Genomic DNA, 72089 nt, shown 5'->3' on the forward strand with positions numbered 1-72089 from the left:
GTAGGATCCTCTAGCGCATTTTTTGGTTACCAACAAAAATTGGTCAATTTAAAACAAAAAATTATGAAAGAAAAGGACCAATAAAAGTTGACCACACTATTGTTATCGGTAGTACCTAGCAACAACTTTATTGTGGTAGCTATCTTACTGACCAATTTCGCTAAATAACGAAATTATAAGCATTTTTATTTACCGATTTTTGTATCGAAAAAATTGGTTAAAACAATCCCATTAAAGGTTGTCCGTTAACTTTTAGTCAGTCAGGAATGGCTCAGGGGGGTTATTAGCATAAATAAGCTGATCAAGCAAGTCCTCAAACTTCTGGACAAGGATATGCAAAGTGACCACATACAGGACGTTTCCTCTGAAAATCTATAACTCAACCTTAGTCTGATTTACAATGGAATAAAAAGGCCCATAAAACCCAGAATACGTCCAGTATTCCATCTATTCGTCCATCTAGAATGTATTTGTACGTTTACTTTGACGAAATCGAGTGGGTTTCTACTGTTTATTCCTTTACGCATACTTAAAATTGAAACTGACCTGAAATCAATGGGATTTAATTTGACAAAGAAGCAATGGAATTGACAGTTGAAATTGAGTGGATTTCGTAAATGTAAACGTACTATACATTAGTAACTGCATTGAACCACAAAACGATCATGCTGAAAAATTCCGAAGTCAAAAACTGAAGGGTCTGTCGTATCCACATATAAAACTGTCCCCCAACGAGTACTCTTTGGATTTGTTATATATGGTACCGCCTGAGTTAAGGCACAAAGGAAAGTAAATAATAGTAGTAACTAAGTGTTTTACTCATATTTTCTTGGTTGACAGTGCGTGTGACTATTCCTTTTTATCAGTCGTCGGGCATTTACAAAAAAGTTAATGGTTGTTGGGCAATTAAAAATCTCAAAAAAATTGTCATTCCAAATCTTAGTACATATGTAGTTTCCGTTTCTTATATTTCCTGCCCATCTGAATTGTTATTGTAGTTGCTTCTATACGACAAAGATCTTTCAATTCTTGAGACTTTAAATTTACGACAATATAATAAATCTTGTATTTCTGCCATTGTTTTATAAGCAACTTCCTCAGGCATTCTGCGCAATGTAATTGCCATGCTATTCGCAAACGCACTAAAAGCATCTATTCTAGTTGTATTTGTATATTGATTTACATCATTTATTTCATCGACTTGTTCTATAGGGACTTGGTTTTTGCGTTTTCTCTTAGATGGAGGCGGCGGTGGCGTAGACTGTGGAAAACTGTCTTCAGAGTCATACAAAGATTTGTGTTCTAAATCTTCAAAATAAATTGTTTCCTGCATGTCAGCCTGAAATAAAAAAGTATTATTTTGAAAATTTAATTGGATTCAGATTAGTATGATTATCATATTTTAAAAGGGACAAGATGAAAGAAATGTACTTACGCTAGAGTAGTTATCTTTTGGTTTCCTTGTCAATATGTGGTCATCTATGAAACTCATCTCAGAATACCAATGCAACATAGGTTCATACATATCTCCAGCATCACACCCAGCTTTTATACTCTCCTCCACTTTCTTCTTCTCAAGAAGGTACGTTGCTCTCAGGGACTTTAGCTTTTTCTTGACATCAGTTACAGTCATATTAAATTCTCTTCCAATTTCCTTAAAAGCCTTTTTGAAGAAACAAAATTTAACAGTTCAGCGGACGGATTTTAAAATTTACAAATAATATAAATTACCTACCCTCTCCTTTAAGTCCTTTCGACGATATAATTCACTTTTCGTATTCCACAAACATTCACGGTCTCGATACATTGAAATCATTTGTAGAATACGTTCTCCTTTTATTTCCTTGACCATAGTGGCAAAACTATAAATAATTGCCTTTGAAAGAGATGAAGACAATTCACCAATTCACCGGTTTTGAAGAAAAATATACATACGAAAAGTAAGAGACAGTGACGAAGACAATTGTCAGAAGAAGACAATTTTATAATTTTCTGTCTTTGCCTATTTTTTTCACAACTGTCTTCAGTAGCACGTAGACAGGCGCAGATTTGGTGATTGTTTAGAGTTAAACTTCTTTATACTGTAAATAATTAATATATTTGACCAAATCTTTCTTTTCTTCGTCTTTCTGTTTCGACAAATTGACACAAATTGACGGCGTACTTCAAAAGTAACAAAAATGGAAGACAGTTGCAAAATGTGTGAGAGTATTAGTTCATGACACAATAAACAAGTACACCCCAAATTGATGCCAAATTATACTATTACAAGAATCTACTATTTTCTACAATATTCTTGCCGTTTCCAGAACATAGCAATAGTAAACCATCTCACTTATATTTACAAAAATTTGTTAAACCGACTGTCTGTGAAAAAATGATGGACAGTTGGGAGACAGCCGACAAATGTTGTATATCATGGTGGGATAAGAAGGTGTCACATCAAATCCATGGCACAATTACCCAGGTAGTGGTTTTTTGTTTTGATTTTTCATAGCGAAATCCTAGTTTTTTGACGTTTTAGATTCGATCAGCTGGGCTGAGGCATCTACCTAAGTAATTGTACCATGGGTAGTGGCATCGTAAAATTTTGAATATGTTATGTCAAAAAAAGAGACAACAAGAGATCATTTGGCGAAAATTTTGACATTTTACATTACAACAAAAGTTGCTTTGTAATGTAAACAAGCAATTCACACCAATGCATTATTGTGAGCAAATTTGACGTTTGACATGATATGATGTAACACCTTCTTATTCCACCATGGTATGATCTGATGTAACACCTTGTTATTCCACCATGGCCTCAGCTAACCCTGCGTTTACACAGGACAGGACGGTTGAGTTCATGTATTGATTGTCAAAAATCCAAAACTTGCCTGTGTGACGTAGGCGTCCTGACAACTGCAAGGATATTTGTAAAATTATGAATGAAAATCATCGAATTCACATATTTTGTTTTTGTTCATGTTCTTTTGTTGTCAACACATTTTAATTATTATCGCACTCATTTTTAAAAAAGTCAAATTTTTGTTAATCCCACTGTCTGTGAAAAGATGATGGACAGCTGGAAGACAGCCGCCAAATGTATGTATGTGTTAGTAAATCAGAGTTGTATTTGAAGACAAACTGTCTGGTGTAAACGCCTAGAAACAGTTGATTGCAATTTTTTTCTTACTAGCTGTGTCTTTTTACTTTATAATTAGTAATATTACTAATGTTGCAGATTTTGACAGTTGTATAAAGGAAAAGTTGCTGCAAAAATGTTTCAGCCACATTTAGTAACTCTTATGTTACACGCTGAAACTTTCATACGAAACTTTCCCATTATTTTGGCGTTCTTAGGTCGAGTTCCCCATTTCAGTAATTTCATAAAATTACTTTTGAATGGAACTCGATCTATGAACGGCAAAATAATGGGAAAGTTTCGTATGAAAGTTTCAGCGTGTAACATAAGAGTAAGTAAAAAGCCTAATATGACCTATTCTGTCAAAATCAAGATTGACTTTTTTATTAGCTTTGTTCCTTTACTTTTTTAATAGCAAAAGAGAGAAGTTCTCTCTTCTCTCAGACAACTGTGAAAATTGCTCTCACGTAACAAGTTTTGCACAAAAGTAAAAGCTTTGTTCCTTTAGTCCCGGTCCACACTAGAGTGATTTCATTGAAAAAATAGAATGAAATTATGCTTCTCTAGATCGACTTCCATAGTAGAGTAAAATCATAAAATTGCTGTAGTGGGGAATTCGATTTAAGAACGCCTAATTTCATGAAATTATTTAATGAAATTCACTCTAGTGTGGACCGGGACATAAGTTAAAGTTTCTTCTAGTTTCACCATTTTTAACTCGGAAAGCGTTCCTTAACCCCAAAAAGTAGTAAAACTGGAAGCAATTTTTAAGAGAGTGAGATAGGAGAGATATCCAAAATGGCTTTCTCTTTTACTACTTTTACTGATAGAGTGTGGAATAGATGTACCAAAAGGTTTTTGATTATTCGAAATATAAGTGTAAGAAAAGTACTAAATTTCGTACCAATTCGTGTTTTGTGAACAGATAAAGCTTAAAGGTTGAAATTTGGAGTGAGAATCAAGTTTAAGAAGTACGGTTGACATAATGAGGTGGTTTTGGAAAAGTGTACACCTGTGTACGAAAAGTACTAAATGGTACTAAATTTGGTACAATTAGGAATTGGGCCAACGGATAGAGATAGAATACTGAAATTTGGAATTAAGCTTACTTTTGGAGTGTAGGATGGAAGTTGTCTTGAAAATTCGTACTTATGGGTACAAAAAGTACTAAATGGTACAATTTGGATTTGGGTGAACGGATATAGCTGGAATCCAGAAATTTAGAATTACGATTCCTGTTGAAGTATAGGATTGAGGTAGTTTTTGGTAATTCGTACTTATGGGTACAAAAAGGACTAAATAGAACTAATACTTGGTTTACATTTACGAAATCCACTCGATTTCAACTGTCAAATCCATAGCTCAAACGTCAAATGAAATCCAGATGAGATTTCATTTGACGTTTGAGCTATGGAATTGACAGTTGAAATCGAGTGGATTTCGTAAATGTAAACTTAGCATAAATTTGGTATAATTTGGATTTGGGTGAACGGATAGAGCTGGAATACTGAAATTTTGAATGAAGGTTACTGTTGGAGTGTAGAATGGAAGTAATTTTGAAAATTCGTACTTATGGGTACAAAAAGTACTAAATGGTACTAAATTTGGTACAATTCGCATTTGGGTGAACGGATAGAGCTGGAATACTGAAATTTTGAATGAAGGTTATGCTTGGTTTACATTTACGAAATCCACTCGATTTCAACTGTCAATTCCATTGCTTAAACGTTGAATTGACAGTTGAAATTGAGTGGATTTTGTAAATGTAAACCAAGCATTACTGATGAAGTGTAGAATGAAAATTCATACTTATGGGTACAAAACGTACTAAGTGGTACTAGCAATCCTGAAATTTGGAATAATGAATGCTGTTGGAGTATAGGGTTGAAGTAGTTTTTGAGATTCGTACTTATGGGTACGAAAAGTGCTAAATGGTACTAAATTTGGTACAATTTGGATTTGGGTGGAAGGATAGAGCTGGAATCCTGAAATTTGGAATAAAGATTGCTGCTGGAGTATAGGATTGAGGAAGTTTTAGAAATTCGCACGAAAAGTACTAAATGATACTAAATTTGTTTTTTATTTGTGCGAACGGATAGAGCTGGAATCCTGAAATTTGGAATTGCGATTAGATTGTAGGATTGAGATATGGAGTTAGTTTTGAAAATTCATACTTATGTGTTCGAGAAGTGTTAAGTGTTAATAAATATTGAACCTTTGAGATTTCATTTGACGTTTGAGCTATGGAATTGACAGTTGAAATCGAGTGGATTTCGTAAATGTAAACTTAGCATAAATTTGGTATAATTTGGATTTGGGTGAACGGATAGAGCTGGAATACTGAAATTTTGAATGAAGGTTACTGTTGGAGTGTAGAATGGAAGTAATTTTGAAAATTCGTACTTATGGGTACAAAAAGTACTAAATGGTACTAAATTTGGTACAATTCGCATTTGGGTGAACGGATAGAGCTGGAATACTGAAATTTTGAATGAAGGTTATGCTTGGTTTACATTTACGAAATCCACTCGATTTCAACTGTCAATTCCATTGCTTAAACGTTGAATTGACAGTTGAAATTGAGTGGATTTTGTAAATGTAAACCAAGCATTACTGATGAAGTGTAGAATGAAAATTCATACTTATGGGTTCAAAACGTACTAAGTGGTACTAGCAATCCTGAAATTTGGAATAATGAATGCTGTTGGAGTATAGGGTTGAAGTAGTTTTTGAGATTCGTACTTATGGGTACGAAAAGTGCTAAATGGTACTAAATTTGGTACAATTTGGATTTGGGTGGAAGGATAGAGCTGGAATCCTGAAATTTGGAATAAAGATTGCTGCTGGAGTATAGGATTGAGGAAGTTTTAGAAATTCGCACGAAAAGTACTAAATGATACTAAATTTGTTTTTTATTTGTGCGAACGGATAGAGCTAGAATCCTGAAATTTGGAATTGCGATTAGATTGTAGGATTGAGATATGGAGTTAGTTTTGAAAATTCATACTTATGTGTTCGAGAAGTGTTAAGTGTTAATAAATATTGAACCTTTGAGAAAGAAATCTCGGAAATTAGTGCTTATGTTGTAATAAGTAAATATCGGGTGTAGGAATAGAGGGGGAATTCGGAAATTTGGTACCAATGTCGGTGTTTGTATGTAGGCTTAACATATGGATGTGGTTGTGGAAATACGTACCATAAGTATATGAAAGGTACTAAATAGTACTCAATTTTTATTTGGTGTCCGTGTGACTGTTATTTTATTTAAGTATTTAAGTAATACGTTCTATAAATACACGAAAAGTACTAAATCGTTCTAAATTAGGTTAAGATATGGTAGGGGAAGGATAGAACTGGAAATGTAATGAATAAGTCCCAATTTACATTAGGCGATTTTACTTGCGGCAAGTCTCTGTTTGTAGGAGAGACACGTAAGGGGAATGGAAATGGAAAAAAATTGCCCGTACCGGCAATTTTCAGGCAATTCCTTTTATATTTTTCGTGTTTGACATTATTTTCATTGTTTTGAAAACAAAACTTGTCGGAACTGAATTGATTTGTATAAATGCAAGAGGCAAGTTTAAAAGGGAACGAGAAAAATTGCCTCGCCTAATGTAAATTGGGACTAAATTGAAATACATCTCTGCTGATTTATAGGGGTGATAAACGTCAGATTTTGGGAAAGACTAAAGTGTTACAAATAGTCCTTAAATGAAATAAAATATCAATGAAAATCGGCAGTAGTACAACAAAATTTTCAGAGATCACCATTTCGCTATTAAATATTGTTTATTATTTATTTCCTTTACGCAAACGAGGTGGCGGGCACTTCGCTAGTGTATTTTTTATATATTTTTTTAAATTATATAAATAGTAGATGATCAAATTCATTGATGATCTGTGTAATTACTATACAAAAATTATAGGAAGGGGCATGCATTCTTCACCACATTTTCATAAAACTGTTTCCAAAAGGCATTTCACAGTTTCAAAGAGCAAATAGGACTTCTTTCCAACGGTCGTAATCTTTTGTCAAAATTTTGATTAAATAATGCAAAATTGTGCATTGCGGATTCACGGGCATATTAATTTTTGCTCAAACAAAGGACATAGTTTCAGAATCCCTAAAGCAAAACAGCTTCAAAAGTCCTCAATTTCGTCCTTAACAATTTCTAAAACAGTTTCTGTTCCATATGTATCTGAGCTGGTAGTGCCGTTATAGCTTTTTCCATTCGCTCCTTCTATGACCTCATATTTTCCAAATTTACGACGATACAATAAATCTTGTATTTCGGCCATTGTTTTATATGCAACATCCTCAGGCATTGTGCGCAATGTTATAGCCATACTTTCTGCAAAAGCACCGAAAGCATCAATTCTGGGCATGTCAATAAAGTTAACAATTTCTTCATTTTGTTCATCGTATTGTTCTGTAATGTCTTGGTGTTTGCGTTTTCTCTTACGGGGCTTCGGCGTCGGTGGCAAACTGTTTTCAGAATCATACGATTTTTGTTCTGAGTCTTCCAAAAAATTAGTTTCTTCATTTATGCTGTCCTGCAATAAGAATGAAGTAAAATTAGTTATTTTAAATACATATATGTAAGGAGAGCGAAAATAGTTATGTATAAAGAATAGGCCGAACCGTTAATATTCTTTAATTAGACTCGAACTTTTCTAGAAAAAATAAAAAATATAGATTCAAAATATTCGTTCAAGTCTAGGTTTAGAATTCCTGCGAAGTAGAATAAAATCTACCACCGTGAGTCTGGTCAAGGCGCAAGACATAAAGCAAGTAGACTCAGAAAATGTAATGCGGATGCCCTGCGCACGTTCTTAGAGAATGTTATGGGAACGTATGATGAACTCCCATAAAATTTGAAGACATCATAACGATAAAAAAAAACATTGTTCCACAACATCCCATACGGGACAAGGGAGACTTCTCTCATATCAATGAGTGCACCCCGATTCATATTTAGCTCAATGATATGGGACCTACTGTTTATCGCCGAGTCCGAACGGCATGTCTTAAGACACCACTTGTGGAGAAGTTTTTCAAGGCTGAAATACTCAGGAAATGTCGCCAACATTACTGAGGGGTATTTTGCCACCGTTGAAAAATGAACGATGGTTCATGTAAAAAGAAAAGGTCAGACCTGCGTTAAAGACTCAAACTACAAGTTGATATCTAAAAGTATGGTATAACAGATTGAACCGCTAGGAAGTCAGTTCTGATTTTTAGCTTATGAAACATTTCATTCTGTCCCGCTTCACATAAATAAGAAATAAAATTAAATATCTCGCTAGATGTGGTCATTTCCATCCATATTCAATTAAAGTAATACTACCGTTACAAATACATACATACATATGTTCCCACAACATCCCCGAAGGGACAAGGGAGACTTCTCTCATATCAATGAGTGCACTCCGATTCATATTGGCTCAATGATATGAGACCTACTACTTTTTATCGCGTGTCTTCCGACCCCACTATTAGAGAAGTTTTTCATGGCTGAAATACTCAGGAAATGTCGCCAGCATCACTGAGGGGAGTACTGCCACCGTTGTAAATTTTAATGTTGCTTGGCCTGGGATTCGAACCGCAGACATTCTGAGTGCAAGGCGGACGTGCTAACCATTGCACCACGGTGGCCCCCAATACAAATAACCGGATTTAATAAACCCACAGGTTTTCAAAGTTAATTACATTGCGTATACGTCTAAAAATCCTCACAAAGAAGGTAAAAAGCTATAATATAAACAGGCTATAATAGATTTTAATATCCGAATTCTACTAGAAACTTACTCGAGTACAATTACTCTTAGGCTTTCTGCTTGCTATGTAGTCATCCAAAAAACTCATCTCGCCATACCAATGCAATAAAGGTTCATACATATCTTCAGCATCACAGCCCTCCATTATGCTTTGATCCACCTTTTTCTTCTCACCAATATATGTACTTCTCAAAGACCGTATCTTCTTTTTTACATCTTCTACGTTCATGTCGACTTCATTTGCAATTTCCATTAAAGCCTAATGGGAAGAAAAAATGAACAATATTCTCTTTATTACACATTAATTATTACAAGGGCACAAGATAAGTTGATGCACTAAGCTCGGATCGGGTAGATCTCATTAGATCTCGTCATCCTGAACAAATATAGGGAACAAATTTCATTTACAGACAGTTTGCATTTTTTTTAAATCGTAAGTTTTTTAATATTTGGGAGATTTGGGACTTTCTCCTACGGACAGGAGCCAAACTCGGGAACGGGAACAACATTGAAATTAAAAATTTTCTCTAAGTAGCCGGCCTGTAAACAAGGAGTTTTCGGAACTTCAGAGGCCCATATCTCGGGAAGTATACATTTCCCCAACAAAAATTATACAGCGTTGGAATCAGCATAAAAAGCACTATCTTTGGTAACTATTTCAACCTGCAAGAAGCTACTACTTTTTACTACGATAAAATTTTTTCCTTTATGTTATCGAAAGAAATAGTAAAAATTAGTAGATTTTTGCAGTACTGGAACAGACCAATAGTCTAGATCCAAAACCTACGGGGTAACAATCTTCAACCGTTTCTCCCAAAATTTAAACGTACATACAATCTGGGAAATATGCACTTCATTTGAATATCCTTCTTAATCCCTTAAAAAAACACTTCTACTTACTTGGGTCTTTAAATCACTTCGACGATATTTTATACTGTCTGTATTCCACAAACATTCACGTTCCCGAAACATTGAAATCAATTTTAGAGTTAGTTCTCGTTTTATCTCCTTATTCATAACGTTGGATTATTATATATTATTTATATAGTCAGGATTAGAGTTGTGTAGTTCCGGAACGAACTAGTTCCAAGGAACTATTCCGGACAAGGAACTATTGGAACTATATCCGGCTCTTTCATTTATATAGTTCCTTTAGTTCATATAGTTCCAGCCGTGCATATAATTCCTTTCATTTATATAATTCATTTTCTTTATTCGATCTTTCACGTTCGGTTCCTTCATCATTCAGATTCGGCTACATTGTTAAATAAACGTAAATCACATCCTCATTACATTGCTGCAATTTATTTATTTGTATGTCAATTAATCCACCAAAAGATGAAATAAAAAGAAAGAGAAAGATTCGTTAAACTACTTCATTCCCGGAACTATTTGGAATGAAGGAAATAAAAAGAACGAGGAACGACAAAGATGCATTGAACTATATCGGTCTCGGAACTATTTGGAACGAAGGAAATAGAAAGAACGATGAAAGAGAAAGATTCATTGAACTATATCGCTCTCGGAACTATGGAACTATATAAAGGAACTAGTTCCTTTTGGCAAAAGGAACTAGAAAGATCGATCCGCTCCAGGAACTATATTGCCCAACTCTAGTCAGGATAGTAGGACAAAAACATAAACAAATATATATGTATATCATGAAACAAAAATCAAGGTAGATGCATCAGGTCATGATGAAGTAAATAAACGGTCAGCTGACTGATTTTAATCAAAATGTTGTTATTGTAAATTGTACGAAAACAACCATTTTGGCAGCTTCATGGGTGCAAGCATGGTGGAATAAGAAGATGTTACATGAAATCCAAGATCTATTTAACAGGTCACGTAAGTAGCACAACAACAACTCTATTTTGGCCGAAAATTCTTCAATATGTCAAAATGTTTGTTTACGTTTTCATACAATTTATTCACAATAACAAAATATTTGACAGATTGAAACCAATCAGCTGGCCATTTTACGCCACCTTATAATTTCATCATGATCAAATCGTACCAAACGTCAAAATTGTTCACAATAACGCATTGTTGTGAATTGCTTCTTTACGTTTTGTATGTGATTTTGTTCACAATAATAGCTGTGTTCCTTTACTTACCTGAGGTTACCATTTGTTACCATTCTTAACCTGCAAAGCGTTCCTTAACCCCGAAAAGTGGCAAAACTGGAAGCAATTTTTTAGAGAGTGAGAGCGGAGAGAGATCGAAAATGGCTTTATCTTCTACCACAGGCTACCAGCAAAATTTCTGCAGGTAAAAAATGGCAGAACTGATTTTTCGACTTTTGTTTGACGAAAAGCAGAAGAAAAAGTCGAACGCTGACAAAACTAAATTAAAAACTGTGAAATAAAAGACGAAAATTGATTTTTTATGTTTCTTTTTGACATTGCTGCCAGATCTACACTTTTTTCCGTTCCTTTACTTTTCTGGTAAAAATGTTCATGAGAGAGCAATTTTGAGCAATTTTGTCACTTTTCTCTTTTACCACTCTTACCATTAAAAAAGTAAAGGAACAAAGCTAATGCAATTGACAACAAGTGTGATAATCAGATGTTTTTCCCGTTGTACCTGTATTATTGTGGCATGGGTCATGGTGGAATAATAAGGTGTAACGCCAAAATAATGGGAAAGTTTCGTATGAAAGTTTTAACGTGTAACATAAGAGATACAAAAGTAATTTTATGAAATTACTGTTATGGGGAACTGGACCTAAGAACGCCAAAATAATGGGAAAGTTTCGTATGAAAGTTTTAGCGTGTAACATAAGAGATAGCAGTTGTCAAAATGCGTTATTGTGAATAAAATCACATACAAAATGCAATTCACACCAATGCATTATTATGAGCAAATTTGACGTTTGACATGATTTGAGCTCTGTTCCAGAACTTAAAAGTTTTTACAATTTTTACCACTTTTACACATTTTGCGTTCCCGTACACAAAATTTATATGAAAATCGTTTACGACTTTTACAACCTTTACGACTTTTACCACTTTATAAAGTACGGGAACAGGCCATTGATGTAACACCTTCTTATTCCACCATGCCATGGGTGCAAGAAAGAAGAAGTCTGTCTGGTTACTTTCCCAGCAAGAATTGTCCAGCAAGAACTTTCTCAGAGAGTAAGGGGTTTTTATTCTCTTTTGCTAGAAAATTGTAAAAAGTAAACAGACACTTCCCAGCAAAAACCAGCAAGCAATCAGCTGGCTTGCCAAAACAGAACGATTTGTCCGCCAATAAAGAAGCAAACACGTCGTATTTTATTAAAATTAGAAAAGAAATTGAAACAAGTATTTTTCCACAAATTTGTCCTCCATAAAACAATACAATTAGACTATGTTATTTCCACAAATTAGAAACAGATGATTGATTGTTTTCAGGAAGAAGAAGAAGAATTGCTTTGCCAGTTGCTGCTAGAAGAAATTTGTCCAGCAAGAATTTGCAAGCTCTCAGTGAAAGAACTGTCAAAATGTCTCTCTCGAATCGCTCTCTTTTGCTGGTTTTTTGTGTTAACAGACGACTTCCAGCAACAATTGGTACAAATTGTTGCAATTTTTAGGGTAACCAGACAGAGCTATTGTGATGCAATAATAGGTGTGTTCGTTTACTCAACAATTTGTACAAGTTCAGTAACTTCTGCTAAGGTCTTTTGCATTGTACTGTAGAGTAAACGAACAACATCCAGTAACAATTCGTACAAATTTTGAGTAAACGAACCCACATAATACCATGGCGGAATAATAATAAGGTGTAACGCCAAAAGCAGCTGATCTTCATACCAGTTGTCAAAATGCATTATTGTGAATAAAATCACATACAAAGTCCCGGTTCACACTAGAGTAAATTTCATTAAAAAAATTCATGAAATTAGGTGTTCATAGGCCGAATTCCCCATTACAGCAATTTCATGATTTTACTCTACTATGGAACTCGATCTAGAGACGCAAAATTTCATGTTAAAATTTCAGAGAAATTTCTTTAGTGTGGCCCGGGACAAAATTTGTTTGTCAAATTAAATGTTATTGTGAACTAATTGTATGAAAACGTAAACAAACATTTTAAAAGGATTTTCTTGATATTAGGCCTGTATGATAACTCAAAAGTTTGTACAAACTTTTACAAAATGCTGTTCTATAACAAACTTGTTCAGTAAAAGAGAAATGAGAAGTACTTGCAAGTAGTTGCACATATGCCCGCTTTCTTTCAAAATTGCCAACGGTGACAAACTTCAAGTTTTGTTTATGTTTTGTTTTTTGTTTATTATTTTCGAAACTAACAAAAGCTGTGTTCCTTTACTTACCTGAGGTTACCATTTTAACCATTTGTTACCATTTTTAACCTGTAAAGCGTTCCTTAACCCCGAAAAGTGGCAAAACTGGATGCAATTTTTAAGAGAGTGAGAGGGAAAAGAGAGCGAAAATGGCTCTCTAATCAGGTTCCTCTGTATCCAGACTCAAGAATTCTGCAACCTGGACTGGAATGCAGAGTATCGTGTGGTCCCAATCCACATGCTGGGCATATGTTGGGTATCGTGGCGTCAATTCTGGCCCAATACGAATTGAGGCGGCTGCATCGTCCGGATCTTAACTGAGCTAAAACCACTCGTGTTTGCCTTGGCAGCTGGCGTTCTTCTGCTGCGATGGATGGGGGATGTTTCCAAGTACGGCATTCACACTGTATCTTCGTACTGTTTGCGCAATCATGTTGGTGTGAATGCTATTCAAGCCTGCCTGATAGGCTCGTTGATCTAGATCATGGTGGGGGGAGTGTGTCCATTAAATCGTGACAGGGATGCTCACTGCGGTAACACCCAAGCAGGTACTGTATCGACAACATCTTATTGTGCTGACGCACTGGTAAAACCTTCGCCTCCTCATGAAGATGATCCACTGGTGTCATGAGGAGGCACCCTGTTGCTGTCCTCAGTGCGGCATTCTGGCAGGTTTGAATCTTCTTCCACTGCGATGCGCTAACCTTTGCCGACCACGCTGGCGCCGCATAGCTTACCACAGACCGGCCTATTGCATTGTAGGTGTTCAACAAGGTTTCTTTATCAGCACCCCAAGTGCTGCGGCCAGCGACTTGAGAAGCTTGTTCCTACTTCTGATCTTATTGCAAATAGCTGTGGCATGCGCGGATGACTTGAACATGCTATCGAACGTTACACCCAGTATTTTAGGGTAGTTAGTGGTCGGAATCAGTGCACCATCGACCAATATGTTCAGTGGGAGCCTCATCTCAGCCGTCCATGTGGTGACGAGGGTGGCTGTGGATTTAGCGGCGGATATTTTCATATTCCTCAGATGGAAGAACTGCACTAGGTCAGCTATGTAGACATTTAACCTATCGCATATGTCATCGACGATAGGACCCGACGCCAAGATCGTACAATCATCCGCATACATCACGATCTCTATGCCGTCTGGAGGGTGTGGAATTTCAGAAAGGTAGAGGCAAAACAGTTCCGGAGATATCACCCCTCCTTGATGAACTCCCTGTTTCACTCTACGGGTTTTGGACTTATTGCTTCTGAATTCTACAAACGACTGGCGTCCACACATATAGTTGATTACCCAACGTTTCAAACATGGCTGGAGATTAGTTTTCTCTATATCCTCGAACAGCTTGGCATGGTTGAATGTATCGAAGGTCTTCGATATTTCAAGAGCCACCATGACTGTTCGGTCGCATGGCCTTTTCTGGTTCAGTCCTCTACTGATATGTGTGGATATGGCGTCTAATGCTGTTGTAGTACTATGCATTTTCCGAAATCCATGTTGATGTTGGGCAACTGAAAAACACCTTCTCATCGTGGGGAGGAGTAGCGCCTCTAGGATCTTTGCTACTGGCGACAGGAGTGAAATCGGCCTGTACGATTCACCTCTGCTGGATAGGTTGAGAACACTTGTTAAATACTCAACTCCAGGTTCATCCAGCTGCATAAGCATTACCATCGATATTCGGTGCGGGCCCAACCCTTTGGATGATTTAGCGTTTCGGATGGCATTTGCAACATCGCTTATCGTTCACTGTGGTGGTACCCCCTCGGCTGGAAGAGCTCTTCTTATATGGCGTAGCACACTTCTCTTCGCCCTATCACTCTCGGGGTGCTCTATGAACTGCCTGTTAAAATAACACGCGCACCTCTTTGGGTCAGTTACTGTCACGCCGTTAAAAGTAACAGCCGTTCTGTAATCCTTCTTTTCTGGACTCGAGAGTGATTTAACCGTTGCCCACAATTTACTTATTCCTGCACCAATGTTGCATTGCTTCAGATGATCTAGCCACTTTAACCGCTTATGTTCGCCTACTATCTGGTTGACTTCAAGAGTAAGTTCTCTAACTCTTGGGTCTTCGCGGTTCGTACGACGAAACTCATCACGTTCATTTGCTAGTCCCGTCGCCTCTGCTGGCAAATTTGGTCTTATTTCTACCTTGTTGACTTCAAGAGTAAGTTCTCTAACTCTTGGGTCTTCGCGGTTCGTACGACGAAACTCATCACGTTCATTTGCTAGTCCCGTCGCCTCTGCTGGGAAATTTGTCTTATTTCTTATTTCGGGTATTCGACCAGCATGTATGTAGCGAGCGGCTGCTTTAGTGATGATGTCTCGGAAAGTTCTCTCAGCTACCCGAGGATCTGAGGGGGTGGGCAATTGTCTGAAGCGGTGATTGGCAAATTCTCTGAAACCTTGCCATTCAGCTTTCCCATGGTTCAGGAAAGTACGGCGTTCAGAGGTTATGAAGTCGGGTGGTCTGTTTACGGAGAAGATGATAGGGAGGTGGTCCGAACTAAGGGAAATGACGGATTGTCAGGATACGCCATTTATCAGACCTGGTGCCACAATGGTGAGATTTGGCAGTTTCCTCTGATCCTCGTAGGAGCGTCTTCATTCACCGCGCAAAACGTGGAGCTATCGATTTGCTCTGCCAGCGCTGTACCCCTCTGGTCATTACCTAGGACGAAGTGCCAAAGCTCATGATGAGCATTGAAGTCCCCTAGCACCAGACGGTTACGCCCTCTAAAAGCAAACTAATGTTGGACATATAACGCCGGGCACAGCTATTCATCGGCGGTATGTACACATTAAGCAGCTCTACCTCGGCAGTACCACACTTTACTGCTACCCCCATACATGGAGTTACTAGAGCCAAGCTCAAGCGAGATAGGTCTGTACTGGACAGACTGGTGTATTAGGAAGGCAAGTCCTCCTCCTCCGCTTCTTGTGCGATCCTTCCGCTACAGGTGGCGGTGAGCTTTGTTTCCTGGATCGCGGCGACCATGATGTTTTTCCGACTCATAAAGTCTACAATTTCACTGACCTTATTGCGGAGACCGTTGCAATTGAATTGCAGGAACGATGCATTTCCGGACCGTTGAACAACAACATGGTGTTAGATGCAGCATTTGTTGTTGTTGGGGAGACTGCGGGGGCGTCTCGTATTCCGACGACGACTAAGAGTCAGACGACAACGTAGAAGACACACTGGGTGATGTGCTGACGCAGCAAGCAGCAACATACCTGTCGCTGTAATCCCGGGTGCTACTAAGGCCAGAGCACCCACGAAAATGCACCCATTCCATACATCTCACCATTGTTGACATGTGGTGGATGCGGATCTGGCAAACGAAACAGATCCATACAGATCTATCCCGGCACGGACCGGAAGGGCTCGGAGCATGCATTTCGGGATAAATTGCCGCTCTCATGGTGAAAAAATACACGAACACAAACACATAATTGTTGAGGTGACGGCCACTGGTCGAAGATTCCTCCGAGTCAATCCGGTGCATAGAACCGGCCGTCGCGGGATTGGGAGCTAGTGGTCGGAGTCATTGCCCAATATGTTCCGGGGAGACTCATTTCAGCCGTCTATGTGCTGACCAGAGTAGCGGTGGTTTTAGTGGCGGATATTTTCAGATGAAAATACTGTACAATGGATTTCGCGCGAACATCTATGTAAATATTTAACCTATCACATACCAGCAAAAAATGTTGGAAGTTGTGCAATTGGAGTTATGATTTCACAACATCTTTCGATGTAGTCCAAAAGAGTTATGAAAAATGCACTCCGTTCGATACATTTTATAAGCAGTTGCTGTAAAGAAAAAAACAGTTGGTTGATCCCTACACATTTCTTCAAAAGATAAACAAGAGTGTATACATTTCGAAGAATTTTGTATAAAATTAAGAAATAACTTAAGTTGCGAAATTTTTTGCGGTAATTTACGAGACGGAAATTTTTAATGGAGTGGAGTTGGAGTCCATGTCGAAAGCTGAACTAGTGATGAGAAGGCAAACATAAAACAAACTTTAGGATGATGAAAGAAAATCAGATGCATTTAGATTAAATCGAAAACGGAGGAAGTAAGCTCAAATGTGATTGAATATAATGGAAACTTTTTTTAATTTGAGTTTATATGTATGTATAATAAAGTTCTTTGTGTTCTTGTTTTACACAAAAAATAAATGAATTTTATTTATTTTGGAATATTTCGCAATGGCTTGCATTTTAATTACATCTTTAGACTGACTAAAAATGCAATCCGAACGATGCATATAAATTCAATCCAATGCACTGCATTTGGATCGAAAATGGAGTGCATCCTAGCTGTGTGCTGTGGAAGCGAAATGGAGTGCATAAGTGAATTCATAGGAATAGATACACTCCAACGGCAAATGTACCGCACACTTGTAGTGATTCAACTGCATCCGCGGATGCAAACTTTTTGCTGGGATATGTCACCGACGATAGGACCCGACGCTAAATCGTACAATACATTACAGCCTCAATGCCGTCTGGAGTGTCACACGCGACAACTTCTCAATTTGTATTTATTTACAACGGCTTTTGTTTTCATTTTATTTTTATTACGATAAAAATTCTGTATTTATGAAATTAAAAGTTGTCATATTTGAAACATAAAAAGCAAAACATATCAAAATGTGTTTGACACAAGTCGGTCACCAACAAAAAAATTGTAATCAGCTGTGAGCTCTGCCATACCTTTCTTATTATACCATCAATATAATAAAAATTTGACACACGACAATATAAATGAAATAGTCTTTATTTGGGTCATGAATGACTAATAGCAGGACAGGGTCTGTGGAACAGTCGTCAACGAAATATGGGGGGTTTTAGTCATCGAAGTTATCTTCAGTGACAGCTTCGCTTACCCTGTCGCTCAAGTTGTCTTACACGAGTACCGCGACATTTGTGTGAAAATTTCGTCAATGATTTCACATTGCTGTCTGCAAGGTGTCTTCAGGGATATAGCATTTTCTTAAACGATTCTTCAATGTTGTCTCCAAGACACTTTCTACTGGGAAAGAATACTTCCAAACTCGTGTGTGTGTTTTCAAATTTGTTTTTTTGTTTTGAAGCAAAAGCAAAGGTAAACATATTTCGAAAATTAAAGTTTGGACGTGTTTCACTCGCACACTTTTTCGTTTTGACATACAGAAACAGGCTGTTAATTTTTTTAATGTTTCTGATGTTTGCGCTAACGAAAAAATTAAGCAGAAAACACATCCAACGTTTGAGCAAAGTTTTGTGTCATTTCAGATAGATGAATAAAAGACCAAGTGCTGCCAATTTTCAATTCTTCTTTATTCTTCTACCAGAAATAACACAAAACTATACTCAAACGTTGAATGTGTTTTCAGCTTTACAGTATTCAAGTTATCCTAAAAATACCATTAATGCGGAGTTTACTGTAAATAAAAACATTTGCATTGGCAACACTAAATATACATATATGCTTCTGTTAACGCTACTTTTTTATCCGTTATGATAATTTAAAAGGAGATGGGAAAATTCTTATTTCATCTCTTATAAATATTCTGTGATTTTTTTAATATTTATTTATATAATAAATAAAATAAAAATTGAAAAAAAAAAATAGAATTCGCATTTTCCCACTTTGCCAGATTGTTCAGTCATATTCTAATAAGATAACAATGGTGTTGCCACATAAACGGTTAATGTAATTATCAAAAGATGTATCGTAAAAAACTTGACGGAAGCCGAATGTACTAGAAATTAATGTATTTATTTACAATTGCGTACACAACAAATATTGATTACATTGGATGGATGCATTTCGTCAGAAGATACATAATTTGAATTTTATTTGGATTAAACATTTAATATTTCTCAGATTCTAATTTAATTGGTATCTATCTTTATTTATCAAATTCTAATTTAATTGGAATTTAATTCCTTATTGGAAAAAACGTTCTTCTTTGGTAAAAAAACACCAAATTCTCTATTTCTCTTTCAGTAATGTATTTCGATCGTCGTCAGAAGCATTCATACCGTTAAATGCACATACAACAAATGAGCATAAAATGTGCTTTCTACAACCAGCCGAAACACGAACGAACGAGGTAACCGAAAAATAAAAGTTAACTTGAGGGAGTTAAATCGTGTTGAATTTGAATTGGTAAATAATTGTGTTAATTTGTTATTACGTCTGTGTTAATTTGTGCTAATTTGTTTATTTATGTGTGTGAAGAAGAAGAGAGATTTCATAAAATGTTGCCGTATCAGCATTTAAGCATTGTTAAGTGGGGAAGGATGAATATGGGGTATATGGCATTTGGTAACGGCTGATTGAACATTTTAAACTGTCAATTGGTGTTATAGGTGTCAATGTAAATTTACTTTAAAGCAGCCATCGGCAGCGCCTTTACTCGCGAGCAAGCAAAGAGAGTTTCTCTCTCCACACTAATTGAAAAACCATGCACTCACACAATGTCATCTGTGTCTGCTCAAAATTTTGTTTTTGATTGCCGATCGCTTCTTTAAAGATTAGATTTCTAAACGCACCGAACATCGAAAGTGCGATCTAACAAAGGAAGGAAACTGGAGGTCGAAATACGGCTGATTACCGAAGTTGAATAAGCTAGAAGAATACCATGCTTGTCCCGATCCATGACTGGATGACCTAGATATATGATTATATAGTCATCTAGGCAACTCGGTTACATTTCTGATTAAACCGAATACTTTGGCATTAGTATTTAAAACCTTTGCATGTGCAATTTGTTAAGCTCCAATGCATTCCTAATTGTTTGGAACTGAATAAAGAAGTTTAGAGATGATAGGTCTTAGATTAAAGCAGTGTCGCCCATAATATTTCCATCAATGCTAAAGCATGTGTGTATGCATGGGTTAAAAAACAACAACCACATGATATTCATCGTTTGTTTATGTACACGTACACTGTACGTGAGAGAGAAGCAAATGCAAAAACAACTCAGTGGGCGCCATCACTATACAAAGAAGCGCGTCCCTGGATTAAAGCAACCTAATGAGTGCTGTTGATTGAAGCAGAGATCAAGATTGGCGCAACTCTTTGCACATTCGATAGTTTAAGATTACCCATCTAATAGCCTGCGATTTTATGTCATAGCCTTTTGTCGGGTTATGAGGATTTATTTGACGTATACGCAATGTAATTGACATTTCAAAACTAGTGAATTTATTAAATCCGGTCATATATAAACACACTATTATACACAGAATGCCTGCACTCATGTCCCAGCTACAAAAATATAACATTTTCTATGGTGACTATAAATCTCTCAACGAAATGTGGCTAACATATTTGATTGATCTAAAAGTAGATCAGAGACCTCTTAATATGAGAGAAGTATTCCCTTTGGGTTGTTCGTGTGAAGTAGACTTCTTAAGTTCTTACTGAAGTAGAGTCCGCTCTTCGGCATTCCCAATACCATTTATTGCTGGAAATACAGTCTGTCGCAAAAGTTAGTATACACCGTTGAAACCAAAATGTATTAGGGATAAATATCACTATAAGTTATTGAAAACAACAAGCAATTAGTTTTATTTGATAGACAAGAAGGTTGTCTTCCGTAATAACAATTAAAAGTGCGCAATATTTGCATACATTAGCAAATGTACGGTTCGAATCCCAAAAAGACCAAAATTTATGTCGCAAAAGTTAGTATACAACGGAGAATCCTCGTGGATCTGTGTAAAAAATTCTTGATATTTTTGAACAAAATGAAACTAAATCTGTACTTAAGATCATAAAAAGTATATTAATTGGTTTTAATGGCAGCTATAGTACTTATAGTGACAAGTCCAACATACACTGGATCGTAAAACCCACAAAAATTGGTCATCTACAAATACAACAACTGTTGCGACAAAATTCCGAGTGTTATGTCCTGTTTATGATTTCTAAAGCCATGAAATGCCCAAAAAAGCTCTAAAGTTTCAATATGGGGTGATCTGGATCGAGTTTCGAAGTGTCCTCTTTGAAAAAGCGGGAATTTCTTGAAGGAAACCCATACTTTTGAGGCCATTGTCCTTTTAAAACATGTAATAATTCTTAATCCTTACACATAAGGACTTTCCTTTTCAGTTAATTTTCTCACAAATGTTGCCCCTTTTCATATTCTCACCAAAAGTAAATAGTAGGAGAACCTCAAGTTCCGTTGTAAGCCCTACAGTTACACTGTCCTACCGGCCTTTTAGCAGTATAGGACATTCTTCTCGTGTCCCTAGTGTCGAATGTACTACTAATGTCTAATTAACAACTTCTAACTGATCCATTTAGTTGTATTTTGGTCCTAAGTAAAGCGAACACAGCTTTTCAGAACGTTTTTGCACAATCCATGCGTTATAACAGTAGAGAAAATTCTGTATTAAAATTTGAAATTAGCTACCATATAATTCTGTGGTGGTGGAGTATCACTGTAGGGCTTACACCAGAACTTGAGGTTCTCCTACTATTTATTTTTGGTCGGGATGTGAAAAGGGACATAATTTTTGAGAAAATTAACTGAAAAGGAAAGTCCTTATGTGTAAGGATTAAGGATTATTACATGTTTCAAAAGGACAACGGCCTCAAAAGTATGGGTTTCCTTCAAGAAATTCCCGTTTTTTTCAAAAAGGACAAGTCGAAACTCGATCAAGATCAACCCATATTGAAACTTTAGAGCTTTTCTGAGCATTTCATGGCTTTATAATTCTTAAACAGGACATAACACCCGGAATTTTGTCGCTACAGTTGTTGTATTTGTAGATGACCAATTTTTGTGGATTTTACGATCCAGAGTACGTTGGACTTGTCACTATAAGTACTATAACTGCCACTAAAACCAATTGATATACCCTTTATGATCTTAAGTAGAGATTTAGTTTCATTTTGTTCAAAAATATCAAGAATTTTTTACACAGTTCCACGAGGATTCTCCGTTGTATACTAACTTTTGCGACATAAATGTTGGTCTTTTTGGGATTCGAACCGTACATTTGCTAATGTATGCAAATATTCCGCACTTTTAATTGTTATTACGGAAGACAACCTTCTTGTCTATCAATTAAAACTAATTGTTTGTTGTTTTCAATAAGTTATAGTGATATTTATCCCTAATACATTTTGGTTTCAACTGTGTATACTAACTTTTGCGACAGACTGTACATTTATACTGGGGCTTATTGTCGTGTTAATACCTGCTTTTTTATTTGTTTGACAAAAGATATCGTCATTATCATGATATAATAAGTACCATTAATGGTCTGTTCCTTTATTTTTGAAAATGGTAAAAGTTGCAAAAGTAGTAAAAGTTGTGAACTGCTCTAATACAAGGTAGAACAAATAAGTTAAAGTAAGTACTACAACAAATACAATTCAACAACAACCACATAGAAATTTGTTTTTGTTTGTAATGTTAGTGTCAACGGTATATGTAAACTTAATAAGGAAAGAAGCAAATGTTTATTAGGGGGAAATAGTTTTTTTTTTGGAATGATATTTTTTCCTCAAAAAATATATCCCTAATGTACATCGGAAAAAGAAATAAATAGTCCCAATTTACATTAGGCGAGTTTACTTGCGGCAATTGTCAGTTTGTAGGTGAGAGAGGGGGCTGAGAGACAAAGGGTTACCATATGCCTCACCTCTCTCTCCATCAAACTGACAATTGCCGCAAGTAAACTCGCCTAATGTAAATTGGGACATATGTATTTAAATGTCGTATGGAATTTGACACTAAGCTCTAATACAAGTTGTATGTTTACATCAAGTAAAGGAACACCTTTCATGTAAAAAGCGGTAAAACTTTAAATGCTTTCGTCTACATTTTTGTTGAATCGCCCACATGACAACAGATTTTAATTTTTTTTAATATTTTTAGCTCTGTTCCTTTACGTGCAAGAATCTTCAAGTTTTACAACTTTTTACTCGAAAAGCGTTCCTTTACTTTAGACACCATACAATTCATATGGAAGCAGATTACAACTTTTGCTACTTTTGCCGGTTTTACCACTTTCAAAAGTAAAGGAACAGACCATTTGTAAACTCGAACATTACTTGTAGATTTTAAATCGATCTTCAAGTATTCCTGGACATTCACATAATTCCTCCTGTCAAAATACCTACACACTCCCTAAAAGTGATAGTCTGGCAACAGCATTAACATTGAAAGACCGTCAATGAGGGGTAAAAGTTAAATAAAAAACTAGTAAGTTGATCGTGTATCGTGTGTAAAGACTTCTTACTGCCGTGCGGACGTAGTCGAGTTCGTTTCGTTGTCGAGAAGAAAACACTACATTGCCGCGGTTAGTACGTGGAGAACTCAAAACAAAAAAAAAAACATAAGCAAAGAAATGAATATCAAAAGAATATAATATTGAAATTGTCCCCCTCTCGCAACAATATTAATTGATGTGTAAAAGTTTGATGTGCTGCTCGTAAACTTACATAACCCAAACATAAGTTCGTGTTGCCACCTTGCACCTGTAGCACAGGCTGGTTGACAAGTGACAGCAACAATAAAAAGAGAGAATTCTATTGGTGTGATATGGTAATATGGTGCTCAAACAAATAACAGCAGATCAAACTGAATTTCGTCGTCGTGCTGTTCGTCCGTTCGTACAATCGTTCATTCTCCTCTTGAAGGGGAATGTCAAAGTTATTTATTTCAAATCGTTGTGTGTTGTTCATTAAATCGTCATCTTTAATTTTACGTTTTAATTCTTGTTGGAATATTTTCGGACAATTGCCGTGTTCCTTTTCGCGATTGTGCTTTTAACTTTTTCTTGGAACAAGTGCTGCTCGTGTTGATGGATTAAAATAAAAAAGTAAAGGAATTTTACTGCCGTCATAACAAGAACAACAACAAAAAGGCGTAAATTACATATGACACACAGTACAGAGTGAGAGAAGAGAGCGCGAGCGAGAGATAATATGGTGCAATAAAAGTTGAAACAAGCAAAGCAAGCAAATAAAACTTATGCCGAAATCAAAGTCAGTGAAATTTTGTGATAATCTATCAGATATTTTTTTCTTTTCTGGTGTTATAAAAAGATATAAGAATCATCAACTTGGTCTGGCCTGTTCGGTCGTCGTCATGGGCTTAGTGATCGTCGCCGTCGCCTCCGCCACCTTCATTTCCTCCCCGTATACATAAAAAGAAAAATAACATGTTTGCGTCAGTAGTCGCGTATAGTTTTTAAAGAAATTATATATTATCAAGCAACCGACGAAAAAAAGCAAGGAATATCTTTACACTACAGAAACACGAACAAACAGAAAAAAACCTAACAAAAATATAAGCTCCTCTGTCTGCACAGGGCAAAAGAGAGCGAGCGTGAGTGAGTGTGAGAGAAGATAGTAAGTGTGAGCCATTCGCCCACCCACCCCCCCCAACTTCAACGGTTATTAAGCCCTTTTTAAATATCGGCCAAACACACATACCAAAACTTGTTCGCAGGCACGCACCATTATTACTTACACACACACACACATCAAACATGGCTGAATCGGGAATTGATTTGGATTTCGACTTCGAAATAGACTACCAATGTCTAATGGATGAAGATAAACTGGAAGAGGTATTGCCTGCTGTCAAAGTGTCCGGGCCTCACTCCGATGAAGTGGAATTCTATGAGCTAAAATCAGCCACACAATCTATTCGACCCGATAGTATACCCACCTTCAAAACAGTAACACCCACCTCAAGGACACAACTGAAATTGCAACTGCAACGTGAACAACAGCAGGAAATGGAACGCCTAGAAGCTGAGAAACGCGAAGCAGAGGCTTTGGAAATGCAAAGACAACAAATGCAACAACAACGCCAGCAGCAACAGCAGCAAATCTACAATATACAACAGAGTAGTTCACCTCAAATTGTGGCCAACAGTAATGGCAGCAGCAACAATCGCAATCGCTTTGACAGTCACAACTCCAACAATAGCTTTAATACCACACCACAGTCCTCAAGTCCCATGACTTTAAAAGTCCCCCTACAAAATATAGAAGTAGATGTTCCTCAACAGGTGTTGCAGGTGCGCACTGTCCTCGAGAATCCCACTCGTTACCATGTGATACAAAAGCAAAAGAATCAGGTCCGACAGTATTTAAGTGAATCATTTAAGCAATCCGAATGGAGTGGTCAATTGTTCCAGAACAAACATACGGGTGCATCTGCCTCAGCGGGTAATCTTAAATTGATTGGCGGCAATAATGGCAATCAGCAAGATCGTTCCAGCAGCTATAGTGGTGGTGGAATGGGCGCCAACAGCAATAACAACAATGAAAGCAATACTAATATCTCACCTCGTCATGTACGTATTACACCAGCAGCAGGATCTAACACTCCCAACAGTTCGTCCATGATGGATGATGCCATAACATTGTCACCCTTTAGTGTGGGTAGCAATAGCAACAACAACGGTAGTTATTACAACAACAATAACCTCAACTCAGGATCTGATTTTCAAAACTCCAAAGCGAGTGGTGGTGGTAAAAAATCCAACTCCCTGCAAAGCCGCTCAAACCCCAATAATTTGGTCACCCTTATGCGCAATACAAATCTCTTGGCCACCACCAATGGTTCTGGTGCTGGCAGTATTACCAGTCCGCTACATTCAACACCCATGTCACCAGGCCTGAGCTCAGTGGCCACCAGTAACTCAGAAATTCCCTCCTTTGAAAGTGATGCCGATTTGGATTTCGATGAGATCCTTCATGGCTGTGATTCGCGCAATCTTAATGACGCCATGAAAATGGATGAAGGCAATAACAGTAACGCCACAACGCCCAGCGGCAGCTATCCAAGCGAAATACAAGTCAAACAAGAACCCAATTCATTTAATGAAGTCGAAGCCAGTGCTTTGGCCAAAGATCGCCAAAAGAAGGACAACCATAATATGATTGAAAGGCGTCGTCGTTTTAATATTAACGATCGTATTAAGGAATTGGGTACTCTGCTGCCCAAAACCAATGATCCCTACTATGAAGTTGTTAGAGATATACGCCCGAACAAAGGCACCATATTGAAAAGTTCCGTTGACTACATCAAATGTTTGAAACATGAAGTGGCACGTTTAAAACAAAATGAATATCGTTTTCGTCAAACTGAGGCACAAAATCGGCGACTTCTGAATCGTATTAAGGAATTGGAAATGCAAGCCAAATCGCATGGATTGCCTTTGAGTGATTTCAATGTGACATCAGTATCGGCTCCTACCAATAGTGCCTCATATTTAAAATGTCCTAGTCCAACGTCTGCGACAGTAGCAGCCTCATCATTGAATAATCATTCAACGCCTTTGATTAATGAAGCAACAACAACAGCAAACACAGATACGAAGCTGCCAATTTTAAATGGTGGCAACAACAACAACAGCAGCAGCAACACTAAAACCACTCTCAGTATTAATACCACAAATGATGATATGATGGAGGATAGTAAACCTGTGATAATTCAAGGCGATGATCCCATGTTTTCTTCACAAAACGGTGGCCAGTTAATGTCGTCAGCTCCTCATTCCCCCAATATTAACAGCAACAACAGCAATAATTTGAGTGGCAGTCTGCAAGGTTTTAGCTCGAATGGTAATGATTGTGGCCACCACAATAGCAACCATCATTTGTCAATTGATGATTTATATGTTTGTGGTGGTGGTGGTTCCTCAATGCCCTCACCTTCTGGCGGCGGACAAAACGGAGGTTACAACAACTCTCCCAGTTGCTGTGGGGTCAACGATAGTGGCAGTTCTCTTATGCTAAATAGCAGTTGCTGTAATATTGGCATTGGTAGTTGTAGCTGCTCGCATAATCATTTGCATCTAGGCAGTCAGCATCTCAGCACTCATCACCATCATCATAATCATCATCAGAACAGTTCAAGTCTACTACAGTGTCCTCCAAGTCCTAGCAACGGTAGCACCGGCAGCAGTCCTAATTTTGGTTTATTATCGGTGGGTGAAGGTGGTCACTTGCATTACCACCATCATCATCATCATAGCGACAGTTATCCCACATCGCCTTCATCTTTACAACATGGTCGTGATCCTTTGCTATCATCTTCACATCAACACACCCTGGAAGCTCAAAGTCATTTGGATACATTGGATCCAACACAACACCATCATCATCACAACGACTTGCATCATATGCGCGATGACAATGATGATCATCATCATTCTGTAGATCTCTCACATGCCATTATGAGTGACCAGCTAGGTATGGTTCCCTCGGGTCCAAATGAATCGTTATTGCTATCACCGGATTCGCTGGATATTGATATGCCTTGACGGTGAAAAGAAACAACAATTTGCAGTAATGTCACAAAGCAAAATGCAAAAGTTCCAAATATTATTATCCACACAAAGAGGAGAATATTGCTCAAATAATCATCATCATCAGTTTGGATGGCTAGAACCTTGGTTTTGAAACAAGGGATTCAATATGTATGTAGGTTGTTTAGCATAACATTAGCATCCATAATTATTTTTTTGTAAGACTAAAAACATCTTTTTTTGGGATGGATTGTCTTTAGTTTAGCTGATGTTTTTACTGTGGGTTTGGAATTCATAGCAAAGAGGTTATCTGGTTATAACTCGAATTGCATGCTTATAAAGCAATGGGTTCTATGAGAACTCATTATGACACATTTAATATAAAATCAATTTTTGTGATCAAAAACTGGCTACTGTAGCTAATATTGAATCGGTCAATACATATAAAGTGTGTGTGTGTATTTTTAAGGCGGCAGATATTATAAATAACTCATTCTTCGGTACTTAATTTAAGATAAAAGCTTCGGTTTTTAGGACCGAACATTTCAGGTTCCTTAGAAACGTTTGCAATACATTTCGCTTAATACAAGTTTAGAAATGAATATTAACAATTGTCTTAATGGTTTTATATATAAATCGCTTTGTGTTAGGAGATGTGTTGTGATTGTTTTCAGTTCGTTTTAGCTCATACCGGCCTGTAATGTAATTTTGCAACTCATTTTTGGTTATCGATAAAAATCGGTAAAAATAAAACGCAAAATTATGAATGAAAAATGCCAATAAAGGTTTACAACACCGTTGCTATCGGTAGGTCGGTAGGACTAAACGATAATTTTATTTTGGTCGCTAACTTACCGAAAATTTTATTTAACTACCGAATATAGCATTGAAATTTACAGATTTTTTGAATGTAATCAAGAAATGAGCTAGAGAATCCCGCTACAAAAATTTAAAGTTCTAAAAAAGTGTAATCCCGTGTTTTGAAATAGTCTCCTTGAACATACTGCCTTATTTCATTTATTTCGAAAGGTTTACTCCGGTTTATACTTTAACAAGCTTTAGTGGAACAAGTTAAGCTTTATGACATTCGTTCTGTTTTTCCTTCCAGCTTTTGACTTGTGATATAACGGATTTTTCTATAGAGAGATCTAACAATGACTACGCAATCTAAAACTTGTGACATTTTTTAGGAAAAATAGTAACAATTTCTAAATAGTATATTCTTGCAGGTTCAGGAATATACTAAATAATTTGTTTGGAAAAGTATAACTAATAACCAAGGAAAAATTGGAAATATGTAGTCATTGCTCTGTTGAAAGTTTCCGCTAGACCACCTAACGTGGGTTACTAGATAGGCTTCTGGCCTAGTAATAAAAAATTGTTTTATTGTTTTTCAACGTATTCTCCAGCATTATTTAGAAACATTTGCATGAACTCATACTAATTGCCGAAGTACTTTATCCACTCCGATTGAGACACCACTAAAACATGGATTTTTAACACTTAAACAGAATCTCCTAGCGAACAAAATCTGGATCATGCATTTTTTCTTGAAGTGCGGGAATAAAAATAAGTAATTGGGTGCCAAGTCAGGGCTGTACAGTGGATGACACATCAATTCCACGTTTTGGTCCGCCAAAAAGGCTCTGGTTTGAGCTGATGTGAGCGAAAACAGTTCGGATCGATGAGATGATACAATTTTCTTTTTGGTAAATTAACGTAGAACGGACAAAAGCAAATATTTATTTGTGTACAATGATAATGAAAATCTAGGTTAATATCTAAAATATGAACTTAAGCTCTAATTGAAGATAGAAAAACAGCTAACACATATTTGTATGCCCTCCACCATAGTATGGAGGGTATATTAAGTTTGTTTTTCTTTGTGTAACTTATAGAAATAATCATTTGCGACCCCATATAGTATATATCGTCACCATAAATGCCCAAAGACGTAACCCACAAAATAAAACTTTACAGGAGAAGCAAAAAACCTTATAAAATGAAATGTTGTTTTATAGAATATCACACTTATGAGGGCGAGTATTTGGAGTATTATTATATTGTTACGGGAGTGAATGGGAGTAAGTAGTGAAACGAAAACAACGTAATCCGTAATTATGACAACATCTGCAATTTTATGCCATTTTCCGAAATGCCATTTCTTAAATAGGATCGTTATTTTTGAACCTAGAAGCTTGAAATTTTCCCAGAGTTTGTTTTTGAGCTTTTTGTTTCAGATTCCATTAAAAAATGAATTTCGATTTTTCATGTGGGTTACGTCTTCGGGCATTTATGGTGACGATGTGTACATATATTCATGATCAGGGTAAAATACTGAGTCGATCTAGCGACTAGTCAGGCTGTTGTAATCAAACCCGAATGCATTTTTTCCACACATTTGGTATAGTCTCCATATAACGGTACTTCTCGATTTTAGGTATTTGGCTACATTTCTTGACCAAATTTGCGCTGTAATTTGACATTTGAAGTTCCCAGTGGTCACAAAACTGCTCCACCAAAAATTGACAACATAGGTCCATGTTTTGGTGTAGTCCACGTATCTTTTTGATTTGAGGTATTTTGGGAATTTTTGTTACATTACATTGGAACTAGCAGTAATTTCACAATTGAGTTCCAAGTGGTCACAAAACTTCTACCCCAAAAATTGTCAACATAGGTCCATTTTTTGGAATAGTCACTGTACAAAGGTACCTTCCGATTTTAGATATTTTGAGGATTTTGGAAACATTTTTTGAAGTTCGCAATGGTCACAAAACGTATTCTTCAAAAATTGCCAATGTCCATGTTTTGGTATTGCCCCACATATAACTATACTTCCAGATTTTACGTATTTTAGGTTTTTCCTACTTTTTCGCCTAACTATATGTAATTTGACATGTAATGTTTGGTTTACATTCGGCGTCGTTTCGTGATTTCGAAGGCGTTTCGTGATTTCGCGCGGAATCAAGCAAAATTTATCATGATTTCGCATACAAAAATGAAATCATCTCATTTCGTGATTTCAGCGAAATCAACATCGAAATCACTGTATACATGATATACAACCCTGTTTTTGCCTAAAAAAGTACCAACAGTTGCAACACTTGTCACGTATCACAATAAACAAGGTAGATGGTCAATTGCTGCCACAAAAAATTTTAGTATCAAAATTTGTAAACTATGTGAAAAAATATTAAATTATTTTGTTACAATGCTATTTTTCATTGTGTTCCCGTACTTTTTTAATGGTAATGTTAGAAAAAAGAGCAAATTGTCAAAAATTGCTTCCCCATACAAAATTCTTAAAAAATACGGGAACGGAAAAATGTCGGAAATTGCAAAAACTCCAGCATAAATGTCAAAATCTACGTATCAGACTAGATGCCAATGAACATGCTTGCTGCTAGTTTCTACTAGGCCAAAATTGTATGGCAGAAAACAGGAGAAGGAGGTGTTATTCGGCGCTATTTTTGTTTAAAGAGAAGTGCAAGCCATGCTAGATTTCGAAGTACGGGAACGCATTTTTAGTACTAAACGGGATAAATACTAATATTGTGCAGTTTTTGTGCACAACTTTTATCTATCATAATTTATTATTATGATATCCTAACGATAAAATCATTTTTTTTTTATTTTTTCATTTGTTAGTACTATACACAATTAATACTATATATAGATAATTTTACGATAATTTTCCAAATAAAGTTGTAAAGTTCTATATTGTCGTATATTTTTGATGATTAATTCAATGTACAACAACTTGTTTTGAAAATCCATGTTCGATCAGCTTCGCATATGCATCTACCTTGATCATTGTGATATGTTTGAAATCAACAAAAAAATAAGTGTAAACTCCGGGGTGTATTTCAGGATTTCGTGAAATCCAGTGGATTTTGGAGCGCAAGGGTAAACTTGGCATAAGGTTCCCAGTGGTCACACAACTTCTCAGCAAAAATTGTCTACGTGGGTCCATGTTTTGGTATGGCCCCCATATAACGAAACTTAACGATGTCTTTTGCTACCATTTTTGGCCGTGTGCATGTGTTGTGTGGAATTTAGGGTATTTTACATTATTAGGGAACTACCTTTGTAATTTCTTCACATTTGAAGTTTCCTGTGGTCACAAAACTTCTCCCCCAAAAAATGTCAACGTGAGTCCGCATTTTGGTATAGCCAGCCCCATGTAATTGTACCTCCTGATTTTAGGTATTTTGATAATTTTCTTGATCGAAGTTTCCAGGTGTCGCAAAACTTATCCTCGTTCAACGTGGATCCATGTGTCTGTATAGCCCATATAATAGAACCTCCGATTTTAGGTATTTTGAGGAGCTACATTTTGACCAAACCATAATTTGACACTTAAGGTTCCAAGTGGCCACAAAACTTATAAACCAAAAATTGTCAAATTAGGTCCATGTTTTGGTATAGCCCCAAAAGAACGGAACCTCCCCATTTCGATATTTCGAAGGTATTGGACACATTATTAACACACACATTATTTAGTTTCAGTTGAGGCTATAACATATTTCTGCAAAGAATTTTAGTTATATGCCCAAGCTTTAGGATATCCCTTGTAGAATGGTACCGCCAGATTTTAAATATTTTTAAAGTTTTAGCCACATAATACAACCGATATGACTGAAATCTGGTTCCAATATAATTTAGGGTTTAGGGTATCAAAAGTTCGTCCTGGCCAAACTTAACGTCGTTTTCATTGATATAAGAGTAGGTCATTGATATAAAAGTAGTCTCACACTTCAGGGATGCATGTTTTTTATATATGTATGTGTGCGTCAATGATCCTGAGGGGACATTTCCGTTTACATCAGTGTTTGTTTTTATGGAGTAAATTTTTGGTGACTCAGTTAATTCTACCTTTAGGCTAAAGAGGGTTCATACACTTTTATACGTCCAAAATTGTCCTAATAGAAATAATAAAACGAAATCCGTTTCAGACAATTTGGAGTTGATTTAGACATGTCCGTCCGTGTGTCTGGTGCGCACTATAGCTCTCGAACGGAACAATCGATTTGATCAAATTTTGGGTATCGTAATATTGTTCAAACCAAGGCACATTTATAGAAGGCACATTTATAAAATACTTTTCATTCTAAACATGTAATAAAAATAGCATATGACAGTTTTGAATGCTTCATATTTACATCTTGACTGAAATTTGTTCTATTTTAGAGGATTTTCAAAATGTATTTATTTTTTTCCTGAGAAAATTTTTAGAACGAACCTATTATTCAAAATTGTTTATACCCTCAGCCTTTAGGCTAAGGAGAGGGTATATACACTTTGATACGATAAAAATGTGCCTCATCGAAATAATGGTTTTAGACCCCAAGTATGTTTGGACGAAATGTGTTTCAGACAATTTGGAGTCGATCTAGCCATGTCCGTCCGTCTATCTGTCTGTCCTGCTGGCTGGAGCGCACGATAACTCTCGAACGGATGAACCGATTCGGTTCAAATTTTGGCTTTCGTAATATTTTGCCCAAACTTAGTTTAAGTTCGAAGATCAGCTACATCGGTCCACTCCTTTCGGTACCTCCCCCACAAAAGTTCGATAATGTTCGGAAAGTTTATGCGCACGATAACTCTTGAAGGTAGTGACCGATTTGGTCCATACTTTGTATAGTGTAAACTTTCTACCAGAGTAATATGAGGTTCCAATATGGTCTCAATAGGTCCACTACTTCGGGTACCTCCCACACAAAATTTCGGAAAAATTCAGTTTAGGGCCATCTCTCGAATCGCTTTAATTTTTGTTTTAGCAACTTGTATTCACTACCCTCCATACGACGCTACAAGCTTCATCAGGGGCAAGTCCATACTTCCTGAGAAAATAGCATGAAAGTTGCAAAAAACCCCTATGACACCGTGTAAGGTGGTTGCAGCGCAAGATAACTCTCGAACGGATCTGCTGATTCGGTCCAAACTATGGTCTTAGTAATATTTTGTCCAAACATAGTTTAAGTTTGAAGATAAGCCATATCGGTCCACTCCTTAAGGTACCTCCCCCACAAAAGTTCAAAAATGTTCGGAAAAATTGTTCGTACGGTAACTCTTGAAGGGAGTGGCCGAATTGGTCTATACTTTATACATCCTAATATATCTACCAGATATAGATCAGGTTCAAATATGGACTATATTTGTCCACTCCATCCAGTACCTCCCACACAAAATTTCGGATAAGTTCGATCCATTCCTTTTAGTATCTCCTCCGCAAAACTTTTGATCTTTAATCCTAATCAACATTTTTGTCTGTTCAAACGCCCAAAATTTTTAAAACCTCCTAAATACATACGTATTTTGGGAACAAAAATTGTTTCAATATACACAGGCTGAGGGTATATTTCTGTCGGCAAAGCCGACTGATACTTTTTTACTTGTTTTGACATTTAATTTTTAATAACAACAATTGGCCTGTTCCTTTACTTTAGAAAATGGTAAAACCGGCAAAAGTAGTAAAAGTTGTAAACAGCTCCCATATGAATTGTATGGTGTCTGAAGAAAAGGAACGCTTTTCGAGTAAATAATGGTAAAACTTGAAGATTGTTGCACGTAAAGGAACAGAGCTAATGTTGTTTTTGTAAATTTGTTAGTTGTTGTAATTCATGCATCTACCTTATACAAATGTGCCTTGGTTCAAACTTAGTTTAAATTCGAAGATAGGCCATATCGGTCCACTCCTTCCGGTACCTCCCACACAAAAGTTCAAAATTTTTCGCTAAAATGGTGCGCACGATAACTCTCGAAGATAGTAACCGAATTGGTCATAACTTTGCATGTAATACTACTTTCTGGAATAGATCGTGTTTCTCCCACACAAAATTTGAAAAAAGTAGAGTTTAAGAACAGCTATCGAATCGTTTTGATTTTTTTTGCAACATGTTATTCTTATGATGACGCATTTTTTCGGCGCCAAGTCCATGTTCGAAAAGTTCCAAAAATACTGCCGGTACTAACTACTCTGGGTAGTACGTAAGATAACCCCCGGTAGGGTAAAACCGATTAGGTCCAAACGTTGTACATCCTATTATTTCTTACAGACTCGAATTATGTTCGACTATTGACTACATCGGACCACCACACAAAGTTTGGAAAGAGTGCAGTTTAAGGACTCGTCTGGGATCGTTTTTAATTTTTGGCAAAATGTTGTGTATGCGGCCCTAGTTACGACTATACAATTTTTTCGGAGGCAAGTCCATACTTCCTGAGAAATAGGCCAAAAAGTATTTTGTTTACGTCAGAAGTATTTTGTTTACTTCTTTTCTTTAGATCCTAGGCTGTGGGTATATATCTTTCGACACAGCAATTTTGTCGGGGGCATGTCCATTCTTCCATGAGAAATTGGCGCAAAAGCTCCAAAAATGCCTGCGGACACCAACTAAACTGGATAGTACGAAAGAAAACCCTCGAAGGGGGAAAACAATTTGGTCCAAGCGAAAGCGTGCAGTTTTAAGGACTCGTCTGGTACCGTTGTGTATGGGGACCTAGTTACGGCGATACAAATTTGTTCATACTTCCCTTTAGACGTCAGATGTATTGTGTTTAGTTTTTTTTTAGGTCTCTGTCGGCACCGCTGTCCTTACTTGATTTATTTTAAAATTACTTGTTTAGTTCAATGTAGCATATATTAGCTAGCCAGTATTATTCTTTTTGAGATCTATATATGAGTATATCAAGAAAATTTATCCTTTTTTTTATAAAAATTTCCAGATAAACAAATAAACGTTTTGAAAATAAAACATCAGCTAAACTAAAACTTAACCCACCCACACTGAACATAGGACTTATAAAACCTCCCCCCCCCCATACGCATGTACTTTAAAAGCAAAGCAAATAGAAAATACCGAAAAGCAATGACTACTTCATATACATTATTATACACATACATACATACTTATATACATTTTATTGTCATTATTAATTTTACTATTGTTAATTATAATAATTATTCTAAAAATTATTATTATTGTTAAGGAACGGCGGCCAAATTACTTTTGACAAATTTTCTGATTTAAAATTTGTTTTGTATCAACGTCTCTTTTTTGTATTATTTTGTTTTTGTATTATTATTTAAAAATAAGTAAAGTTTTGTGTTTTTATTTGTTTCGTTGTCTGTGTTTAAGTTATATAGTAAATGTGAAAAAAGGCATTATTTTTTAAGTTTATATATGAAAACAAAAAGAAAAACAAACAATTACCAAATAGATTAGTCGTTCCAAACAGTATCGCGCGATTCTTTGTAACAATGATAGCGTCAAGTAACCTCTAAAAAAATACAACAAAAAGAAAACCACTATAGCTATAGTTTGTTATACATAAATGTAATATTATTGTTTTTTTTACAACGACAATTTTTCGTTGAAAATGCAATATCTATATAAATAATATCGATACTGATTTAATCGATATTTTTTTGTAACTCTTAAGAACTATTGTTGATTATTTTTATTAAGAAAATTAAAAAAAAAAAACTATTACAAAAAATACATCTAAAATACAATTTTAAATTAAAATTAAAACAAACAACAACTACTCTTAACTGGATTTTTGTTTTCATTTTTTTTGCAAAGTAAGTTTATGCACCGCCACAACAACACAATAAATTTTATTTAATTGCCAAGTGTTGCTATTTTCGTTAGGTGTTTCTTTTTATCTACAAAATTATAAAACGTGTATATTATACCATACCCACCCATAGTCTGGAGTGTTAAGAAAGTGTGTGTTTGCCGCGGCAACCCTATTATAAATCATCAATCAAATAGTATTAAGAAATTGAGATTTGATTTGATTGCTTGCCTTGAAGAATTCGATAATATTTGAAAGAACAAAAAAAAAAAGAAATTATCTACATGCCCACCACCACCACTTAACTTCCCAGAGCTAGACAGCAGCTAGCTACCCAACGATATTAATAATAATATTTCACGTTTCTAAAATTCTAATGTTTACTCTTTTATTAGACAACATTTGAGCTCATTAAAGGGTTTGTTTTAAAAAAAAGTTGAAATAGGAATTTTGTGTTATCATTTATGAAACATTGTTGGAATTCAGATAATGAATGCATTAGACTACTTAGTGTGGGAAAGGAAGAAATATTGTTTTATAACTTGCCAGTTGTAAAGTCTTAAACCACCATTTTGCCTATGTCTCGCCATAGCCCTAATCTAACAGATATACCTATAAATTAGCCGCATGGCAATCTTTAAGTTCCACACAATTTATACTACCAACCTCAGCATGTAGATTTATTTGCATGTTCTGGCGTCGATGTTTATTTTGGAGGCGCCATATTCCCAGCGGCGTATAGATGTCCCAGTACATACACTGGTGACATTCCATAGATCTTTTCCAAATACATTTACACGCAACGCAAATCTAATGGTTAAACGGATCAACGTAAGAAGACTAATGCCATACAAAGAAAGCCTGTATTCGGTAATGTTATCGATCTGCATCTCTTGGGAGGTCTCTGCAGGATTTGCCGCAGGGTAAATATCTGGTCAATGGTGAATTTGCCATGTCTAAAGCCGCATAATATCCCTGGCACTGTTTTTTAAGCAATAGGGAGCAGACTTATTCCCCTATAACACTGTGCAAAATTTTTAAGGTGATCTTGTGCAAACAATTCGAACTGAGGATTTTTTGAAAGTACAGAACCCAAACGACAAGAAACCCTAGTTTGGTTTTGTTGTGCCAGATCCAGCTCGGATTTTATGGCCCCATCTAAACATGGTTAAATATTGAGTTTTTAAAGAAATTCGGGGCTATATCTCTGAAACCAATGCGAATCTTCTTCTGACCTCTGATGAAAATTTGTAGATAAGGACAGGAATAAAAAATTTGGAGAAATAATGAACTCGAAAAACTACATTTATTGCCTCAAGTTTCAAAATATATGAAAAAATTACACAATTTTTATACATTTCGCACCGTATCTCCAAAACCGTTATGGGCCGATTCCGTACAGCGAGGCGAGTCATGTCGCGTCGTCTATCGTCTCTGTGACAAAATTTAAAAAATGCACTACGTACAGCGGTAGAAAATAATCGTCGATAACAAGTTATTTTTATTTTTTTTTTATTTTTATTCGTTAGTAAAAATGAACGGCGACAGCTAATTTGTTGTCGCCGGAAAATGAACATTACGGCGACAAAATTTGACGTCGTCGTGCGACTTTTGCCATACGTAATGGAAAAATTGCAACTGGCAACGCGACACGACTCGCCTCGCTGTACGGAATCGGCCCATTAATTTTTTCTGAATATTTTCTTTTGGAAAAATATTCCCTGGAATGTAATACACAACTCATCAGAACATGTCATTGTTGTCATGTCATGTCATTGCCGTTGTTTTCAGTACATTTTTCAACGACGATTTAATAAAAATGTCAATAATGTAGCAAAATCCAAAGTGTGAGAAAAACTGTTGGTGTGAACTGTGTTTGAAATACGTTTTGTAAAAGATATGATGCAAAATACCTCTGAAACAACATGAAGTAAGCATTTTAGAGTTTCAGAATGTTCTAATAAATTGTTGAGAACTTTATTTGGAAGATTTTTGCAAAAGGTTACTTGGTTCAACTCCCAATAGTTTAGCCGATACTGACCAGAATTTCAGCAATTTTGTAAAATGTTTTATATTTTAGAGATTTTGATGCCCTAGATGGAATTTTTATACCCTCAGCCTTTAGGCTAAGAGGGTATTTACATTTTGATACGACTAAAAATGTGCCTCATCGAAATAATGGTTTTAGACCCCAAGTATGTTTGTACGATATCCGTTTCAGACAATTTTGAGTTGATCTAGCAATGTCCGTCCGTCTGTCTGTCTGGCAGGCAGGCTGGTGCACGATAACTCTCGAACGGATCAATTGATTCGGTTCAAATTTTGGGTATCGAAATATTTTGTCCAGATTCGATTTAAGTTCGAAGATGGGCCATATAGGCCCATAGGTAACTCTCCTTCAGGTACCTCCACCACAAATGTTCAAAAATTATCGCAAAACTTGTGCGCACGATAACTCTTGTAGGGAATAACCGATTTGGTCTATACTTTGCGCATCGTGTAATTTCTACCAAACTTATATGAGATTCCAATATGGACTCAATCGGTCCACTCCTTCAGCTACCTCCCACACAAAATTTCGGAAAAGGTCAGTTTAGGACCTGGTCTCGAATCGCTTTGATTTTTGTTTACGCAAGTTGTATTCGCTGTCCTCTATACGAATCTGTAAGTTTCATTAGGGGCAAGTCCATACTTCCTGAGAAAATAGCCTGAAAGTTACAAAAAACCCTATGACACCGTGTGTAGTGGTTGGAGCGCAAGATAACTCTCGAACGGATCTGCCGATTCGGTCCAAAATTTGGCTTTCGTAATATTTTGTCCAAACTTAGGGGTCGATTATGGATAGCAACTCAACTGTAGTTGCGTTGCCAGAAGAGAAAATCATACAATTAAAATAAGTGAAACGACACTAATTTTAGTAAAATTCATTCAATATCAGTGTTTTGAACTTTGAACTATTAATTTAATTGTAAAAAGTATGGAATTTCAATGCGTAAATGGAAATTTCTTTTATTAAATTTGTTGTCGGCAACGCAACTGGAGTTGGGTTGCTATCCATAATCGACCCCTTAGTTCAAGTCCAAAGATGGATTATATCGGTCCACTCCTTCTGGTAAAAAAATTGTGCGTACGATAACTCTTGAAGGGAGTAACCGATTTGGTCCATACTTTGCACATTATGAAATTTCTACCAGACTTAGACCAGGTTCCAATATGGACTCAATCGGTAAACTTCTTCGAGTACCTCCCACACAAAATTTCGGAAAAGTTCAGTTTAGGATCTGCTCTCGAATCGCCTTGGTTTTTGTTGTAAAATCTTGTATTTGCTGTCCCCTATACGAAGGTACAGTCTCAGGGGCAAGTCCATAATTCCTGAAAAAAATAGCCTAAAAGTTGAAAAACAAACCCTATGACACCATGTTTATGGGTGGAAGCGCACGATAATTCTCGAACGGAAATGCCGATTCCGGCCAAAATTTGGTCTTAGTAATATTGTTTCCAAACTTACTTTAAGTTTGTAGATAAGCCATATCGGTCCACTCTTGATGGGAGTGACCGATTTGGTCCACATTCTCATAATATCTATCAGATATAGATCAGGTTCGAATATGGACTATATTTGGATAAGTTCACTTTAAGACCTGCTATTGAATCACTTTGTTGAAGCAACTGACATTCGCTGCCTCAATTACGATGGTAAAAGTTGTTTCAGGGGCAAGTCCATACTTCTTGAGAAAACAGCCCGATGGGTGTAAAAACCCCCTATGTCACCCCCATGGTCTATGTCGGTCCATTCCTTTAAGTACCTTTTTCGCAAAATTTTTGAACTTGAATCCCAATCAACATTTTTGTCGGATCATACGACCAAAATTTTGAAACCCCCTAAATACATAGTTTTTTTGTGAAAAAAGTGTTTCAGTTTGCACAGGCTGAGGGTATATCTCTGTCGGGAAAGCCGACTTTTTTACTTGTTCTTATGTGGTTTTTCAAAAGATAAGTTCTACTAGTTTAGGGCTACAATATTGCTAAAGACAGCAAGGCCAAATTCCTATTCGTTTCTGAGATAAAGGCCTGATAAATGCAAAAAAGTGTAGATTTAGCCCGGTTTAGATGAGGCCATAAAATCCGAACTGGATCTGACAGGACAAAACCCTACTAGGGTTTTTATAGTCTAAATATGCACTTTCAAAAAATGCATACTAGAAGTTGTTTGCATTTTCAGTGTTGCATAGTGTAATTAGACCTGGCAGTGGCAGACTTCCGTATCGTCAGATGATTCGTAGTTTTTAAAATTTAAAAAAAATCAGTTGCACACTCATGCATGGGAAAATGCAACTAAATGCATCAGAAATAAAATTGATACATGTTTGCTTTTTACCTGGGTTAAAAAGGCGCAATTGTGACGTTTTGAAGTACATACCTTCGCATTTTTTTTAACATTACAGAGGTTCAGGAATAGATATTCCTGACCTAAACCCCAATTTTTTGTCGTCACTAATTGTTAATTTCTATATGGAAATCGATAGTAAACATATTGAAACTTGGGAAACAAAACAAAATTGGTCAAAATATTGGAAGGTGTGGGCGTGGCGTGCTCCTAAAGACGACCATTTTTCGTAATTTTGGAAAGTACGTTTGTTAGGTAGGTAGGATTGTTGTCTTTAAGAATAATTTCAATAAATTTCCGTAGCGTTTACATGAAGTGAGTTATTTTCCCTCAGGTACTAAATTTTAGTGAAATTCCAATTTTAGTGGTCTAGAACTTTTGGGGAACAGCTTGGAACAAAGTTGATGTCCGTCAATGTCAATGTTGTCCGAGAGTGCCCTTTTTCAGCCCACATATACCGTTGCACACGTCCCGTTCCGTCCGCTTAACACTTGTTTATTTATTTTTTTTTGAAATACCGGTTCCTATATAAATTATAGCTTTTTTACACAAATGGACATTTTTAATATATGAGTTTTTATAAGAATTTTATGAAAAACCAAAGAGTATTTTTAATTTTGGAAAACAATTTAAATTTAAAAAAAATTAAATTTTTTGTATTTTGATGTTTTATTTATTGGAGCTTAACCCTTTTTAAATAGTTAGAATATATGCAAAACTCCAAAAACGCTCATATTTTGATGAAAAATATGAAAAAACTCAAATTTTTAACTTTGACCTTGAATTCCACTGCAACTACTACACCGAATTCGAATGTTTTGAATGCATCGGAAAGCTGATTATGTTATCTGTCGATGAAAATATGTTTATCCGTTCAAGAAATAATCCTTCGTACCAGATAATGCTAAAATGCTGCTGCATACACCTTATTAGCGTGTCACCTCCGGTTTTGAACAGCTCGGTAGAAGGCAGCACTTCAATCTGGCTCCTGTACATCTCGATTTTTCACACTCACGCTTTCTCTTTTTCCTGCGAAAAAGACGTTTCTCCTTTTCCTGATTGTAGTGTTTTTACCCTACACCAGACTGTGGTAATTAACGGGCATTATGTCTTTGTGCATTTGTATGTAACATACAAAAGGAAACGAGATAGACCCATAGTCCCTTCTAGGCATATACATAGAATCACTTTCAGAGTCGATTTATACATGTCTGTCCGTCCGTCCGTTTGCAACGTACAGGTCGCATTTATTGTCCGATACGGCTGAAAATTAGGGAATATAATTTTTTTAGCCTTAGGAAGGACGCTATTATTTTTGGTGAAAATCGGTTCAGATTTGGATATAGCTGCCAAATATATTTTCGGCCGATTTCACGTATTTGCTGCACCAAACACGCTATATACTTCCGATTTTGATGAAATTTGGAATGTGTGACTAAATTTGGTCTAGACATAAATGTGCCAAATTATATCGCAATCGGTTCAGATTTGGATATGGCTCCCACATATATTTTCGGCCGATTCTACGTATTTGCTGCGCCAAACACCCTATTTCTGTTCAATTCTGCAGTCCTACAATAAAGGACCAACAGTAGAATAAAACGCGAAATAGCGAAACAAGGAATTCTAAAAAAGGTAGGGCGATATTTCTGCGGAACAAGTGGCTAAATCACCCGAAGAGTTCCAGCATTGGAGCCGGAATAAGTGAACCCTGGGAAAAAAGAAGATAGGACCTGAGTCAAAATTGTCGGCGTTACGCTGGCTGATCCAAAGAGATGCGCAAGTTATTTTAATCGGCAATTTGTCGAGCACCCCCGGAATGACAGGGCGAAGAGAATTGTACTGCGTCACATTGGATCTCTTCCTGTCAACGAGGAATCACACCAATTTACAATGGATGATGATGTAAATGCCATTAGGAAAGCTAAATCATTTTTGGGGAAAAGTTTTATACCCCCAACGAAGACAAAATACCAAATTTTAGGCATTTCGGAGGAATATTGAGGTCACAATCTGGAAAATACCCAAAAAACCGGGAGGTATTGTTCTATGGTGGCTATATGAAGGCGTGGACCTATACCGACAAATTTCATATGGAAAGTTGTATACACCAAATGAAGACTAAATACCAAATTTCAACAATTTCGGTGGAATATTGATGCCACAAACTTCAAAATACCGAAAATCCGGAGGTTCCATTCTTTGGGGGCTATATTAAGGCGTGGACCTATGTCGACAAATTTCATATGGAAAGTTTTATACCCCCAACGAAGACTAAATACCAAATTTCAAATTTCTCAAAGAAGACTAAATAATAAACTTCCGATATTTCGGTAAGATAATGTGGCTAAAACCTTCAAAATACCGAAAGAGGTACGCTTCTACAGGGGATATAGGTAGAGGTGGACCTATACTGATTATTCTCTTCTGGAATATTATATAACCCCATGGAAGACTAAATAGCAAATTTCAGTCATTTCGGTGGGATATTGACGTCAAAACGTCAAAATTACGAAAATCGGAAGGTACCGTTGGATGCGGGCTATATCGAAACGTGGACCTATACCGACGAATTTCAGTTGGAAAAGCTTTTACCTCCAACAAAGACTAAATACCAAAGTTCCGCCATTTCGGTGGGTTCCTGTGGCCGCAACCTTCAAAATACCGAAAATCAAGATGTACGGTTCTATGGAACTATATGAATGCGTGGACCCATACCGACAAATTTAGAGGGGAGATTTGAATACCCCCAACGAAGACTAAATACCAAACTTCAGCCATTTCGATGCATTATTGTGGTCACAACTTTCAAAATGCGTGAACCGGTATCGAAAAATTTCTGAGGGAAAGTTTTATACCCCCAAGGAAGACTAAATACCAAATTTTATCCATTTCGGAGGAATATTAAGGCCACAACAGGCAAAATGCCGAAAATCGGGAGGTATTGTTCTATGGGGGCTATATGAAGGCGATAGATTTCATATGGAAAGTTTTGTACCCCAAACGAATGCAAAATACCAAATTTCAACAATTTCGGTGGAATATTGATGCCACAAACTTCAGAATACCGGAAATTCGGATATACCGTTCTATGGGGGCTTTATGAAGGCGTGGATCTATACCGACAACATTCCTGGGGAAAGGTGTATACCCCCAACGAAGACTAAGTACCAAATTTCAGACATTTCAATGTGATAATGAAGCTAAAATCTTCAAAACACCAAAAATCGGGTGGTACCGTTCTATGGGGACGGACATGCTTATATCGACTTAGAATTTTACCCTGATCAAGAATATACATACTTTATAGGGTCTCCGATGAATATTTCGATGTGTTACAAACGGAATGACAAATTTAATTATACCCTCCATATTATGGTGGAGGTTATAAAAATATCAGTCGGCTTTGGCGACAGAGATATACCCTCAGTGTGTGGGAATTGAAACACTTTTTCCCCAAAAATGTATGCATTTAGAGGGTTTTCAGAATTTTGGCCGTATGAACTTGCCGACAAAAATCTGGATTTAAATGAGTAATGATCTCAATAACTTAACGAAATGAATACCCGATTTGACCGAAACTTTACACACAGTAAAATTTCATCCAAATGTACGTCAACCTTCCAGAGGATCTATATCGGACAACGTCTTCAAAAGTTCAACATTTTGGGGTATTAAGGGCTGTCTAAAGATAGTTTTGACATTATTACCGAACGTACTTCTGGTGATCCTGTAGCAACATTAAGTTTTTCGTGGGCAACACCATGTTTCCTGACATAATGTCTAGCTATAAATCCTACGTTGGCCGACTAAAATTGGTTGTGGGCGCAATAAATAAGAAGGGACTGAGTCCAAAAAAATATCCACTTTTGAAATTGATTGTGTTGGACCACTCCTCTTCAGGTACCTACTCCACAAAGGTAATTTATTCGGAACGTCCGTAAACCTAAAAAGTCTCAATATTTTTTATCGGCAAGTTTATACGTCAAAACAAGGTCACAACATTCTGAGAACCCCCTTCAACGCATAATTCTTGGACAAAAGGATTTCGGTGGTAAGCCGTATTCGATCTGTCCATAAATGTCTCTATTCATACCAACAGTTTAGAAAAAAAGATTTTCCGATATCCTGAGCACACTATATGTATCTATTATTAAATTACCTCACTGGTCACTACAGGTGGATGTGCCTGCGCATAAGCCATTAGTTTGATGTTTCTTTGTTAGAATTTTCGGACTTCATTCTCGCTCCTGTACATTTCGAGTGTAAAAATCCCGCTTTTCCATTTCTCCCTTTTTCCTGATGAAAATACGTCTCTCTCCTTTTCTCCCAATACCTCTTTCCTGCGCTACGAGTTGCCACTGATTGTAGGGCAGTGTTCACCAGCGAGCCCTTACTGAGAACAAGTGAGCGTAACTTTCAATGTAAAACACACAGTAATGTATGCTCACTTCCTCTCAGTAAGGGCTCGCTGGTGAACACTGTTGTAGGGTAGCCCTGTATGGGGTATTTTTCTATTCGGTAGCAGCACGACACTTAAAAATACAAACAGTTAAGTTAACTAAGAGTAGAATGATTGGAGGGGATTTAGAGCTGGGGTGCTCAGAATAGTTCGTGTATTAGTAGTGGTAAGACACTCTTCCCATTACTAAGGAATGGCAAATGAGAAATACAGAGAGAATACGTGTGGTTTGTTTTTACGCTACCGTAAGGAAGTGATCACCAATGATTTAGAGCATTGATGCTCAAAATAAAAAAGAGAGTAAAGTAGTGAGAGAATCACAAGAAAGTTTGTATCAGCATTCAGTGGTTGCTAGACCTGTGACCAGCTAACATGTGGCGGGTGTGTGCGGTTTTGTTCAGTGTCCCCACTAAAATTATGCGTATATCCATGCACATGTTTACTTGTCGGCTGTTCAACGACGACTGATTGTTATTCTCACATACGTTAACGTATATGGATGATCTTGGCTGATTTAGAGCACTGATGGGCAAATTGCGAGAGACTCATGTATTTTTTACACTTTTGGCCTTGTACACACGCTGCGACTTTTGATGCATGCATCACCATTTTTTTAGCGGTGTTGCAAAAAATAGTAGTGATGGAGGAAATGAAAATGTACGAAATGTATGAAATGTAAAATTTCATGACTAATCATTTAATTTATTAATACCATTTAGAATGTTAAAATTATTTAATGTACATCATGGATTTAAAAGAATGTAATAAAAATTAATGGACTAAACTTCCTCCTTTATTTGATAAGTATGTTGTTAGTTTTTATTGACTTCATAGTTGGAACTGAATTGCTTGTGTTCGAAATGTGTTTTTAAAACATCAAAATGCGAATTGCAGATAAGAGAATTTAATTGTTTGAATCGATTGGATTAATACTGACGCCGTTCGTTGCTCAATTTGTAGCCCAACATTTCGTAAAAATATTTCAATAATTATAGTTGTGTGAACGCCCATATTGTCGGAGTTTTATTACCTGTGTGTCGTAGAATGGAAAATACATTTTTACCTAACAATGTTTTTTTCCAAAAATTTTGTTATTTACATTTGTCGAGAAATATTAACAAATATTTTTACCTGTTTCAATAATTTTGGTTTAACAATTTATACCTATATGCATTCAACAATCATACATGTTTGTTACAAAAATTACACTTCTTACAATATTACGAAAAAATGCAACCCTACAAGTACGAAAATGGTGATGCATGCATCAAAAGTCGCAGCGTGTGTACAAGGCCTTTGTGTGTGAGGCAGAGCATTTCTGCCCATCAGTGAGTTAGAGCATGGATAGGCAATGTGCGCTTACTGAGAGCAAGTGAGCATACATTTCAATGCATTTTACATCTGTGCTCAGAATAGTTCGTGTATTAGTAGTGGTAAGACACTCTTCCCATTACTAAGGAGTGGCAAATGAGAAATAAAGAGAGAATACGTGTGGTTTGTTTTTACGCTACCGTAAGGAAGTGATCACCAATGATTTAGAGTCCTTGCCTGGTGATACAAAGACAAAACAAGTAAAAAAGCATTAAGTTCGGCCGGGCCGAACTTTTCATACCCTCCACCATAAAATATTCATTCCTGTCCCCAACTTTAAGTGAGTACGTTAAAATGTCAGATAATGTACATAAAATGCTTCATTCAGGAGGCCCTTTTTTATGGTGCCTATATCTAACTGTTGATAATTTTTGGTGGGCTAGAAATTGGGAGGTACTGTTATATAGGGGTTATAATAAAACATGGGCCTATGTTGACAGTTTTTGATGGGAGCCTTTAATGTCAAATAACTCCTAATTCGGTTAAAAATTGCAGCTAGAATCCTCAAAATACCGAAAATTGGTACATAACATGGGAACTTCAAATTTCATTAACAGCTAGTTCGGAGGTATGTGGGCTATACGAAAATATGAACTTAAATGAACAATTTTTGTTGCAGAATTTTTGTTAACTTTTAAATTTCAAATTACAGAAAGTTCGTCCAAAAAATAAAGCTAAGGTAGGAAAATCGGGAGCTTTGTTTTGGGGCTATACAAAAACATGGACCTACGTTCGGTTAAACATTTTAAGTAAAATCCTCAAAGTACCGAAAATCGGGAAGTATCGTTATATTGGGACTGTGTTGAAAATTGTTGATGCAGATGTGTGGTGACCACTACAATCTTCAAATGTCAAATTACAGTTAGTTCTGTTAAAAAAAATGTAGCTAAAATTGCCAAATTACTGAAAATTGGGAGGTACCGTTACATGGGAGCTATATCCGAACATGGACCTATGTTGACAATTTTTGATGGAGAGGTGTGGTGACCACTAAGAATTTAAAATGTCAAATGTTCAAATTACAGATAATTCGGTTAAAACTTGTTGGTAAAATTCTCAAAATACCTGAAATCGGGCGGTAACGTTATATGGGGGCTATTCAAAAACGTGGACCTATGTCCACTAGTTATATAAGTTTATTGACATTTAAGAACCCTAAATGTCAATTGATAGCTAAATCGGTCTGAAAATGTAGATAAAAACGTCAAAATGCCGTAAATCGGGGGTACCGTTATATGGGTGCTATAACAAAACGTGGACCTAGGTCCACAACTTTTGTTATATAAGTTTAGTTACACTTAAGAACCCTAAATGTCAAATTATAGCTATATCGGTCTGAAAATGTAGCTAAAAACGTCAAAATACCGTAAATCGGGGGGAACCATTATATGGGGGCTATACCAAAACTTGGAAATATGTCCACAAGTTTTGTCACATAAGTTTATTGACATTTAAGAACTTCAAATGTCAAATTATAGCTAAATCGGTCTGAAAATGTAGTCAAAATACCGTAAATCGGGGGTACCGTTATAAGGGGGCTATACCAAAACGTGGACCTATGTTCACAACTTTTGTTATATAAGTTAATTGACATTTAAGAACCCTAAATGTCAAATTATAGCTACATCGGTCTGAAAATGTAGCTAAAAACGTCAAAATACCGTAAATCGGGGGTTACCGTTATATGGGGGCTATACCAAAACGTGGACCTATGCCCACAAATGTTGTTATATAAGTTAAATGACACTTAAGAACCCTAAATGTCAAAACATAGCTAAGTCGGTCGGAAAATGTAGCTAAAACCGTCAAAATACCGTAAATCGGGGGGTACCGTTATATGGGGGCTATACCAAAACGTGGTCCTATGTCCACAAGTTTTGTTATATATGTTTATTGATACTTAAGAACCCTAAATGTCAAATTATAGCCAAATCGGTCTGAAAATTTAGCTAAAACCGTCAAAATACCGTAAATCGGGGGGTACCGTTATATGGGGGCTATACCAAAACGTGGTCCTATGTCCACAAGTTTTGTTATATATGTTTATTGATACTTAAGAACCCTAAATGTCAAATTATAGCCAAATCGGTCTGAAAATTTAGCTAAAACCGTCAAAATACCGTAAATCGGGGGGTACCGTTATATGGGGGCTATAACAAAACGTGGACCTATGTCCACAACTTTTGTTATATAAGTTTATTGACATTTAGGAACCCTAAGTGTCAAATTATAGCTACATCGGTCTGAAAATGTAGCTAAAAACGTGAAAATACCGCAAATCGGGGGGTACCGTTATATGGGGGCTATACCAAAACGTGGACCTATGTCCACAACTTCTAATATATAAGTTTATCAACACTTAAGAACCCTAAATGTTAAATTCTAGCTACATCGGTCTGATAATGTAGCTAAAAACGTCAAAATACCGTATATCGGGGGTACCGTTATATGGGGGCTATACCAAAACGTGGACTTATGTCCACAACTTTTGTTATATAGGTTTATTGATATTTAAGAACCCTAAATGTCAAATTATAGCTAAATCGGTCTAAAAATGTAGCTAAAAATGTCAAAATACCGCAAATCGGGGGGTACCGTTATATGGTGGCTATACCAAAACGTGGACCTATGTCCACAAGTTTTGTTATATATGTTTACTGTTACTTAAGAACCCTAAATGTCAAATTATAGCTAAATCGGTCTTAAAATGTAGTTAAAAACGTCAAAATACCGTAAATCGGGGGGTACCGTTATATGGGGGCTATACCAAAACATGGACCGATATAGCCCATCATCGAACTTGACCTGACTGCAAACAAAAGACGCATTTTCCCAAAATTTCAGCGTCCTATCTCCATTTTTGTGGATGCTAGAGTGATTACCACAGACGGACGGACGGACGGACGTGCTCAGATCGACTTAGAATTTTATCCTGATCAAGAATATATATACTTTATAGGGTCGCAAATGAGTATTTCAATGCGTTACAAACGGAAAAACAAACTTAATATACCCTCCATACTATGGTGGAGGGTATAATAAAAAGATATTTTGTATGAGCGGAACATGATGACGGAGAGCAGAGGAAGTAAACAGAATAGCGATTGAATTTAATTAGGGTGTCCAAAAAACCGGTTTTTCCAAACAAATCGGGTTTCGGTTAACCGAAATTTTAAATTTTTTCAAAAACCGGTTTTCGGTTTTCAGCATTTGCCAAAACCGGTTAACCGGTTTAAACCGGTTTTGTTAAATAGGTACAAAATTGCTCATAATTTATAAATAGTTGATTAAAAATGTGCGACAAGGGGTAAATTAAGCATAATGACTTCGTTATTATATAATTATCTCAATATATTCTTGTTATTTGGTATTCAACCTCGAAATGGGTGCTGCAAAATTAAGACAGAAATTGTGCTCTGACAATGGTAAACCATATAAATATAAAATTGTGTACCAAAAGAATTAAGTTTACATTTCATTAAGTCCGGATTCTTCGTCTCGCTTTGCCAACCTCAAGTTATCGTGAAATGCCTGAATCCTACATTTATTTTGTTACCGTTACCCTTTATAACCTGACATTCGTCTAAAAATTGTGTTAATTATGCACAGACTTCCCCTAGTGAGGCTGATCATAGTGAACATTCGTCGATCTTTAATTGGTTGGTTTTAAATTGTAGCTACTACAGCTCTAGTTCCTAGTTCACTGTACTAGTTCCAAAACGTGTGAACAATGTCATACAAACTGCTGTGTGATATTACGTATACGCAGTTTTCATATAAAAACGATGTGGGCTATTGGAACTGCGTAGTGAACCAGATTGGCACAACTTTACATTTTAAACAAAATATATTTCAAATTTAAAGGTTAATAGTTAAGTTTAGTTTACTTTCAAGGAAACAACTGTAGTGAAATATTAAAAATATCACTATTTTTTAAAACCGGTTAACCGACACAAATAACCGGTTTTGTCGGTTAACCGAAAATGACGTTTTTGGCGAAAACCGGTTTCGGTTTTGTAACTCAAAACCGGGTAACCGGTTAACCGGTTTCGGTTTTGGACACCCTAAATTTAATGGATATTTTTTATAATTTGTGTTAAAATTATAAATTTCTTAATACTCTTTTTTTACACAATTAATAAATGCATTTTATTTATTCTGGGATATTATTAATGGCTTGCTTTTTTATTGCATGCTTAAACTGATTAAAAACATTCTCCTAAGAATGTATCTAAATTCAATCAAAAGCACTGAATCAAAAGATGTGCCGTTGATCGAAAATGGAGTGCATCCTAGACGTTTGCTGTGGAAGCAAAATGAATCGTAACCTCGCTGCACCATGCTCTTGTAAAAATCATGACTTCTTTTACATAAAAAGATGTAGTCCGAAATCACTTGCACTCATGATTAATCTACTGGCTACAAACATTTTGTTGGGATTACATATAATGTAAAAAAGTGGACCCAATCGGCTACTCGATTCGAGAGTTCTGGGACGACAATTTTTGAAAATTACAGGGAGCGGTACCCAAGGAATTGGACTGTTGTCCATATTTGCATTTTATCTTAGATCTGAAGAAGTGTTATGATATGCAAAGTTTGAACCAACGCAGTATACAATTCGAAAGTTGTAAGCACCAGGCACTATGCATGGTGGTCGTAGAGATTTTCGTACTATTTTCACCGAAATTTACACGATGGAGTGGACCGATATATTCGAAACTGATCTATGTCTAGAGAAAATATTACGACGTGCAAAGTTTGCACCCAATAGGTCACTCCATTCAACAGTTATTGTGCGCACCATTTTAGTGAACATTTTTATACCCTCCACCATAGGATGGGGGTATATTAAGTTTGTCACTACGTTTGTAACTACTCGAAATAATCATTGTAGACTCCACAAAGTATATATATATTCTTGATCAGCGTGCAATTCTACATCGATATAGCCAAGTCCGTCCGTCTGTGGAAATCACTCTAGCGTCCGAACGGATTGACGTAGGTTGATGAAATTTTGGGAAAATGTGTTATATTTACGTAGGACTTTTGGTATTGATGTAGGTAGGTCCACTCTTTCGTATAGCCCCCATACAAAATGACGCGTGACGCGTCGTCTTTTTAAGAAATTTTTAACATATTTGGCCCATTTTACCACCGAATTGGTTGTAATTTGGTACTTTGTGTCTCCAGAGGCCAAAAAATATTCCTACCAAAGTTGGGTTATATAGGTCCACGTTTTGGTATAGCCCCCATATAAGGCCCCATATAAAGTACGCGTCATATTAATATATGTTGAATGTATTAGACCCATTTGACCACAGAATTGGTTGTAATTTGGTATTTTGTGACTTCAGAGGCCAGAAAACATTTCTACCAAAGTTGGGTTATATAGGTCCACGTTTTGGTATAGCCCCCACATAAGGCCCTTTATAAAGTACGCGTCATTTTAATATATTTTGAATGTATTAGACCCATTTGACCAAAGAATCGGTTGTAACTTTGTATTTTGTGTTTCCAGAGGCTAAGAAACATTTCTACCATAAAATGTTTATATAGGTCCACGTGTTGATATAGCCCCCATAATACAATATATCCCGATTTTCGATATTTTGAACGTTTTAGCCTCATTATCACACCGAGATGGCTGAAATTTGGTATTTAGTCTTCTTTAGGCGTATGAAACTTTCCCCCAGAAATTTGTAGGTATAGGTCCACGCCATAATTTAGCCCCCATAGAACGGTACCTTCCGAATTTCGGTATTTTGAAGGTTGTGGCCACATTAATCCACCGAAATGGCCGAAATTTGTGGTGGAGGGTATAAAAAGTTCCGCCCGACCGAAGTTAACGCTTTTCTTACTTGTTTTGAACTATTGTGGGTACCCTAAGGAGTAAACCGATATAGCCCATTTGCGAACCTTATCTAAATTTGGACAAAATATTACTAGAACCAAATTTTGGAACAAATCGGTTCTTCATATTGCTGTTGAGAAGCAGTTACCCCAGCTCTAATTCTACTTTCAATAGAAATGCGAATGCGCACGGATTATATGTCACCTCTAATTAACTTTGAGCAAACAACTGAACACTCCACCAGCAGATAGTTCACCACTAGTCGGTATCGATATTTATACCGATCAGGTACATGCGTCCACAGCCATACTCTCTACCTACGATGAAATCCCTGATACCTATTAACATTTCTATGCTAATGTTGTAAAAATATCAACCTTTTTAGAACCAATCCTGACTCGAACGGACAATAGGTGAGTTTCTGATTGGTCCTAATTTTGCGCATCGTATTATTTCATTTAGCTATGTATCAGGTTGGAATATTATGGATTACATCGGTCCCATCCTTCGGGTACCTCCCACACAAAAGTCCATACTTCATGAAATAATGGCCCAAAATCTCCAAAAAAAGCGTGCCGGTATCAACTAAATTGAGTAGTACGTAACGTTGTACATCGTATTATATCCCACAGACTCGAATAATGTCCGAATATCGACTACATTGGACCACTTCCACTCCCACACAGAGTTTAGAAAGATTGAAGTTTAAGGACCAGTCTTGGATCGTTTTTAAATTTTTGGCAACATGTTGTTTATGCGGCCCTAGCTCAGATGATAATTTTTTTTGTGTGTGTAAATCCATATTTCCCCAGGAATTGGTCCAAAAACTCAAAACACCCCTATAGACGTCACACTGTGGTTCAGAATCGTTTTTTCCTGGTCTGTAACTTTCGAACGGATAGAGATATTTTCATAATTTTGTTGGACAGATAACACAATCATTTTTCAAACATTTTTTTAAAAAATTGAATTTTTTTCAGTATTAAAAAAAAGTCTCCTTGGGTTTTCATAAAAATCATTCATATAAGGCTATGTTTATTATTTATATTATAGCTTTTTGGGCTAACCTTCTTTATGAAGATTATTTGTTTGAAATATAAGCAATGGAATTGACATTTGAAACCCAGTGGGTTTGTTAAATCCGGTTATATAAACGTAATATAACTCTTATAAAAACTTATATATTAAAAATGTCAATTTGTGTAAAAACCTATAATTTATATGGGAAACGGTATGGAATAAAAACACAAATTTTTTCCTACATATGTATGTAATTTTAAAAAATTTAAAAAAAGTGTTCAACGTCCTGATCGGGACGTGTACAAAAGTATATATGGGCTGAAAGAGCACACTCTCGGGGATCATTCTGTGAAAACGGAACTTTGTTCCAAGCTGTTCCCTAAATGTTCTAGTCCACTAAAGTTGGAATTTAACCAAAAATTTAGTACACGAGGTAAAATAAAATAGCTCCCTTCGTGTAAACGCAACGGTGACTTATTGAAATAGATCTTGAAGACAACAATATCTGTTATAGTTTATGAGACGTACCTATTTCTTTCTTCCGAAGTTTGCAAAAATGACTTATTTTCTAAAATAGCAAAAATACCGTCTTTAGGGGCACGCCACGCCCTGACCTCCCAATATTTTGACCTAGTGTTTTGGTTTCCTTAGTTTCAATATGTTTACTATCTAATCCCAAATACAAATTAACAATCGGTGACGACAATTAACAATCGGTGAAGACCCACGGCAGCGGGTTCTTTCGTACCGGATTGGCCCGGAACAACACAAAACCAATGTTCCGGCCAGCGGCTGCCACCACATGTTCGTATTTGTTTCGTTTTTCTCTATTGGGTGCAGCATATCCCGGAATGCCTGCTCCGAATTCTATTGGTCCGAGCCGGGACGGAGGAAAACCCAGGACCAATATATCTGTGCTCAGTTTGTCACATCCGCATCTTCACCCACATCCAACCTTCGGTGAGATGCAATAGATGTCAGGAGTGGGTGCATCTAAGGGGTTGCTCTGGACTCGTCCACGTGAGGGACTACGACAGGGACTATGTTGTGAACACAGTCCCCAGTGAGTCGTCGTCGGATTACGAGACTCCCTCGTCTTCTGATGACGAAACTCCCCCGCAGTCCCCTCGACAACAACCGCACACGCAGCCTTTAACACCAGCCGTTGTTGTCCCAATCCCCGAAAATGCAGCCTTTTTGATGGTTACAATGTGATGGTTACAATGTTCTGAGGAAAGATCGCACCAGAAGTGGAGGTGGGGGATTGGCTTTCCTATTGCACCAGTCTGTCCAATACTGACCTAACTCGCTTGAGCCTGTCTCTAATGACCCGTACATGGAATGTATGGGGGTAGCAGTCAGGTGTGGAGCTGCCGAGATAGAGTTGCTGAATGTATACATCCCGCCGAGAAATAGCTGTATCCCTGATTATAGGCCTGACATTAGCCCGCTCTTGCAAGGTCATAATCGTCTGGTCCTGGGGGATTTTAATGCGCATCATGAGATGTGGCATTCGGCCCTCGGAAACGACCAGAGAGGTACAGCGCTGGCTGAGCAGATTGATAGCTCTACGTTTTGCACGGTCAATAAGGACGCCCCTACCAGAATTAGAGAAGAGTGTCACAGTTCGCCTGACATAACCATCGTGTCACCTGGTCTGACAAATGACGTTACCTGGCAACCCGTCATTTCCCTTGGATCAGACCATCTCCCCATAATTGTCTCCATTAGCAGACCACCCGACTTCATCACCTCTGAACGCCGCACGTTCGTCAATCATAAAAAAGCTGATTGGCCGAGTTTCGGAGAGTTCACCAATCACCGCTTCAGAGAATGGCCCAATCCTTCTGATGTTCGGGTAGCGGAAAGGACGTTCCGGGACATCATCACTGCCGCAGCCGCTCGCCATATCCCTGCTGGTCGAATACCCGAAGTAAGACCAAATTTCCCAGCAGAGGCGACGGGATTAGCAAATGAGCGTAATGAGCTTCGTCGTATCAACCCCAATGACTCCAGAGTCAGGGAGCTAACACTGGAAGTTAACAGGCTGTTCGGCGAGCATAAGCGGAACAAATGGTTAAATCATCTGAAAAGCTGCAACATTGGAGCCGGTATAGGTGAATTGTGGGCAACGGTTAAGTCACTCTCGAACCCTGGAAGAAGGGAAGATAGGACCTCAGTCACGTTTGGCGACGTTACGTTGACTGACCCGAAGAGGTGCGCAAGTAATTTTAATCGACAGTTTGTCGAGCATCCCGAAAGTGACAGGGCGAAGAGAAGAGTATTACGTCGCATCAGATCTCTTCCTGCCGAGGATGAACCACCACAATTTACAATGGATGATGTTGCCAATGCCATCAGGAACGCTAAATCATCAAAAGCGTTGGGCCCTGATGGAATCTCCATGGTAATGTTGAAGCAGCTGGATGAGCCGGGAGTCGAGTATCTCACCAAAGTCTTCAACTTGTCGCTAGCCACCCTCGTTGTTCCCGAAGTCTGGAAAATGGGCAGGGTGGTCCCACTACGGAAGCCAGGCAAGGATGCCAGCAAAAGTGAATCGTACAGACCGATTTCGCTTTTGTCGCCCGTAGCAAAGACACTTGAGGCCTTGCTCCTCCCCAATATCAGAAATAGCTATCAAGTTGCCGATCATCAACATGGATTCCGTAAGCAGCACAGCACGACAACAACGCTGCACGCCATTACCACATATATCTGTAAAGGACTCAACCAGAGACGGCCGTGCGATAGAACAGTGATGGTGGCGCTTGACTTATCAAAAGCCTTCGATACAGGCTGTTTGAGGACATTGAGCAGACAACCCTCCGGCCAAGCTTGAAACGTTGGATAGTCAGCTATATGTGTGGACGCCAGTCGTACGTGGAATTCAGGAATAAGAAGTCCAAACCCCGTAGAGTGAAACAGGGAGTTCCCCAAGGTATGCGGATGATTGCACGATCCTGGCGTCGGGTACCTATCCTGATGACATCTGTGAGAGACTGAACAACTATTTAACCGATCTTACCACCTTTTTCCATTCGAGGAATATGCAGATTTCCCCCACAAAATCTACAGCCACTCTGTTCACCACATGGACAGCGCAGTTTGGACGTGAGTTGAATGTCGTGGTCGACGGTAGCAGAATTCCGACCACAAACTGCCCTAAAATTTTAGGGGTCACATTCGACACTACATTCACGTCGTGCGCACACGCCACAGCTATCTGCGACAAGTTGAAAAGTAGGAACAAGGTCCTCAAGTCCCTGGCCGGCAGCACTTGGGGTGCAGATAAAGAAACCTTGTTGGCCACGTATAACGCGATAGGTCGGTCTGTGGTAAGCTATGCGGCTCCAGTCTGGTCCCCGAGATTGTGTGATTCGAACTGGAAAAAGATTCAAACTTGCCAGAATGCCGCCCTGAGAACAGCGACAGGGTGCCTCCTTCAAATCTTCAGTGGAGGAGGCAAAAATTCTTCCTGTAAAGCAACACAATGAGATTCTTTCGTTGCAGTACCTGCTTGGATGTTATCGTGTGAGCCATCCCAATCACCATCTTGTGGGTAGGCCCGGTCCATTCAGGGAGATCAGGAAGGATATCCATGCTCTAGAGGGAGAGGTCCAACGATACAGGAGAGAACCCCTAGATCAACAAGCATATCAAGCAGGATTGAATAGCATTCACACGGACGCAGCTGCCAAGGCCTTAAGCAATTATAGTGTGAATAAAGTACTCGGAGTACATCCTCCATCTATCGCAGCTGAGGAGCGTCAGCTGCCACGACAAACCAGAGTAGTTTTGGCTCAACTACGCTCGGGATATTGCAGTCGCCTAAATTCGTATTGGGCGGAAATCGATCGCGCCGTGCAAGACATATGCCCAGTATGCGGCATGGGCCCGCACGACACACAACACCTTTTTAACTGCCCCGCCAAACCTACCCATCTAACTCCAGTGGATCTGTGGCTACATCCCATCGAAGCAGCCACTTTTCTGGAACTGGAGATAGACCCAGAGCCAGATTGAACAGAGGAACGAACAAATAAACATAACAAAAACACTGTTACAACAACAACAACAACAAAATTGGCGTTTTGGCCAGGAAAATCGATACATGGACCACTGTGCGTCAGAAGTATTGTGTTGGCTTATTTTTAGGTCCGAGGCTGAAGGTATATCTCTGTCGGTGCAGCTGACTGAAATTTTCTTGTTTTTTTTTTTTCTCGATTATAAAGCAGCATTCGACAGTCCCTTACGTTTAAAGGTATTTCAAGCCATGTCTGTATTTGGCTTTAACTGAAAAACACCGTATAAATACGGGCCGCATGGCGGTACACGCAGGACTGGAAGGCCAAAGCTTCGATTTAGTAAACAAGTGGCAGACGAGATCGAAAAACCCCATGTTTCAAATTGGAAAAAGTAAAGGAACAAATAGAGAGGAATGGAAATATTTTCTTAGTTCGGCTTATAGGAGAAATGTTCTGTAGAGGGACAACTAACTAACTAACTAAGTAATGATTTGAATGAGAAAAACCTTGCAGAGATCCTACGCCTAAACGAAGAATAACTATGGGGGAAAAGAAAATGCTGTGGATTAAAATTTGTTTATAACATTTTGTATTTTTTAACAGTTTTCAAAGAAAATTTGTTCTTGTATTTTTGTGAATAGTCGATAGGGGGTTTCTTATTCTTATCTTCTTTTTTCAAGATGTTTTAAATTTGTTTGCTTTTTTGTGTTTTTCATCATCAACAACAACAATTTTTAGATGAGTATCAACAACTATCTTGACAAATGTACAGGTGTAACAGTAGATAGATAGAGGTATACATATGTTTCTGAACATACATAAAAACATATGTATATACATGGAAAAGAAACAAAAAAAAATTAAACTAATTTGAAGTAGTTATCGCTTTCACACGATTTTCGTACGATAACGTTTTGTTGTTATTGTTAGTTTTGTTTATTTGCTGCTTATGTTTTTTTTTTTTAATTTTGTTATACAGCTTTTATTTTACAAACAAATCTACATATGTATTTTTTATTGTATTATTTTTGCGCACATCCATTTTTTGATTAGTTGATAGGCCGTTAGAAAGGAAGTTTAGAGGCAAGAACAAAGGTGAATTGCGGCAGATCTTACAAAAGTTCGATTTATTTTCATTGATTTATGGTTAATGATTACAAACATACTTTTCTTTGGCCAGTTCCAATTTATTAATACATAATTTAAATTTCTATAAAAAAGGAACTAGAATAACATTAAAAAAAAACTAACAGAACAAAACAAATACAAAAAAATACTTTTTTATATGTATGTATAAATTGACTAGATCGACAGTGTCTATAGAAATATGTATATGAACAAATATTTAGCTCCATATGTTCTAATTAATATCAAGAAAATAATAAAAATTAATAAATAAATAATTGTTCATACACTAAATGCAAAATGTATTTATTTTTCAAAATTAGTTTGTATATTTGTTTAGCACACAATAATAATGAATGTTGAATATTATAATTTCTTATATTTTCTTTTATCTTCTATTGTTGTGAAATCTATATAAATAAAAATCAAATATCGTTCGTTGGTAATGGCATCAGTTGAGAACGGCTGGACCGATTTGGATAACTATTTTTTTGAAATGTTCGTCATAACCCGACATAGGTTTTTAGGCAAAGAAAATTTGACCACGCCCACCTTTTTCAATTTTAATATTTTCTACAAAAACTACTCAACTGATGTTCCTGAAATTGTCTGGGAATATACAGCGATGGCCCCCGGTGAAAATTGGCTACATATTTTGTTGAATTTCGGAAGGGGCGGGGAACTTCCCATATACCTTATTTTTAAAAAATGTCATATCTATATATATAAAAAAGGATGATGTTAGTTACTACGCTTATAACTCAAGAACGACTGAACAAATTTTGACAATTCGCACCAATTCGGAATGGTCTCATGGCAGAAAAGGATAAAACCTAAAAAAATCGCCAACATTTGCGAAAAATGTGCAAAAAATTTTAAGAAAGTAAATTTTCCACAAATTTGTATCGAGCTTCTCATTTGTAGTATACCTTGACACCTTTTTGGACGAACTGTGAACGTCCATTGTACGCCTCCGTTTTGTCAATTTTTGAAAGTTGTATAGAATTTTTTATTCACAATCAAATCGATTTTCATTTATTTTCAAGCGTATTTTTAGGAAATTAACAGCGAAAAATTCTTAAAAGGAGAGGGCTTAGTTTAGAGTTTGTAAAGATTAGTGGGGGTTTCGGTCAGATTCCGATTGAAAAGATGAAGATGATAACGCCGAAAGTGTTTTCTACAGTTTTGAGGAAAAAGGTAAAAATACACAAAATTGGTGGGTTGTTTGAAAACTCAAGAGTTCGGAGATAATTTCATTGAAAGTGAGGTTATGGCATATATGTATACTTTTAAACTGTAAGTAAAAAGAAAAAGAAGAAAGATCAACTTCCGATTTATGCGGTATTAAATTTAAGCTGTACCAGATATATATTGATACTGTTTAGATCCTGTCATGATACTAAAAAATGATGTCCCCACTGAAAAGGAGTATGAATTCAATCAGTTTAGTTCCCACAGAGCTGGAAGGCAGTTACAAATGGTCAAATACATACATATGTACACTGGTACTGTTACACTGCATGTATGTACATCGAAAAAGGATGATATTCAAAATTGGAAAGAAAAAAAAAAAACAAGAAATTGGAGGTACTGGAGATGTTTTGGTAGAATTATCTGACAAATATTCTTTATCGGTCGACACAAGTTGGTAAATACGTATTAAACGTTATAGTCCGGTCAAAATAGACATGCGTATAAGGGGGAAATAGCAAAAATTCCCACAAAGCTGAATTTTGGTAGAGAGCTAGGGTTGGCCATTAGAAGCAACGTCCTAAAAGTCCCCATCGATCCCATGTGTGCAAAAAAAGTTATTCGGGGTCAAAGGTCAAATTTTGGGACTTTTTTTGGTTTTTTGGTCATAACTCAGAAAGTATATGTTTTTTCATTTCTATGCAAAGTAGAGATTTGTAGACTACAAAATTTTATATAAAAATGATCTTTGAACCATTGACCTAGGACCTACGGTTTTTGAGATATGAGACACGCAATATAAAAACTTTAAGTAATTTTACGGCACCTGTGTGTTAGTTGACCTGTCGCGATTATTTTACACTTATTTCGAAAACGGTAGAACGTACCAAAAAGTGTTTAAAGAAAAAGTTTTTTACTACAATATTTCCTATAAGTTTGCTCCTCACGATGTCCGCATATGAGTCACCGTTCCTAAGATACAAGCCAATCAATACACAATATGCACACATTACTACGGCACCTAAGAGGAAATTGACATGAGACAGTTGTTTTTCATTTGCTTCGAAAACGCTTGGTTCGATTAAAAAGTGACTAAAGAAAAAGTTGTAGAATAGAAAATTCTCTACAATTATGGTCTTTACAGATTCTACATAAAATCTATTATTCTTGAGATACGAGTCAATCAAATCGTGATATGCACACATTTCCACACCACCTGTGAGGTAGTGCACTCGGCGCGTTTTTTTAATGTGGTTTCCTCTATAGGCCTACTCCACTATCTTTTGTGACAATTTTAAAGTTTAGAATATATATTTTAGTTCTAATCATATCCTTCTACGATAAACTCTTCTTCTATTTGTTCTTCCTCTTGGAGGTTTATAACACTGTGGAACAAAATGGAGGTGAACATCTGGGGAAGAGATAATTCCTTTTGGTGATGAAAGCCCTTGGCGAGTATATTAAGAACCCCGAAGGACAGATCCGCCGTGAGTCGAACTTCCGCGTTATGGCGTGATGAAGTTTTTGCTAGAGACCCTGTAAGGCATCAGGAATTAGCGTTATATCTTTGTTCACTGTTGCTTTAGCTTATTTTTGAGATGACATGTCTACAGTCAAATCCAATGAGGATTATTTTCGTAAAGCACTTCGACCTTCTAACTCGCTTCCTTCAATGTCCTTTTCGTCCTTTATTTTAAGAGCCGCTATAAAGGTACCACAAGATGACGTTTTTCAGTTTGAAAATGTTCTGCAAAAATGTCGCTGAGCAAATTTTAGGTATGGCTATCATTGACAACTAATCGATTTTGTCGCGTTTTCTACAACTTTTTCTTTAGTCACTTTTTAATCGAACCAAGCGTTTTCGAAGCAAATTAAAAACAACTGTCTCATGTCAATTTCCTCTTAGGTGCCGTAGTAATGTGTGCATATTGTGTATTGATTGGCTTGTATCTTAGGAACGGTGACTCATATGCGGACATCGTGAGGAGCAAAAATAGGAAATATTGTAGTAAAAAACTTTTTCTTTAAACACTTTTTGGTACGTTCTACCGTTTTCGAAATAAGTGTAAAATAATCGCGACAGGTCAACTAACACACAGGTGCCGTAAAATTACTTAAAGTTTTTATATTGCGTGTCTCATATCTCAAAAACCGTAGGTCCTATGTCAATGGTTCAAAGATCATTTTTATAGAAAATTTTGTAGTCTACAAATCTCTTCTTTGCATAGAAATGAAAAAACATATACTTTCTGAGTTATGACCAAAAAACCAAAAAAAGTCCCAAAATTTGACCTTTGACCCCGAATAACTTTTTTTGCACACATGGGATCGATGGGGACTTTTAGGACGTTGCTTCTAATGGCCAACCCTAGCTCTCTACCAAAATTCAGCTTTGTGGGAATTTTTGCTATTTCAATGTCTATTTTGACCGGACTATTAATTAGTTTGTGATATTAATTTGACTATGTTATTTAAGTCGAAATTAAATATAGGGTGACCAAGCAATCGACAACAGTTAGTGTGACAAGACTTCAAGCACCCGAAACATTTAAAGAACGGCAACTAATAGAATAGCTCTGCTAACAAGGATCAATGTAACAAGTACTGGATTGTACAGTCTCAGTCAAAATTCAATTACCGCATTTGTCTGTGTTACCAGAGCCATTGCATCTAATTCCGAACTTGCAATGCAAGTAGAATTCGTTAAACAGAGAAGTTAGAAAAAAAGCAGACGAAGGTGGTTACCTGATAACGATCGGATCCCTCTGCTCAAAATAGGTTAATTGATTAAAACGCAAATTTAAATAAGCACCCTATTCAGCATTAAATTCAAATTCCTGCGATCGCATTCCTTCCTTCGTATTCAATTGCTTGAGTGAAATATCGTGTTCAGTGGTGAAAACAAGAATTGCAGGAAACCAACGATTATGAAAAAACATGTTATTTGTTTAAAAAACATATCTTAGTCCCGATTTACAGTTGCCTAATTTTTTCGCAGCTATTGTCAGTTTATAGGAGAGAGAGTCGAGAAAAATAGAAATCTGATCTGCTTCGAAGATCATCCTAAACAGTTCAAAACAAAGAAATATTTGCCATTAACAAGGTGATAGCAATAATAGTATTATATGTTTGAACTAAAGCCAACAAGTTCTGAAGCTAACAAACTGCGAGACGAAGTTCGCCGGGTCCCCTAGTTTTCAATAATTACGGTTTTATTTAATTATCGGTTTGGAAATTAATTTGCGAGACAATTGTGGTTGTGTCTCCAACGTTACGCACTTATTTGGGACCCAAAGACTGGACAACGCCCACTTTTTAAAATAAGTTGCATCTATAAAACTACGGAACCGATTTTACTGAAATTTGTAGGTATGTACAGGGATGGTGAAAATAGCCTGCATATTTTGATTGATATTTAAAACAAGTAAAAAAGTATCAGTCGGCTTTGCCGACAGAGATATACCCTCAGCCTGTATATATTGAAACAATTTTTTCCCAAAAAACGTATGTATTTAGGGGGTTTTAAAAATTTTGGGAATTTGAACTGACAAAAATGTTCATTAGGATTAGAGATCAAAAGTTTTGCGGAGGAGATAATAAAAGGAATGGATCTACATTGACCATTATGAAAGTGGATCTCCAACCATATGGTGCCATAGGGGGTTTTTACACCCTGCGGGATGTTTGCTCAAGAAGTATGGACTTACCCCTGAAAAAACATTTATCATCGTAATTGAGGCAGCGAATGCAAGTCGCTTCAACAAAAATCCAAGTGATTCGATAGCAGGTCTTAAAGTGAACTTATCCGAAAATTTGTGTGGGACAAATATAGTCCATATTTGAACCTGATCTATATCTAGTAGATATATAAAGATGTGTAAAGTATGGACCAATTCGGCCACCCCCTTTAAGAGTTACCATATAAACAAATTTTCCGAACATTTTTGAACTTTTGTGGGGGAGGTACCTGAAGGAGTGGACCGATATGGCTTATATTCAAACTTAAACTATGTTTGGACAAAATATTACTTAGGCCAAATTTTGGACCGAATCGGCAGATCCGTTCTAAAGCTATCTTGCGCTCCAACCACCTCACACGGTGTCATAGGGTGTTTTTTTTTGCAACTTTTAGGCTATTTTCTCAGGAATTATGGACTTGCCCCTAATGAAACTTGTACCGTCGTATGGAGGGCAGTGAATACAAGTTGCTAAAACAAAAATCAGAGCGATTCGAGAGATGGCCCTAAACTGAACTTTTCCGAAATTTTGTGTGGGATGGACAAATTATGGACCAAATCGGTTACTCCCCGCAAGAGTTATCGTGCGCACAAATTTTCCGAACATTTTTGAACTTTTGTGGGGGAGGTACCGGAAGGAGTGGACCGATATAGCTCATCTTCGAACTTAAACTAAGTTTGGGCAAAATATTACGGAAGCCAAAATTTGAACCGAATCGGTTCATCCGTTCGAGAGTTATCGTGCGCTCCAGCCAGCCAGACAGACAGACGGACGGACATTGCTCAATCGACTCCAAATTGTCCGAAACACATTTCGTCCAAACATACTTGGGGTCTAAAACCATTATTTCGATGAGGCACATTTTGCCCGTATGAAAGTGTATATACCCTCGTTAGCATAAATGCTGAGGGTATAAAAACGCTACTTTTGCAATAATAACGAATGTATCGGTTTGAAAATTTATAAATTAACCTAGAATCGAGGTACTTCTTTTGGGCCTAAAGACCCGACCACGTCTACTTTTATAAATATGTACGAGGGCAGTTCGGAAACTTCTTAGCCTAGCACAAAAAGCGCGGTATAAACAGAAAAAAGTTAAGTGTTTTGGAAACTTCCATCTCTGTTAAATTTTGTTTCGATCTGGCAACTCCTTCATATAGAAACAGGTGTTCAAAAAGGCGCATCCGCAATTTTTTAACAATGGAAAAATTAGAAATGCGTGCTGTCATTAAATATTTACATAAAAAAGGTTTATCGGGACAATAAATTCATAATGATATGGTGAATGCGTTAGGCGAAAGTGCTCCTTCATATGCAACAGTAAAAAATTGGGTTGCTGAATTTAAACGTGGTCGTACAAGCATTGAAGATGAACCACGTAGTGGACGTCCAAAAACAGCAACAACAACAGAAATTGTAGCCAAAGTGCATGATATGGTATTAAATGATCGACGAATAAAAGTGCGTGAAATTGCTAATATCATGGGCATCTCAAATGATCGAGTCCATTTAATTTTGCATGAAGAACTGCAGATGAAAAAGCTTTCTGCAAGATGGGTGCCGCATTTGTTAACAGTCGATCAAAAACGCATAAGAATGAACATTTCTCAAGCTTGTTTGGATCGTTTTAAGCGAAATAAAATGGATTTCCAAACAATGCACTATAGGTAATTTGCCCTGTTTTTGAGACAAAAATTAATAACAGCGGAATTAAAGGATTTTTTAACATTTTAAATTATTTATGTGTAAAAGTGAGGTAAAACAAAGATTTCTACAGATAAATTCGGATATAACGAACAACGGTTATAAGCAACTACGTATATAACGAACAAAGCTATTTTTTCCAATGCAATTTTCATTAGTTTTCTTATACACAACAAACTGTTGGAAACGATCACGGTAGTAAGTAACAAAAATTTTGCCCCCGCGAGTAGATTTTCCAACGAATTGTAACTACAGTTTTGTATATTTTTTGAATATACGTTAATAAAGACGAGTTTAGTACTCCATTAAACCGTATTAATGATTAATATGTAATAGAGAGATAAAATAAAGCTTACTACTGCCTCACCGTTTATAGAAAACCACGGATATACCGAACAATTTGTCGCCATTACTTATTTTACTTGTAATGAAATTGTAAACAACTATATTTTTACATTTATTGTTTATTTTTTCAAACCAAACTTCCACAATTTTAAGACTTTTTATTAAGAAGTAACCTAATAAAATCTCATAAATATCAAAAAACGGGCAAAATCGGGTTTTGAAACCTAGTAATACCAATGCAGAAGACTTTCAGTAATGTGTTCTAGGTGGCAAAATCACGGCCAAACACGGCCAATTTAGTATAAGTCTATATGAAGTGAGTTTAAGAAAAATAAAATATTTATTTCTGACTTTTTGTGTTTTTTGGTCGCTAACCAAAATGTTTAAGCTATATTGTACATTAAATAAATTCCTCTCCCAATTGCCAATATATTCCATTTTACATATATTTATATTTGGTTTATTTTTCCGCGGTTTTAAGTACATTGAAATATGCCTTACAATATATATTTTTTTTATTTCTTCTTCGAAATTCTCACTTTGACTGCAATTTAAACCGCGATAATGACGCTATTCTGAAAAATATCATTCATATTAATAAATTTTGACATGTTCTTTTTTCAATGACAACTAAAAAATTATTATTATTAAAAGTTGCAAAATCGACTTTTTGCCTCAAAAACTGGGCAAATTACCTATAGTGCAATGGACTGAAGCTGGAGGAAGTGCCCCAAAGAAGGCAAAAACAATTCAATCGGCTGGTAAGGTTATGGCAACGGTTTTTTGGGACTTCAAAGGTATTTTATTGACTGCAAAAGGGTAAAACAATAAATTCAGAGTACTATTGCAACCTTTTGGATCAATTAAATGTACAAATTCGAGAAAAACGTCCTGGCCTACAACACAAAAAAAAAATATTTTTCATCAAGACAACGCACCAGCGCACAAGAGTGTTTTAACAATGGCTACAATCAACGAATTAAAGTACGAGTTGCTTGACCACCCACCTTATTCTCCTGATTTAGCTCCCAGTGACTTTTACTTGTTCCCTAATCTAAAAAAACCTTGCTGGCAAGGAAATGAAGATGCAATTACAGTTGTAAACCACTATTTTGAAGACCTTGAGGAAAACTATTTTAATCAAGGGATAGAATTGCTAGGAAAGCGGTGGACTAAGTGTATTGAAGTTTCAGGAGATTATATTGAAAAATAAAAATATTTTTGAAAAACTAACTATTCTCTTTCATTGATAGGCTAAGAAGTTTCCGAACCGCCCTCGTATACTAAAATTTTACTGCAAAACAAAAAATGGGCATTTCTAAATTGAGCATTGAAAATTATGCACCACAATAATCAATTAATAATTTCCAAAATTTTCGCGTTTTATGCCATTTTAGTAATCAGAATGCTGGAATAATTGTTTGCCTATCGTTTTCGTTAGTCCCAATTTACATTAGGCGAGTTTACTTGCGGCAATTGTCAGTTTGATGGAGAGAGAGGTGAGGTATATGGTAACCCTTTGCCTCTCAACACCCTCTCTCACCCAAAAACTGACAATTGCCGCAAGAAAACTCGCCTAATGTAAATTGGGACTTACTTTTGTCATTGATTCCGATAGAAAAATTATGTTCCTGACGCAATTTTGGCATGATTGTAATTAATGAAAAGTTTTCGCACGTTTTTTTGAAAATAGTTTTTGAAACATTGTTAGCAATGTCGTGATCATGTTTGCTTTTATAAAAACAAAAATTTCAACACCCATTGTTGACATTCAAGCCGACGAGTTTCATAGAATCACTCCAATCCTTTTTTGGTGCAGGTTTTTTTAAGTTATGTCGTATTTTTGTGGGCATTGTGTGATATAAAATTTATAGTTCGGATGAAAATTAGCATATCTGGCGTAAAGTCGATATTTTACTTTTGGAAGAAGCCAACATTATTGTTTAGGCTTGAATGGCAACAAAGGGTGTTGAAATTTTTGTTTTTTATAAAAGCTAACATGGTCAAAACACTGTTAACAATTTCAAAGAATAGTGCAAACAATTTGTCTATGTCCCGATTTTAACTCTATCAGGGCAAAGACTAGTAAAATATAGGGCATGCCTGGCTAACACAGGACTTTCTATATATCATTAGATTCTTTGTATATACTCTGGACATAACCCTTAAAGATTTTTCATAGTCATTTTTTGGAAAATAACTTCAAAAATTTCTAGCCAAAGAAAGTGACATTAAATAGAATCATGCCAAAATTACGTCAGGAACATCATTTTTTCTATAGGAATCAATGACAAATGTAACGAAAACGATAGGGAAACAATTATTCCAAAAGCGAAAATTTTGGAAATTATTAATCGATTATTGTGGTGCATAATTTTCAATGCTCAATTTAAGTATGTAAATTTTTTCTTTTTCCGGTAAAATTTTAGTATAACTGTACGTAAACGGAATATTTTGGTATGCCATCTTAAAGAAAACTTTTCAGGCTATAAAATTGTCTTTTGAATTGTTAAAAAATCTCAACTCGTTTCAGGTTGCTTGTTTTATTTCAGGTTGCATCATTTTCAGTGACAGTCACTGTACATTAGGGTGGTTTAAAAAAAATCCATGTTGTATTTTAATAACCTCAGCATTTATGCTAACCCCAAGTATGTTTAGACGAAATCCGTTTCCGACAATTTGTAGTCGATTTAGCAATGTCCGTCCGTCTGTCTGGCTGGCTGGAGCGCACGATAACTCTATGACGTGGTCAAATTTTGGATCAAATCGGGTTTTCTCAGGAAGTACGGACTTGCCCATTACCGTCGTAATTGAGGTAGCGAATGCAAGTTGCTTCAACAAAAATCAAAGTGATTTGAGATCAGGGCTTAAAGTGAACTTATCCGAAATTTTGTGTGATAGGTACCCGAAGGAGTGGACAAATATAGTCCATATTCGAACATGATCTATATCTGGTAGATACATTAGGATGTGTAAAGTATGGACCAAATCGGTCACTTCCGTCAAGAGTTATCGTGCGAGTAAATTTTCTGGAGCGCACGATAACTCTATGACGTGGTCAAATTTTGGATCAAATCGGGTTTTCTCAGGAAGTACGGACTTGCCCATTACCGTCGTAATTGAGGTAGCGAATGCAAGTTGCTTCAACAAAAATCAAAGTGATTTGAGATCAGGGCTTAAAGTGAACTTATCCGAAATTTTGTGTGATAGGTACCCGAAGGAGTGGACAAATATAGTCCATATTCGAACATGATCTATATCTGGTAGATACATTAGGATGTGTAAAGTATGGACCAAATCGGTCACTTCCGTCAAGAGTTATCGTGCGAACAAATTTTCCGAATATGTTTGAACTTTTGTGAGGGAGGTACCTGAAGGAGTGGACCGATATGGCTTATCTTCGAACTTAATCTATGTTTGAACAAAATAGGTGAAATTTTGGACCAAATCGATTGATCCGTTCGAGAGTTATCTTGCATTCCAACCACTACACACGGTGTCATAGGGGGTTTTTGTACCTTTCAGGCTATTTTCTCAGGAAGTATGAACTTGTCCCTGATGAAACTTGTACCGTCGTATGGGGTGCAGTGAATACAACTTGTTACAACAAAAATCACAGCGATTTGAGAGCAGGTTCTAAACTGAACTTTTCTGAAACTTTGTTTGGGAGGTACCCGAAGGAGTGGATCGATTGAGTCCATACTAGAACCTCATCTAAGTCTGGTAGAAATTTCACGATGTGCAAAGTATGGACCAAATCGGTTATCGTGCGCACAAATTTTCCAAACATTTTCGAACTTTTGTGTGAGAGGTATCCGAAGGAGTGGACCGGTATAACCCATCTTCGAACTTAAACTAAGTTTGGACAAAATATTAGGAAAGCAAAATTTTGGATCAAATCGGTTCATCCGTTCGAGAGTTATCGTGCGCACCAGCCAGCCAGCCAGACAGATGAACGGACATTGCTAAATCGACTCCAAATTGTCTGAAACGGATTTCCTCCAAACATACTTGGGGTCTAAAATAGCAACAGGCGGCGGGCGCTTACTGAGAGCAAGTGAGTGTAAATTTCAATATAAAATACATTGCAAGTTATGCTCACTTGCTCTCAGTAAGCGCCCGTCGCCTATCGCTGGTCTAAAACCATTATTTCTATGAGGCACATTTTGCCCTCGTTAGCTAAAATGCTGAGGGTATAAAAATACCCCAGATGAGACTGTGATCGAAAACTACTACCAGGTATCCTCAAAACAGAGCAGAGAGAACAAGTTGCTGTTCCGGTATCACATAGGACTATAGAGCAACTTCTGGGCTTTCCTGAAACTGACAGTAGCTCAGGGGAGGAAGAAGCCCTAGTAGCTCAGGGGGTCTCGCCAGCTTGATAGTGCTTCCAGACAATAGCATCGAATGCTGGCAGACTAAATGGAGCGTCCAATCTCCTGGAGCAGATGTTTGGTCGAGAGCATCTGCACCTAAAGTGCCCACACCACGTCTTAAAAGTCTTGTTAAGAAGGGTTTTGACTTCATGTTTGGAAGTACATCAGGATCTCAACCAGACATATTCAAGATATTTCAAAAAGAATTGTCCGCAATTGATAGATCAAAGTTCGATGTAGGCGAGAATATTTTAAAACTACTGCCCAAAGAAGAAGTAAAGAATATCAATGAAGACCTGCAAAGAGAACTAATGGAATGGAATATGTAGCTAACTGACTTCATTTTCGCCAATCCTGGACTTCGACACAGCTGAGGTGTTAATCCCCAATCGAATTGAGTGGGCGCAGGGCAGACCACTTCCTGATAGCCTATCCATCTTCACTGATGGCTCGAAGATGAAAGAAGGCGAGGGAGTCGGTGAGTATTGTGAAGAACTGATCATCATGTGCTCGTATAAACTTAACGACAATTGCATTGTTTGTTCAGGCAGAAGTTTTGCAGTGTTGAAAGCCCTAGAACTTTGAGAGGGGATAACAGACTTTGCCGATAGAATAGTCGCGGTGTACGTTGATAACCAAGCTGCTTTAAAAGCGTTAGGATCCTTCATTATTAAATCAAGGACTGTTCAAAGTTGTAGGTCTATCTTAAAAATTTGTAATATAGCTACGGTGTCCAATATTTATACCATAAGCCTTTAGACTTACTAGGGTATATATACTTACTAGGGTATATATATTTGCTCCTCACACAAATAACGGTTTTAATTCGAAATTAGTTTCAGACAATTTGGAGTCGATTTAGCCATGTCCGTCCGTCTGTCTAGTTGTTGCGCACGATAACTCTCGAAGGGATCAACCGATTCGAACCAAAGTTTCCTCTTCGTAATGTTTTGCCCAAACTTAGTTTATGTTCGAAGATGGGCCATATCGGTCCACTTCTTCGGGTACCTACCCACAAAGGTTCAACATTTTTCTGTAAAATGGTGTGAACGATAAATTTCCAAGAGAGCAATCGATTTAGTCCAAACTTTGTACATCGTATTATTCCTTTTACATATAGATCGGGTTCGATTATGGACTATATCGGTCCACTACTTCCGGTACCTCCCACACAAAATTCGGAAAAAGTTATGCTTAAGACGTCTTCTCGGGTTGTTTTGAAATTTTCTTCAGCAGATTGTCATTGCGGCCCCCTTTACGACGGTACAATTTTTTCGGGGGCAAGTCCACACTTCCTGAGGTAATGGTCTAGAAGCTCCAAGAAACCCCAAAAAATCCCACCAACTAAAATGGAATAACACCAAGATAACTCTCACGGGGAGTTTCTGATTGGTTCAAATTTTGCACATAATATTATTTCATCCAGTCTTGTATCAGGTTGGAATATGGACTATATCGGTCCCGCCCTTCGGGTACTTCCCACACAAAATTTGGGAAAAGTGCAGTTTGAGGACTCTTCTCGGATCTATTTGAAATTTTTTGCAAATGTTGTTTTCATGATCATTTTTTCCGGAGTAAGTCCATACTTCCTGAGATAATGGCCAAAGGCTCCAAAAAACCCTGCCTGCATATATGAAAATGGATAGTGTGCAAGATAACTCTCAACATTTTCAACAATTTCTTCCGCCGTACTGAGTACGGTTTGACGTATCACAATGTATGTGTTGAGTAGTTTATAGTGACTTGGGAAAATCAATTTGCCAAAAACATGGAATTTACTTGTGGACATTTTCGTCCGATATTTTTTCACAACTTTCGCCTTGGATTATTACGGCAAGAATGCATCAATGAAATTAAATACTTATATGACAAGATCGCCATGATAGAAGCATCCATGGAAATTACTTCCACCAGCTTACATTCAGTATTGCATGAACACCTGGCCCCAGAATAGGTTTGTTATCGTTGGATTCTGCAAGAAATTTCGAAAAATACGGTCGCGGAGTTTCGAAAAACGTTTAAAAGATCTTCGCAGAAGACGAATCATGGATCTATGTGTATAAACCCGAAACAAGACGGCAATCGCCAGAACATCCCAGCAAAATTTGAAGGAAGGGGTACTATGCGATGACGTGATTTCATGGCATATTTTGCATTGGTTCAAAGCAAGTCGTGAAAGATCCGATATTTTCATTAGCATTTAAACCCATGCAAAGGAAGTCGTGAAAGATCCGATCTTTTCATCAGCATTTGAATCATTTGTACAGATCACTAGAAACAAACAAGTCGATTTGTACATCCCTACATGTAGCGACATCAAAACAAAAGAGTATACATTTCCAAAATTTTTGTTATAAAATTACAAATTAAATGTAGGTCCAAGAACTAGAAATTCTTAAAGGAGTGCTGTTGGAG

At 37.0% G+C, this 72089-nt stretch overlaps 3 protein-coding genes across 4 annotated transcripts; 1 reads left to right on the plus strand and 2 right to left on the minus strand.

Annotated features, from left to right (window-relative positions):
* Window positions 1-600: 600 nt before the first annotated feature.
* LOC141405634 (uncharacterized) lies at window positions 601-2169 on the minus strand. Of its 2 annotated transcripts, XM_073990208.1 has the most exons (4): window positions 1936-2169; window positions 1736-1862; window positions 1436-1663; window positions 601-1339 (listed from the first exon to the last, which is right to left on the minus strand). In XM_073990208.1, the coding sequence occupies exons 2-4, from the start codon at window positions 1850-1852 to the stop codon at window positions 965-967; spliced, it is 720 nt and encodes a 239-aa protein (XP_073846309.1). In that variant the 5' UTR covers window positions 1853-1862; window positions 1936-2169; the 3' UTR covers window positions 601-964. The 2 variants fall into 2 exon arrangements, with proteins under 2 accessions (XP_073846309.1, XP_073846308.1); XM_073990207.1 differs by having other exon boundaries at window positions 1736-2169.
* A 4188-nt stretch (window positions 2170-6357) lies between these two features.
* LOC141386540 (uncharacterized) lies at window positions 6358-10117 on the minus strand. The gene is made up of 3 exons (XM_073955196.1): window positions 9806-10117; window positions 8937-9164; window positions 6358-7681 (listed from the first exon to the last, which is right to left on the minus strand). Exons 1-3 carry the CDS (start codon window positions 9920-9922, stop codon window positions 7268-7270), a joined length of 759 nt encoding a protein of 252 aa, XP_073811297.1. The 5' UTR covers window positions 9923-10117; the 3' UTR covers window positions 6358-7267.
* Window positions 10118-23404: 13287 nt separating this feature from the next.
* Window positions 23405-35335, plus strand: Mitf (transcription factor Mitf). The gene has a single exon (XM_073955193.1). It carries the CDS (start codon window positions 24716-24718, stop codon window positions 27503-27505), a length of 2790 nt encoding a protein of 929 aa, XP_073811294.1. The 5' UTR covers window positions 23405-24715; the 3' UTR covers window positions 27506-35335.
* Window positions 35336-72089: the final 36754 nt, after the last annotated feature.

This window comes from Musca autumnalis, unplaced genomic scaffold (assembly GCF_047663935.1).
Source record: "Musca autumnalis isolate F117 unplaced genomic scaffold, ASM4766393v1 scaffold_5, whole genome shotgun sequence".
Classification (NCBI taxonomy): domain Eukaryota; kingdom Metazoa; phylum Arthropoda; class Insecta; order Diptera; family Muscidae; genus Musca; species Musca autumnalis.

What these genes read in the sequence shown, in the direction of transcription:
- LOC141405634 (XM_073990208.1), bottom strand. Translation starts at nt 1,852, where the DNA reads ATGGTCAAGGAAATAAAAGGAGAACGTATTCTACAAATGATTTCAATG. An exon ending in GAAAGGACTTAAAGGAGAGG is followed by an intron (nt 1,664 to 1,735) that starts GTAGGTAATTTA and finishes TTCTTCAAAAAG; the next exon opens with GCTTTTAAGGAAATTGGAAG. An exon ending in CAAAAGATAACTACTCTAGC is followed by an intron (nt 1,340 to 1,435) that starts GTAAGTACATTT and finishes TTTTTATTTCAG; the next exon opens with GCTGACATGCAGGAAACAAT.
- LOC141386540 (XM_073955196.1), bottom strand. Translation starts at nt 9,922, where the DNA reads ATGAATAAGGAGATAAAACGAGAACTAACTCTAAAATTGATTTCAATG. An exon ending in GAAGTGATTTAAAGACCCAA is followed by an intron (nt 9,165 to 9,805) that starts GTAAGTAGAAGT and finishes TCTTCCCATTAG; the next exon opens with GCTTTAATGGAAATTGCAAA. An exon ending in CTAAGAGTAATTGTACTCGA is followed by an intron (nt 7,682 to 8,936) that starts GTAAGTTTCTAG and finishes TTCTTATTGCAG; the next exon opens with GACAGCATAAATGAAGAAAC.
- Mitf (XM_073955193.1), top strand. Translation starts at nt 24,716, where the DNA reads ATGGCTGAATCGGGAATTGATTTGGATTTCGACTTCGAAATAGACTAC.